Source organism: Mus caroli, unplaced genomic scaffold, assembly GCF_978045245.1.
Source record: "Mus caroli unplaced genomic scaffold, Mus_caroli_1 scaffold_18, whole genome shotgun sequence".
In the NCBI taxonomy this organism is placed as follows: domain Eukaryota; kingdom Metazoa; phylum Chordata; class Mammalia; order Rodentia; family Muridae; genus Mus; species Mus caroli.
In genome coordinates, this window is record NW_028227273.1 from 80,300,814 (window position 1) to 80,358,456 (window position 57,643).

General features: G+C 46.3%; 2 protein-coding genes and 2 pseudogenes across 2 annotated transcripts; all 4 read left to right on the forward strand.

The window, feature by feature from the left end:
* Positions 1-5,358: 5,358 nt before the first annotated feature.
* Positions 5,359-8,346, forward strand: LOC147000523 (sperm motility kinase Y-like). The gene is made up of 3 exons (XM_085833342.1): positions 5,359-5,403; positions 5,894-6,008; positions 6,766-8,346. The coding sequence occupies exons 2-3, from the start codon at positions 5,906-5,908 to the stop codon at positions 8,307-8,309; spliced, it is 1,647 nt and encodes a 548-aa protein (XP_085689468.1). The 5' UTR covers positions 5,359-5,403; positions 5,894-5,905; the 3' UTR covers positions 8,310-8,346.
* Positions 8,347-9,963: 1,617 nt separating this feature from the next.
* LOC147000524 (FERM domain-containing protein 1-like) lies at positions 9,964-16,010 on the forward strand (annotated as a pseudogene).
* Positions 16,011-51,068: 35,058 nt separating this feature from the next.
* Positions 51,069-55,602, forward strand: LOC147000525 (sperm motility kinase Y-like). Its single transcript, XM_085833341.1, has 5 exons — positions 51,069-51,619; positions 52,113-52,227; positions 52,985-54,573; positions 55,281-55,442; positions 55,556-55,602. Exons 2-3 carry the CDS (start codon positions 52,125-52,127, stop codon positions 54,526-54,528), a joined length of 1,647 nt encoding a protein of 548 aa, XP_085689467.1. The 5' UTR covers positions 51,069-51,619; positions 52,113-52,124; the 3' UTR covers positions 54,529-54,573; positions 55,281-55,442; positions 55,556-55,602.
* A 605-nt stretch (positions 55,603-56,207) lies between these two features.
* The window catches only part of LOC147000526 (FERM domain-containing protein 1-like), a 6,093-nt pseudogene continuing 4,657 nt past the window's right edge, over positions 56,208-57,643 (forward strand).

Sequence of the window (57,643 nt, forward strand, 5' to 3'; positions counted from 1 at the left end):
CATTTTCAGGGACTCCATCACAGAGCCAGGCATGATTGACCAATGTGCTCAGAGGCCCTCTCCCTATAAATGATAACTGAGTTTCAGAGGCTTCAATTCCCTCACAATCTATTTTCTTCAACGAAATCTAAAGGAAAGCAAGATTTGCTTCAACCTGACTCCTTCCCACCCAACTCCACCCCAGCTCCAGTCAATGCATGTCAGAGACCAAGAGGGGAACCTCCTCTCTGGGACCTCGTCATGATCCTCTGGGGTTCCTTTACTTTTTTCAAAAAGCTTCTGCAGACAGAAAAGCAGTGGTTAGTGTAAATGGAGGCAGTTTACTTATACCACAGGACAAGGCACATGTTAGGAGGGCATCATGTGAGTGAGCTTGGGTAGCCTGTGTCTCAACACAGGCAGACTGAAAGGAAGGGTGTGTCACCACGAGGGGTGTAGGTGTGAGAAAATTAAGGAGAGAGGTTCTACATTTCCAGACCCCTGGGGAACCATCTTCCTCGCCTGGAGTCTATACTGAGGGTGCAGTAACAGAGCCCTCTGCTCCTGAGATGAGAACAAAAGGTAAAGTCCAGGGCAGATCCCCAAATCTGAGGTGATGGTCCTGTTACCCACACTGATCTTCAGGGCTAGAAAGGGAGCTAATGTAGAGTCAGCTCAATGTGATCCTGATTCCCAGGACTGTGGAGTAAAGAAGGTTTGGATTTCACAGGATTTAATCATTAGATGGAAGGGCACAGAGAGCCACATAAAGGTCTGTGGTAAAGGAACATAGAATGCTAACTGTCAGGTTTACCTACCCTACACGTAATGACCCCTTCTCAAACCCACATTGTCTAGCAGTAGAAATTAGTGGGCATTTTGTCATTCAATCCAGGATGATAACCAATGTCCTTTACATTCTTATAACATATAAAAATTATCCTAATACCACAATTAATAATAGCAAATTATAAATGGCAAATTATTAATAGCTAAAGGATGTCATGGACAATATCAAACCCTACTTTTGGAATTCCAAGCCTGGGCAGAAACATGTGTTTAACAAAAGCAGGTTCATTTTTACATAAGGTGTATGAACGTTCTCCCCTGTCATCTGAGCAGCCCAGGCTGAGGAGAGGCACAGGGCCTAGACCAGGCCTGGATAGTCAGCTTGGGCCATTACAACAAACTGTTGTTGGAATCCATTCACAGCCCTGTGTAGTGGTAAATGGCTCATACTCCAGCAGTCAGATGGGGAAATGAAGCCTGGATTGGCTAGCTCCTGTGGAGTTGGTCATTTTTAGTTTGTGGCTCCATTTTATAAAGTGACCTGACCCAAGAGCCATATGGGATTTCAGCTTGTCCTGAGGTGACATACAGGGCCAGATTCTCCTGTACCTCTGCCTATAAAATGCCCATCAATCAAACTGGACAAAGCATATCATGTTTGTATTTCTCTTTAAAACCCTATTAGTGAACATTGCTGAGTTGATACCATGCTTACAGCCAAAAGCTGTAAACCCAAGTCTGGATAAGACCTTCCCGTCATGAGTGCTTTATCTATGTGTGCACTTCTATGAGCACCTGCGAACATGGGACCAGGTTGCAGCACAGCCTAGGCCTATTCTAAACAGCAGCACGAAGGTAACCACAATAGCAAACATTCAGGAATGTGACACTACACAGAACTGGTCCTCTTCCTCCTGGTTTGCGGATCCTTGTTGAAAGGAGAGCCATCAGTGCTCTGCACACATGCCCACCCTTATCCGGAAGCTCAGTGATTGCCAGTTCATGGATACAGACACATCAGGACAAGTACTTATATGGTTAAGATGTGACACCCAAAAACATGTGGACCAACTATACTGACTGAGAGAAATGGTGGACACAGCTCTGCCCTGAGGCTGACCTAGTGTACTGCTGCTACTGATACTGGTGTGTGTGTGTGCGTGTGTGTGTGTGTTTCATAGAAAATGTGTGTATATGTGTGTATACCAGAGTGTCTGCATGGACATGTGTTTGTGTGTATCTGCATGTGTATGTGTGCATGTCTCTATGTGTCTATATAGACGTGTTTTTATGTGTCTGCATGGATATGTGTGTAAAGATGTCTATGGGTCTGCATGGGTGAATGTGTGTGTTTGTGTGTGTGTATGTGTGTGTGTGTTACTTACATGAACCTGTATGTATGTTGCAGTGGTGTGTGTGTGTATGTGTGTGTGTTACATGGGCCTGTATGTGTGTTGCATGGGCATGTGCGTGTTTGTGGGTGTGTGACTTTAAATAGAAAATAGCGGCCTCTGAGGTAACTGTGGAGATGTGAGACAATCACTCCCAGAAACAGGTTAGAAATCTTCTGCCTGTCTCTCTGTCTTTGGAAATAATGTACTGTCATCCTCCTCTCTGAGGCCATAAAGTCTCAGGACAGAGGGCAGTGCTCTGATCTGGCCATGTTAAGCATCAGTAAGTTCATAAAGAGGGCAGGTTTCTCTTTCCTCTCTAAATCTCTAGTGCTGAACCACATCCACTAGACATGGCTCCAGCTTGGCATGGGGCCCACTGCTCATGGATTCTAGGTCTTTTCTTGCCCCTTAAAGCAATGTAGCAGGAAGAGATTGAGCCAAGGCTACAGCTACCAGGTATAAGTTTAGTATTGACTGTCAAGTGTGTGAGCCAGCTCTCTGTCACTGTGAAAAACACCTGAGAGGATCAACTCCAGGAAGGAGGGGTTCTCTTGTTTTGTGATTTCAGATCCAGGTGAGATAAATACATTTTGTGTGCCTGAGGCAAGGTGGGATTTAAGGTAGTGGAGATTAAGCTGTTCCTGTCATCCTTGTGAAGAGACTGGGTAGGGCCAGGCAAGAGAGAGACTTCAAGGTTAATCTTCTAGCCACACACTTCTTCAACTAGGTCACCCCTCTCAAGAGTCCATTCAAAATTTGAATTCATCAGTAGAACCAGGCACAGTCAACATTGTAAGATTTTGATCTGACATCATCATCTGCAAATTTCACACTCAAGAACTGGACAATCAGGTCATTTTTAGGAAGTTTTTGTTTTTCTGGCTCCCATTTATAGCTATCCTCAGCCTGAGGTGTCCTGTGGGCTACCAGGTAGATATGCCTGGAATAACTGATAAAGTCATCACTCTTATGATCCTGGCTCAGGAAATACCCCCATCCCGAATACAGGCCCAGAGGTGCATTGCTCTAGTGTCCTAGGCGGTTCTTCATCTGTCCATGCCAACAGTCAGCATTACTTGTTGTACTGGCTGATCTTCAAAAACAGGCAACTCCTTCTCCCCAGAGGGCTACAGGCACACCACCTACCTATACCTGCACTTGTGATACACAGCAGACTCCAGTCATTATGAACTGCTGGGTGAGCATGCATGGCATGGGACAGAAATCCTAATGTAGTAAGGCCAAGGACACTCCTACGTCCAGTACCCATTGGCTGACCTCATTGTGATGTCCAGTGGCCACTGGCTAGAGAACGTAATTGTCCATTATAATTGGCTGACTACATCCAGGTTTTCAGAGGCCAGTGGCTGACTGCACCTTGATGTCCAGTGTTTGTTGCTTTCTTCTTTGTAGAAATATCCCTTTGCATTTCTCTCTCATTTTTGTCACATCATCCCTGTAGACAGCCATATCTATGGTGTATTTAGTGTTATCTGTTTTATAAATCCTTCTTGCTCGTCTGATGTGTGTGTGTTTGATTTTTACTTGCCTGGGTATACTTCTACTTGTACAATAAATATTAATGACCCTCCCTTTTGTTTGCTTTGGGATTCTGTTCATGTCTTCACTATTCAAAATCATTAATGTTTTCTAGTATTTCTTGGTTTTACTGCTAAAAGTTAACCTGTTGTCTAGCTGGTCTTAGTGCAAGCAATGACATAAGCTGAGACTGAATTAAATCTGTCACATACTTCCCATATCTTTGGAATTATAAAGAAGAAAGAATAGGAATGATGTTGGATAGGGAAGAGGAGTAAGAAGGAGGAGAAAGAGCTTGTTTGAGAGGACATGACATAGGAGGGGAAGATGCCTGTTTGCTACTGTAGTGTATTTTTCCATAGTTACGAAACAAAGCAAGCATGCTACCCTGCTGAGGACACCCAGCAGGACCATCCATGTCCTGAGACTGCATTTGTCCAGGAGTCCTCTGTGGGAAGATGCTGAGGAACTGTCAGCATATGTGTAGGTGTGGAGTGCCCCCTGCTGGATACATGGATAGAAGGGCAGCAGAATAATTGCATCCATTTCTGTGCCAGCATATTTACTGAGAGGAACTGTCACCACTTTGGGCCATTTACTTGTGCTGCGGGATCACACAGTGACATTGGGCATCATTAAGATATAAGATAGTGTCTTCTGCCAATGACTAAAAGTTCTCCTGTGAACAGCAGCTCCTGTTCCTCTGCAGGGTCCAGAACTTTCCTCTGCTTCCTTCTAGTATTTTGTGAGTTTATTTAAAAGTTGACCTGATCCATCCCCACAGCCTGCCTAGTCCTTCTGAGCACACCCAGTTGCCTCGAATGTCCTGTTGTCTACCTAGACCTCCATTTCATGGACACTTCTCTGCCCACCTTCATCACACCTGGAGCATCAGCTTGAGGTCATTCAGTCAGAATACAAAGAGAAGTTGACACACAGAATCAACTTATAAGGGCTTTATAGAAGGAGGCACAGCAAAAATTCTAACCAGATACCTAGAGACCTTGCTTTCAAAAAGCCTAATGTCACACTCCATAGCCCAGCTAAGCCAGAGCCTTGCAGTCCTTCCAACCATGTCATAAAGGGTCCTATTATGACCTTGTGAGGAGAGATTGTGAGGCTCTCCAGGCAACAGATGTTAAGGTGTGGCCAGGCCTGAATTTCTTAGAGTGCATTGAGAGGAGGTGTGGAGTGGTGCCCTCTGCGACTTTATTGTATCTAGTGAGCTGTATGTGGTTGTATTGGTTTGTAAGTGTGCTGTGTAGATGTGTATGTATGAGTGTGTATAGGAGTGTGGTTGTTTACAGATTTGCTTGTGTGTGAGTGTGTCAGTGTATGTAGGAGTGTGTGAGTTTCCTGTTTTGTTTGTGTGTGTGTTCCTTTTCCTGTGTGTATGTGTAGTGTGTGCTTACATGTTTGCTTGTGTGGAAGTATGTGTGTACCTGTTCCTTTGTGATTGTGTGTAGTTCAATTCTGGTTTTGTATAAGAGTTTGTATGTGTGTGTTCCTGTGTGTGTGTGTGTGAGTGTATAAGATCACTATTGTGTATTTGTGTGTGTGCTTTTGTGTTTGTGTGCTGTTGCATACGTGAGTGTGTTTGGGCTCCTGTGCCCATCACCCTTTCCCTCTTGCATCTGTGTTACCTGCACCTTGGTGCAAGAGAGTGTAGAGGCCAGTAACCAGCCAGGCTGCAGTATTTAAGGTAGGCCATCAACCCTATTTTCAAGACAGGCTCACTCACTGGCCTGAAGCTGGCCAAGTCTCTGGCCTGGCTGACCAGTGGCTCCCAGAGATTTGATATGCCAACCCCATAATCTCAGATTAAGTGCCTAAGTGGATGGCTGGCTGTTTATTTATATATTGGTTGATTTTGGTATGAGTTCAAGAGATAGCATTGGGCCCTATATTTTCAAGGCCACTGACTGTTTGCTTCCTTAGTGTTGGTGTTTTGATTTTTATTTATTTGGATGGGTGCTTTTGTTTTATTGTGGTCGGTTTTATTTTCTCCCATGGTATTTTATTGTGTTGATTATTTACTTTTGCAATTTAGGCTGCTCTAGAATATCTCCATTCTCAATGTATTTTGGTTTCCTATTTTTACATTGTTCCTGTTTCTCGAAGTATTCACTACATGTTATCATTGGGTTACAATTTATACATATTTGCCCTTTGTGATATTTTTTTTCCATCAGTCAGTAATTGAGATGCCTGCGAAGGAGCCCACAGGGACCTCGAGGTTCAGCGGGAGGACATCTAGTGGTTCCCGGAGCAGCTGCAGCATCCAGGACACATGGAACAACAGTGGAGGTGAGCTATAGGACCAGGTAGCAAAGAGCCTGACCTGGCCAATGCTAATCTGAATTCCTGGATGCAGGCTGGAATGGTCTCAGGGCTACACTGAAAGCCACTCAAGTGTCATTAACACTGTGTGGCCTCATTCTCAGAGTCTTGATCAGGTAAAAAGCAGCTGTGGCCTTGGCCACTCAAGTTGAGTCTATGGCATTTTGGAATTGGTTTTAGGATGAATAGTCACTGATATTTCACTTTCTTATTATTTATGGTTGTTTAATTTTAACTTTCAATATTTTGGTCTTGGGAAGTATGGTTTTGTTGTGGACAACGAGGTCCTGAAATGAAATGGAATTTTCTCTGAAGTGCTGGGGGATATATGCCTGTTTTGTCTTATACTAATTCTTTCTCCTTTCATTTATTTCATATGATTTTTTTCAGTCAACGTCCACTCATAATATTGATCAGCTGTAGCCCTCCCAGTCCCACTGTCTTATGATTATAGTTTCATCATCTGTATTTAGGATGTGTGTGCTCTTGGCTTTCTAGTTTGGGGTTGGTTTTTTGGTTGGGTTTTACATAAGATTTTTTTTTGACTTTACCTTTTCCCCCATATCTTTTTCATAATTTTTATTCTAGGTCTCTAACTTTTACTTACCTTTATTTCAAGCACCCTTTCTTTGTTTATTTTAGGTAGCACTTGTCGTAATTTTAGTTTCTATTTTCCTACATGTTTTTCATTATTTTGATTTTATTCTTTTTATGTTATTTTTAGGTACCACTGGTAGTGATACAATGCCTGCATATATTGAAGAGGAGTTACCACCGCCCAGTCCTCAGCCAAGTAACCCTGATGCGGGAAACTTGTACTCCCAATATGAAGTTGTAAGAACTATCGGGCATGGGACTCAAGCCAAAGTCCTCCTGGCCCAGCACAGGCTCACAGGCACTCCCGTGGCTGTCAAAGTTCTTGTAAAGAACAACGCCTGGTTTCAGCCAGCCATGACGGAGACCAATATAATGAAAAAGATCAAACACCCCAATATTGTCTCACTTCTCCAAGTGATTGAGACCAAAACAAGAGAATACCTCATCATGGAACTGGTTGAAGGCCAAGAACTTTATGAATACATCAAAAATTCTGGCCACATAGGGGAGGAGGAAGCCCGACAAATATTTTTACAAATACTGTCAGCAGTGAGCTACTGCCACAGACATGGCATAGTGCATAGGGACCTAAAGCCTGATAATATCATGATAGACAAGAAGGGGAAAATCAAAATAATCGACTTTGGGCTTAGTACCCAAGTCAAACCCGGAGAGTTGTTGGATGAGCCCTGTGGTGCTTATGCTTATGGTGCCCCTGAGTTATTCCTCTGGGAAAGATATGATGGCACAAAAAGTGACCTATGGGCGTTAGGAGTGATATTGTATTACATGGTTGTTGGAAAGGTCCCATTCGACTCGGTCACCGTACCTGAGCTGCAAGATCAGATACTGGCAGGTGTATACCCTGCCCCCTGTGGGGTGTCCAATGAGCTGGAGGACCTGTTGAGCCTCTTAATGACAGTAAACCCCAAATATAGGCCGACAGTCACGGACGTGATGAAGCATCCATGGTTCAAAGGCCACTGGAAAGGGTTCAAAAATATTCATGAGGAACCTGTCCCTGTCAGACCAGATCCTGACATTGTAGATGCGATGCAGCATATTGGGTTCCGAGCAAAAGATATTAGAGAATCACTCACTAAAGAAAAATTTAATGAAATGTCAGCTGTATATTATTTATTGGAAGGGCAGGCTGTCCAGAGGGAAGTCCGCTCAACCCAGGCTCCAACAGTGAGTCAAGTTAAGACCCCATTCCCTTCCATTGATGCTGGTACTGCTTTGTGTTTGAAAATTAAGAAGAGTGGAAGCGCTCCCATCCTTGGCAGATCGGTCTGGCCATCCTCCATTGGTCAAGTGCCAGCCTATGACCAGAAGGTTAGGCAAAGAGCAGGCAGAAGATCCACTGGGCATGGTCTCTTCCGGACAAACCAGATCACACCCACACAGGACCAACACCACATCCGTGCCATGAGTGTCTCCTGCATGCTTTCAACAAGCAGCATAAGTGAACAGAGCATCAGTGAGAAGAGAGAAGAGAATCTCCCCCACAGTGCGTTAGCAGAGGATAAGCCCATCCCCAGCAGGGGCTGGCGCAGAGGCATCATGAGATGGACAAGGAGGTTGGGGAATGCCATGAGGAGGCTGTGTTGCTGCATTCCATCAACAAGAAAACCTCGACTGGGGCAGAACAGAGTCTCTCCCCAGAAATGAGGCCCAGGGAGAAATTCCAGAGACACGGCAGCAAGCAGGGCCCAGGTACCTTGGTGCTTTGTCCTTCCCAATTTGCTGTGTGTTGGTCCCTCCTCTGTCTCCAGTTTCCATTTTCCACACCCAATTCTTACCTTCTTACCTTCTCTAAGTACTTTACAATTCTTCCTCAACCCCAAGCCTTCTCCCTCTTCTGAATTTCTCCTCTTCCCAGCAGGGACGCAATATGAATGATTTCTACCCCTTTCAACACAGTTGTCTTGCTGACCCCATCTCTTCCCCTGGACTCCATGTTCCCTAAGGAAAATAGCTCCCACAGGGTGAGGATTAGAGGGCTATTGGTTCATGGACTCTCTCAGGTGATACTGGCCCTAGCAATTTGTCAATCAATCACAAAAGCTGAAGAATAGATTCTTACATTTTTAAAATAACATCACACCCAGTAAGCTTCAGAACTAATAACAAGCAATGTCATTGAATAAGTATCAACAGCATAGTTTGCTGGTTATTGACGATGGTCAGACTCCTGCATGCATGCATAGGTTTGTGCATACTGATTGTTCGTTTGTTTCTATGACCTAGTGGTGTATATATTTTTATAGGAAACACTTCTAAGTGATTTCTCCTTGTGGATTGTGAAGTAGAAAAAAAAAGACATTTAATACTAAGGCTAGTCAAAGTCCCACACGGTATTCTTAGAATTCTACCTCATTATTTCTTTTGTCTAGAATAAATTATTTTGTCTCTTTCACAGTGTCATCTGGGAACTTATTCACATCCTGAGTATAAACAGGTAGCTATTTGAAACACATGGCCCTGGAAAAGACACAAGTGTAGAAGCAGCAGCAGCAGCAGCAGCAGTAAACCCCCTGGCTTCCCTGTCTATGTAAGTATTCCCGACAGACTATTTCTGGAAACAGATATCACTCTGAGAACCAATTATGAAAATGATTTCAATGAATATTAGCATTCATAGGAGACATATCAATATTCCTGTAGGGTCCATTCCTGGGAGACTGAACTAGATGACAGAAGCAAGAGCATGGTATGTTCTTAATGAGGAACACCTTCCTCAAAGCTGATGATGTAGAAGGTCTGAAGGAGTGTTTTTTTGGGGAGTCAGGGTCTCATCCCCTTCTGTCAGGGCACACAGTGCTCCTGGCCTTGCATCCTGCCTGATCATGGTGGTGTTGCTTGCTTTCATTCCAGCAGTCTTCACACACCCAGCACTGTGACCCTGACCTTTGTTCCCAGCTCAGCCACTGAGTTCCTGGTCTTTCCCAGCCACTGTCTGGATAGGGACAGCAGAGACAGTGCAGCTACAGATGTGAGCTCCTCCCCTGCCCCATAACCAGAGAGGACATCAGGGAATTAATATAGTGGCACCAGTGGGACCAGAGACAGAATAACTCAAGTCCAAGGGTGCTCACCAACCCCAACCCCAACACTGCAAAGGCTGTCAGTGACCTGTAAGAGCTATGGCCAGAGTAGGCCATGCCTTTGTGTCCTGCATAAACCCACATATCTTGACAGCTCAGTGTACCTTGGCCTGCTCAGGTGCAGAGTGGTATCCACCCAGCCTCTGTAAAGACTCAAAAACCCAGGTACCTTAGGCTTTCTGTGCCTCTGTTTCCTCACCTGTACCCAGAAAACGGAGATGGTGAGCGTTAGCTAGTTCTTGCTGAAGCCTAGCTTGACTGCCATGCAGAGCAAAAGATCCTGGGGTCTGTGAGCCCTGCCTATGTTCTCAACAAGTGGCCTACAAGCCACACTTCTTAGATGTGTGCCTTAGGCCTCACACATCTGCCTTGCAGAGCTATCTCCAGTGCCAGGCTGGAGGCCCGACAGCTTTTCCCAAAGCTTCTCTCAACCCACACTCACACAGTCTCTCACTGGCAAGTTTTTCCAAGAACAGTAGCTGTGGGGTTGAAATGAGCTCAACAGACCTCTAAAGAGAGCTGCTTCTATGGTCCTTGTGGACACCTGGGTGACATGAGAGGGGAGCAGAACCACAGATTTATAAGCATCACATCCTCACCTTTGGGTGTGAGGCTAAGGCAGATAAAGTCTGGACATAGTCTGTAGCTAGCTTGTTTGTTCTGACCTCAGGTAGTGAGAAAGGGCAGGGTGGGGTCTGAGCTAGCTGGTGACCCTGTCCTCAGATTATCAACAAGAGAGGAGTTGACTACATTCTAAGGCACATGGCTGCCATGCACCATGAACATGGTGGACTCCATGCACCAGGGTCTGACTCCCAAGGAGGCAATACTATGCTTCACCAGGGATGCTTGTCTACTTGAGGACGTTCCTGTCCACTTCTTCAGGCTGTACAAGGTCAACCCTGAGGTGTTGGAAATGGGAGGAACACAGGAAAAGGGTGGTTCTATTCCCCAGGCCTGACAAAGTGACTCAGACTCCAGGCAAGGGTAGGTAGGACTGTCCCTCGTGCCTGGTTTGCATGTGGTGAGTTGGTGGCTGTCCTGGAGGTGGCATGCTGCATTTGTCTGGTGTCAATTCTGTTAAAACTTTGCTCAGTCTTTGCTGTAACTGGTTTGGTCTAACATTGATTGGACTGGTATGCCTGTCCTCTCTGGATGTCTCCCATTCAATGCCTGAGCACTGCATGGCCTGTGTTCCCAGGTGACAGCCTCCCACAGAGCACAGTAAGTGTGGAACTTGGGTCTACGAGGTTCACAGAACTCAAATATCTAGAGAAGCCTACCACATACACATGTGCCCTTGGCATATGTAGGGAAACAAGAGAGGCTTAGACAGAGCTCTGGGTTTATGGAGACTCTAGCCTGTTAGATGGACCTCCTTCCATTGGCCTCCGGGTCAAAGCCTAAGCCTCTGACTTGTGTTCTTTAAGGAAAAGAAGGAGGATCACCCTACTCTTCTCCTGGGACTCACTCAGAATGGAGTAACCATCTATCAAGTGAGGACTCCTCTTTCTTTCCTATCTCCTGCTGCCACAGATCCCACCCCATGCTCTGGTTCCCACAATTCACCTGACTTCTGTCTTTTAGGAGTTAGACAACACTCCATAGCTGCTCTGTGACTTCCCCTGGTCACTTATTTCAAAGGTGACATTTCTGGTGGGCGTCTGAAGGGGAAGGCATCTATAAACTCAGGAGTCCAAAGAATCCTGGACCCAACCACCTCATCCTAACCAATGCCATCCAGAGCTCCCTGAGGCTTCTCCACACCCTCAGGCATCTCTCAGTCTCCACATCCAGGTCTGGTATTGAACTCTCTGAGCAAGGTACAGCTCTGACTGCTAACAATTCCCCACTCACCAACAAAAGGACAAACCATGGTACCTTAAAGATACAACTGTTAGCCTCTGTCCCCCTTCCACTTTCCCTAAGACATGACAGTGAGGATTGCTGCACAGCAGAATGGCTCCAGACACTGATTATGGTTCACTACAAACCCTGCATGCCAGACTGTTGTACAGCCATGAGCAGGGGGGTCCTAAAGAGAAGGTCTTGCCCCAGGTTTCTTCTGCATTCTTAATGCTGCAGACGGATGGTACTCACAGTGACCTGAGACCTGTTTGCACAGGGTCACCAGTTCTCAACCCTGGAAATATGGGACCAGGGCCAAGTAGGGGCTTATGATTGACATTCATGTATTTCTCTCCTGCTTCTGGCACAGTTTTCTGGACTGTAAAATCACATTGTGCTTCCTGTCTGTCCAGGGGAAGAAGCTGGAAATCCAGCTAGAAGGGCTGTTGGCAACACAGAAGCTGCTGTTCTACACAGGCCATACCTGGCACTCCCGTTTCCTGCTGCAACTGCCCTGCTTCGCCCTACCCATTGGCTTCACCTCAGCTTGGAGCCAGTGCTGCAGTGGCTACAAAAGCTGGAGGAGGCAGAAAGTGTGCATTAGATCCACTTGGGACTGCACACCCAGCTGATGGCTGCACACACCCACTCTAGGGTCTGAGGAAATAGCATATCATCTCCTGGAGACCACTCAAGGAGTTGTCTGACTGTGTTGAAAGGGGAATCTGTTGAAAATCATCATTGCTGATGGTCATCAGTCCTATTCCTCCTTTTATGGGTTAGTATGAAATGTGGCAGTGATCTTTCCTTCACTCCAAGATGCCTATGATTCCTCAGTGTAATTTTCCTTACATCCTTAGCCTTGCAAAGAGCCAGAGATGTAGCCTGGAAGTGGGAGAGCCTTGGTGTTGCCTAAAGACCCACTGTTCTCTCCACTTTTCTCTTCTCTCCTCTTTTCTTTTCTCTTCTCTTCTCTTCTCTTCTCTTCTCTTCTCTTCTCTTCTCTTCTCTTCTCTTCTCTTCTTTCTTTCTTTTTTTTTGTGGGGGGGAGTAGGGGGCTTTAAGACAGGGTTTCTCTGTTTAGCCCTGGCTGTTCAGGAACTCACTTTGTAGACCAGGCTGGCCTCAAACTCAGAAATCTGTGTTCCTCTGCCTCCTGAGTCCTGGGTTACAGGTGTGTGCCACCATGCCCGGCTTCCCTCCACTTTTCAAAGTCTCCACTGAGAGAGGACTTGACTTGCTGCACACTGAAGCCACAGTGCATTGGCAGAAGTGTATGCCTCTGTGCATGTATGTGTGTACATGCATATGTGTGTGTGTGTGTGTGTGCATATGTGGGTGTGGGCACATGTGTGCATGCCTGTGGCTATGCATGCATGTGTGTGCATGTGTCTTTGTGCACATAGTACTTGTATGTGTGTGTGCACTACCAGTGTGCTTTGTGTGTTCATGAATGTGTTTGTGTGTGTGTGTGTGTGTGTGTGAGAAAGACAGAGAGACAGACAGATGACCAGAGAGGGAAAGAGAGGGAGAGAGAAAGGGGGTACCCTCAGAAGAAACTGATAGGCTCTGCTTTTTACCTGCTCCTACCTGCATGGCAGACCACCAGGGCTGCTGAGGATGGCTCTGTAGCTAACAGAAAAAGGGTCACAGCCAGAAGAGCCATAACAAGGGGATGCTAGGAGCCTGCTGGGGAGTAAGTGTATTCATGGTTGCCTAGCTGTCATGGGAATGCAGAGCTCATTCTCCAAGGATGCAGCTTTGCTCTATGCACCTAGGCTCCAATGTATCTCAAGGGTGGCAGGACACTGATCACCACTGGCTCCCGGAACGCAGGGGTACTTCATGTTCCTCCAACACTAGCTCTTGTGCTGCTTTTCACACAGAGAAGAAGAGGTATCAGGAATCCTATACAGTGACCTGCTGGAGCTAAACCTGGACCTGGAAGCAAGCAGCAGGAACTCCTTGGGTGATGAGGATAATAAGAACAGCACACAGCATCTCCTCCACTGCCTCTCATTCTGCTCCAAAAGCTATGGCAGCTCCCACACAGCAGGCATCAAGCCTAACTCCCAGCAGGGATAATGTGAGAAGTCTGTGATTGAACCCACAGGGACCTCAAGGTTCTGTGGGAGGACATCTAGTGGTTCCTGGAGCAGCTGCACCAGCCAGGACACATGGAACTACAGTGGAGGTGAGCTATAGGACTAGGTAGCAAATAGCCTGACCTGGCCAGTGCTAATCTGAATCCCTAGGCTCAGGCTGGAATGACCACTCAGGGCTACACTGAAGGCCACTCAGGGGCACGCAGTGTGTCACTAACACTGTGGGTGGCCTCCTAATCAGTCTTGTCCAGACAAAATCAGCTGGCCTTGGCCACTGAAGTTGAATCCAGACTCTGTGGGTGACAGTATAGTATATCTGCCAGAGTATGAAATCACATGAGTGTGGCCACTGGGTGCTCCCTGGACTCACTATAGATGGGCACAGAGAAGGCACCATTTCTGTGTCTGCAGGGGTAGGGAGAGCTCAGCTTTCAAGAGCAGGCAAACTCTGCCTCTCCTAACCTTGTCTCTGGGGAGGAAATGGCCTCACTAGGGAGATAGGCTCATCTGGGACCCTGCACACTGGTGTATGTCACAGACAGCTCATGTCTTTCTGGCTGACAATTCAGACCCCCAGCTGTCCTCATCTCAGACAGTTCTATGAGGAGGGGTATTTGTTTCTAATTCAGAGTTATGGCAGGAGAGGGCCCAGGACAGGATGTGCCCACAGCAGTGTGTATGGGCAGTGATGCTGTCTTGGCCCTGCTTACTTGTTTCCACTTCATCCTCTATATTCTCCTCCCTTTTTTAGCAGCCACCCAGAGACTTTCGCAGAATTGTGGTTCATGCTAATCAGAATGACGGGACAGAGGTTACATCCCATGTAAGGATTCCATTCAGTCCTTTTGGCTCCCACCCTGCTCACTTAAGATTTCCAAATTGGGTCCTCAGCGTCCTGGAGAATCCTTTACAGGCAGTCCTGCAGGGACAGCCAGGTTCTTGGGAACACTGGGTTTAGCAGTACTTCTCTGCTTCAGGTTCAGAGCCTTAGTGAGTGGACTTGTTGAGTGGCTCACCAGGTGCATAGCAGTGTTGCACCCTCCAGTGGTGGACATGCAAATCGGCAGGATATTATTTCCACCTTTCTTTTACCTCTTATTATAAAGGGCTGCTACCAGACCCCTCAGAACCTATGAAACTTGAGTTCCCACCATCATAGGGTACCAAAGAAACTACACTAGAGGCCCTGTGAAACCCAGGTAGAGTACAATGTGGGTGACTCTACTACCTGTAGTACGTGTAGGGTCTTCAGAGGAGAACCTAAAGCCTGTAATGGCTAAGTCTGTCATGGCCGAAAAGCATAAGTTTGCCCATCAATGTGGAACAACTGTCATCTGATGGAACCCAGACAGTCAGTGGAGAAGTTTAAGTGAAAGGTGGCCCTCCTTAAATTCTCAGATGCTTCCATGGTAGTGTATGGTGATCACATCCAGAGCCATTTCAGAAAGATATAAGTGCAAATAGATGACATTGGGGAGAGAATTCTTAATTCTTTGGGTCTAGTGGGGACCCAAAGATGTCATATACCAAGGCATGAAGGCTGCATAGAACATCTAGGATGTTTCAGAGGTACTCAAGAGCCCTTGGACCAACCTGGAAAAAACCCTAAAATATCAGGGATTATCAGAAATTCTAAGGTAGGGTGGGATATGGAGCTGATGAATGCTGGGATAGTTGAAGGAAACAGCACGAGGTAAACTTGAGGGAAGTGTGTTGTGAGACCTAAAACAGGGCAAACTAACAGGATGGACTATCAGGCCCAGGATAGATAGCCTATGCAAGAATTAGAAATGTCTGGGTAGAGCTGGCTTCTGTGGCTGTAGGAACACTGAAAGCACATATGCAGGAGGACTACCAGCACACTCTTATATCTCTCTGCAGGTTGGGGAGGCAGAGGACAACCACATCGGTGACCAGTATGTCTGCCTAGTCATCCAGACAGCTCATGACTAGCTCACACAGCGACACCTGAGGCTGCACACTGGTGGAGCTGCTGGTTTTCAAGAAGTTAACTCCTCTCGATGGAATGAAGTTCCTAGCTTCCTTTCCCTGTACTGGCCAAGTGAAGACCCACCCCTGCAGGTCATTGTGGTGTAGAGAAGATCTGTACAGCTGTCCTCTCTGTGTCAGCCAGCCTTGAAGGTGGCTTGCTAGCATTCTAGCACCACCAGCCTTTGTCCATGTCTGGGCAAGGCAGTTCTTGGCCCTCAACCCATCTTCCCACCATATCATTCTGTTATGTCTGCCCACTGGTAGGAGATGAGGAACCAGCTCTGACACTAGTCTGGGCATGGGGAAGGTCCAATTCTTCCTTTCCGGGCTCCCAGCTCCTGGGGTTTTAAGGAGCAAAAGAGAATCAAGAGTCAATGTTAGTCCTGAAGTCACTTGGACTCCTGTCTTATTTTCTAGAGAATGTGTCATGGTGGTTCTTGGGCATTAGAGGGAGCCCTATGACTGCAAAGCCATCCTAGGCTCCACAGATCCAGAGCAGGCTACTGCAGGATCTCCAAATCACAAGTCTCTAGTTCGTCTTCCCATGTCTAGCTTATAAGTACTGTAAACAACACAGAGGTCTCCCTAGCAGCATGGCTCAGTTCCATAGGAGATACTGCCACTGGCTATGCAAACAAGACCACATTGGATGTAATGGGAAAGAACACTTAGCCCACTCCTCAGGCTGTAGAGGCTGCCTCCACCTGGCAGGACAGTGTTGCTGGTGCAGAGGATAGGGCTGTTTGGGGTCTCCTCTCCTCACCATAGTCAAGAAGGTCCAGGAGTCATTAAGCAGGTACAGATCATGAGCTCTGGGAAGGTATAGGATCGGTTATCTTTCCATGGAGCCCTCAGAATTCCTTACTGCCTAAGATACAAGAAGTACTTGATGTCAGTTTACTTGGACAAGAGGAGGCTTGTATGCCACTGCTTGTCACAGTTTCTTGGTAGTTGTGACAAACTTGCACCCATTGGTAGGATGGCCACATCTGGACACCCTTTAACATTTGTCAGAGTGGAGCTCAAGACTGGCTGGCTGTGTGTGGAAGCACATCTCGGCCTTCTGTGTTATACTCAACTCAGTCAGAACTGGTGAATTTGGGATAGTCAGTCAGGATTTCAGCTAGTGCAAGGAAACACACGGGGGCGCTGGTTGAGTTGAGGGTTCTGTTCCCTGGACAGTGTGATACAGAACAGACTGGGAACTGTAGGAAGGGAAAGGCACCATACCCCTCATGCCTGGCTCCACCTGTAATCCCAAAAGATCAGTGTTCCTCATTGGTACAACATGATGTGAACCTGACCTGACTGAGAGGCATAATATATTCCATTAGAAAACCTTTGAAAAAAAAAAACCCTGGTGTTAAGTATGGTCTGTACCAATTGTGGTGGCCCTGCATGTGTCAGCACTGGAGTCAGGATATGTCCTACCCACACAGGAAAACATGCAGTTGCATATACAGACACCATGTACACACACACACACACAATCACACACACACACACATACACACCACAATCGTACACAAATGTAGACATACACTGATTAGTATGTTGGAAGGTTACCATGTGTCCAGCATGCCTACCCTTACCACATATGTTCCTGAAGAGTGTGAGCCAGGGCTAGTCCCTCCCTTCACTGGGACCCCTATCCCACAATCTCAGGTAAGGTCACTCTGCTCCTCCTTATCCTTGTCTGACTTCAAGCATGTCACCTGGCCCTGGGTTTCACAGGTGATCCCAAGGAATAAAGTCATCCATGTCCCCAGTTTTCCATGGCTGCACATAGTGCTGACACCCAGCAGGTGTCAAGTGTGGACAGGTGTTTGGCAAGAATCTAGGTCCTTGGCTTTGTCAGTGTCTTCACCACCACAGAGCTCCTGTGGGACCAAAGTACTCCAGACAGAGCTGGGTAAGTGCTGTGCAGCATAGCTAAGTATGCCTGTGAGGAACAGATAGGCCCAAGAAGCCATTGTACATTCTTCTCTTGGCCTGGATATGCCTTTCTGCCCTTCCCACCAGAGCATGGCTGGCTGTTACAGCTGCTCTTCATTTTCTTTGGGAATAGAGCAGTAAGAACCCAGCTGGTGCCTCTGGTCTTCAGGGAGCAGGCAGTGGTCTTGTGCTCAGTTGTCCCCCACTAGATCCAGGAATTGCCTAGAATTGTGGTTTTCAATACTTTCCAGAGCAGCAGATTGCGAGCTCAGCTCAAGTTTAGTGTGTGTGCATCAGCTAAGGCTGCATGGAGGTCAGGACCTGTGTCCTGTGTCTTCACAGACAAGAAGGAACCAAGACCATTGGCTGACCCTGAGAAGTCATGTGGGTCCTCCAAAAATTCCTATTTCTGTCCTTCCTCTGGGCCTGTGGAGAGGCATGGGAACTATGCCAAGTTTCTCTGGCCGTGAGACTTTGGAGAGCTGCAGACTGTGGTCATGATCCTTAGGGAATGGAGAGGAATATTAGAGATCAGGCTCCCCTCAAGCCTCTTCTCAAGAGGGTGCAATGGGGGCACGGTGTGGGCATAAGATGGGCACAGGCAGAATCCCAGAGTCTCCTTACTATATTTGTCGATGAGACAGGTGAGAGAAAGCCACCACTCACAGTCTCTCTGTTCCCTGAACAGAGGCTTGAACTCTGTTAATAGGTCTCTCATACAGACTGGCCTGCTGGTCCTATGATAGAATCAGGCTGAAGATACAGTTAGGTGTCCAGCAAAGAGACACCCCCTGGGAGCACAATTGTCCAGCTACAGCCATGGAGTATTTCTGCAGAATTCACAGGGACTGGAGCCCCAAAGCCTACTGTTAGGTCCTGGTACCCACTGGGTAAGGGGGATGTGGAACTCTGGATGGGGTATGCAGGCAATGGTGGCTGTTTTTGTGACATGGTCATCGGAGAAGAGTGACTACAGAGAAGCGATGACTCCCCCGCTCCCATTAGTCAGTGGAAGCCAGAACACTGCTCCACTTTACACTTCTGATGGGAGTTCCTTTGCCTTATGAATGTCTCTGACCTGAGGTTTCATAGAGCTGTCCACACCAAAGCCATGAGGCTGGGAACAGTCAGGACAACAGAGCACCACTGGAGATGAAGCTTTGGGGTTCCAATAGTACATTGTCATGGTTGTACTTTTGAAAACATGCTGACTAAGACTTTTGCCAGGTGTCGTTAAGATCTTCGCTTTCACTTTATAGCATCACATGTCTGGAGATCAGTGGCTCTATGGGACCGCCACAGATAGGATCCATCCCTGGACCTGGGATGGAGATGTCTTTAGCTCAGGGATATGAGAGATGGTCATCAGCTGGATGTGTTCTGGCTCACTGAGGGCAGCAAGCTTGCTGGAACTTGGCACCTTGGCTCAGTCCACTCTGGAATGGATAGACGAGTGTAGACCTCAAGTCATGATGGCAATGTGTCAACTGCCCCTAAGCCAGAACATATGGTATTGGGGCCATATAGGGTCAGGACACAAAAGTACCAGCCTCCAAATCAACAAGATTTAGGGAAAAGGAAACTTTAAAACTTTCTAGAAAGAAACTATATTGGCCACACCAGGAGGAAACTAGGGTCAAAAGGCAGCACAGAAATGAGCAATAAATTAAGCCATTGATTATGAGCTGCTGACCATCATAAGGGTGCTGTCAGGCTTGGCAAGTAGCTCAGTGACACTACTTGCTCAGCACAGGTATGGTCCAGCATTTGATCGCCAGAAACATGAAACAGAAGACATGGTCACTCTGAGTCTGGTTCCTATTTACCCACATTTTAGAGGCTGGGGCTTGGTGGTGTTTAATCTTGCCTTCATTTATCTTCTGAAAGATAGCATTTGTCCTATTAATTCTTTCTTGCAAAAAGAGCACTACCCTGGGACCATCTATGAAGGGTTCAGGGCTCAAAATCAGGTTGAAGATGAGCACTAATCTTGGAGCCTCAAGTGCTATGTGGAGAAGCTGACTTTCAGGGACATGTGACCAAGTCCCCTGAATCATTTGTCTGCACAAAGCCCCAACCAGCATATAGAAAAAGATTAGAGCTACCAGGTACAAGGCTGTGGGCTATTGGCTCTTCTTTGATCCTCACCTGCTCACCCTCCATGTAGCTCTCTGCAACATTCTTGGCCTTGGCTCCAAGTCTCTGTCCTGACCTACTCTTGTGTCTATACCTATGGAACCCTAGGTATAGTGTCCTGTGTAGCTGGGTTTAGTTGCATCCCATTGGTCCCTTTCTGGAGTCAGCAGCAGACACTCAGGGTAGGGTTGGCCAATGGTTCAGGCCTCTAAGCGGTACCCAGAAGTCAAGGTTTCAGAGTACTGAAGGCCTGCTAAACAGACTTTGTTCAAATGTAATTCCCTGAGGCAGGGACCTTTGTCCTTTAGGCATCTGGGCTTCAAGTCCCAGCCTGTGGGCAGGGTGGGGGGCTGTGAACAGGGCCTAAGGCAGTAACCGTAAGGTAGGAGAAGGAAGACACCCCTTTTGTAGCATGTGAATGTCAGTGGGCAGGCGGCCAACTGCTCACCAGCTAAACCTCTACATCTTTTCCAAGAGGATCAAGCCTAGGGGCCACTGAAGGCAACATGACTCCTCTGATACAGCTGTGTCTTGGGAAAGGCCATGGAGAGTCGTGGGAAGGGGCTGGGAGGGCAGGAGAGGTGTGCAAATTTAAGGCCACTCAGCTTGGGATTGGAAGTTTAGGGCCTAGGGCATGCTGGTCATCCTAGTCAGGGAGGTGTGGACAGTTCCAGAGTGGCATACCTACAATCCACCTCTCCTCTCAGTGATATTTGTCTATTAAGCACCTATCCTGTGGGTGTGAGGGCTGTGGTGTGAGGGCTGTGTCTGAGTGTTGTGGGTGTGAGGAATGTGTGTGTGGGTGTGGTAGGTGTGGTGGGTATGAGTGCTGTGTGTGAGTGTTGTGGGTGTGATGGCACACTGATGCAGAAGACCTCAGTGAGAGAGCACAAAGTGTCTAACATTTCTATATTTTTTATCTGTTCATTGACTATTGAAACTATAATGTTTTGATGTGTGAGGTTGGATCAGATCCACTTATTGATCAGCCTATTAGCTGTGTAAGAACAATAATGTAGAAACTACAGAACCAATGGGGCTGTCATCTGTTATCTGTCTATGATCCAGCTGCTTATTATCACTTACCGACTGACTTATTGGTTGTTTATCTCTCCATATCTACCATCTGCTATTTTGACTCTGGCTCCTGCAGACATCAGGAAGGAGTAGATATCCCATGTCACACACCTCCCTTCATCCACACACAGGACACAGACTTGCATTAATTCCTAGAACACATACCTCCTCTCTCTGGAACAGGTTAGGGTGCCAGAAGCATTTTCCAGAGATTCAAACCAAATGTTCCCCAAAGCCAGCAGCTGGGACTCCTCTCAGAAAACTTCGCCTCTCAATTTCCCAAACTGTCTCCTTTTCTCAATACCTCAATTCCTTTTCCTGTGACCTAACTCTGAAGTTTAGGAAAGACACAGCAATGAAAGCAAGGAGCAGGCTGGCCGTGCTCTAGCCAGAAGGCATTGTAAAGTGCCATTACCCACCACATCCATGCATGAAGACTCATTGATAGGCTTGCTATTTAGGGGTTAGGCCCTGTCTGATTTAGAGCCCATTGGGGCCGGTTGCTAGCTATCTAAGCTTCTGCCACCTAGCCAAGGATCATCCTCCAGTCACAGGAACATGCACCACTCTGTTCGCAGATCACCACTTGAATGCTGCTTGCTTTCCTGGTGATGTGGAGGAACACAGCTGTGCCACACATTGGGAGCAGAGCTGGGAGACACAGTCATAATCTAGCGTGCTTTGTTGCTCTGGGCACTCTGCCTATGCTCTGGACATAAGGCACAATGGCAGAGACCCAAGCTCTACCTTTCCTGCCCTGTGTTCAGTGTCTGATGAAGGAAGGCTAAATTAACACATGAATCTTTTCACAGATCCAATACCTGGGGGCTTCATCTTGACCATGGTCAGGGCCCATCAGGAAAAGAGACAATTAAGGAGCAGGGAGCCACCCTGTCAATAGCCTTATCTTCCTGTTACCCCTTCTCCTGCATCCCACTGATGTGTCTTTAAGCCAGTACCACTGGTCAGACACAGGGGTCAGCATCTGGTGATGTCCACCTGTATCTTGGTTCCATCCATGAGGGTACTTGGGGTCCTAAGCTGAATCCCTGGTCCTGATCCTTTACTAGCTCCTAATGTCCCTGCCAGGGAAGGTATTCACGATCATGTGGGAGACTTCCTGAAAGTTCTGGTTGTCCTACCATCTCTCATTCAGGTCGTCCCACTCCAGATTCCCCTTTTGTCTCAGGCTCAATGCTGTTGGTTTGCATCTCTTTGAAATCATCCTGAGTGATAGGATACAGGGAAATTCAAACCCTCAGCTAATGATAGGCAGCCAGGTCACTGCTTTCTCCACAGGTCTGGAGGATGTGTATCCGGGGTTCTGTGTCAGCTTGGTAAAGCTAAGGTACAACCCAGACCACCTGAGAACCAGAATTGGAGTTATGATGCCAAAACTGTTTCCTGTCATTGTGGTCTCTTCAGCTATACAGAATACCCACTGCAGGTAGATCTACTGGACCTCTTCCAGGCCTGTCACAATGAAGCTGGCCTTAATGGCCCTGGCATCCATGTTGGAAATGCACACAGGCTGGACTCTGAGACAGGTGAAATAGATTGCCCTCTTTATTGTCTAGGCTCACTTAGCTGTAATAGCTACTCATAGTTCTACAGAGAGGAGTCTCGGGGCTGGCCACCATTTCTCTGGGATATGAGGCTTCTTGTCACTTATGCCCAGCTTGGAACACCTGCTTCCTAAAGAGGATTAGTACTATAAACACATCTTTTGTCCTGTGGGCCTGGCACCATCTGACTCTTGCAAGCCACTCATGACCTGTGTTAACCCTATGGCCTCCATCCCTACACAGTTGGAAGAATGGGAATGGAGCCTTAACCTGACTGGGACATAGAGCTGGGAACAGACAGGGCTTATGTATGGCTCTGCAATATATGTGTAGATCCTGGACCTCATTATGTCTCCTGAGGTGACAAGTTCAACCTTGTCCTCCCTGTCCTCTGACCAACAATTCAGCTACTCTTTCAGGAGTGGGCCCAGGCAAGCTCCTGATCCAGGAGGAGTATCCCCACCAGACAACTGCCTCCCCTATCAGCTTAGATTCACGGGATGTGGGGAAAAGCTGTGATAAGGCCCCATCCAGGCCCACCACCAACCTCGGAGAGCAAACAGCCTACTCAGGTAGAAAAGTAACCTGGTTATGTCTGAAGTGTTGCTGAGCACACACACACACACACACACACACACACACACACACACACACACACACGTGCGCGTACGCGTGCACATGCAGAGGCACACACATTAAAGCAATGACAATAAGCATATTTCACTGAAGATCCAATTCCCATGCAAGGCCCATGCCTGGCTTCCCCATCTGAGAGCTGAGGACTCTTTTTAGATGGTCTTCTCTCAAGTTGTCGAGCTCTAGCTCAAATTTTAGGCCTCATAGAGTCTCAGCCATGTGTGAGCCCAGGGGATGCATACAGAGTAATTAGCAAATTTGTATCACTGCCTTTTAAAAGAAAAATTAAAACTGCCAGGTGTAAAGCATGAAAATGACATTTGTGAGTGCCAGACAGCTCTTGGCATGGAGAGAGTCTGCCCACACTCCAGGATGGGACTACAGGGATGGAGAGTGCCTGCTTACACTTTGAGCAGGTACTACATGCTACCAAACAAGTGGCATAGGCAGTGGGTCTTCAAATGACTCAAAGTCACTAATTCCTCAGTGGGGTCCCCTCTACAATAGCTTAGAGACTCATCCACAGACTGTGTCTGCCAGAATGTAGACAGCCATGACAGTCTCCCCAAAAGAACTTCATAGTCTGGCTGGAAAGGCTAAAGGAAAGCCTACCATATGCACCAACCTGCAGCACAGTTAATACATAGTGTAAGCTGCACTGACTCACACTGACCCTGTGGACAGAACATGACAGGGGCCTGGCATAGCTCTAGCTTTGCCAAATTTGTATGGTCTGGGCAAGAGGACAAACATGGTTGTGATAGCACCCTAAAGTCCGGTTCTCTGTCCCCTCTGTTTGGGGTCTCCTAGAGAGACAAACTGATGCAATCCTGGGCCAGGTGAGTAAGCTTGCTGTTCCTATGTGGGATGTGGTCCCAGTGCTCTAACAATGTCCTGAGGACTTCTGCTAGTGCAGCCACAGTCACTTCATAAGTATACACAGCATTCATAAATATAGAAGTGTCCACTTGGCACTAATATTTTGAGTTTTCTTATCAAAAAATATCAAAAATACCAAAGTTTTCCATAGTGTTTATTTGGAGACTAAGATATTGAGCTCAATATGTAACTCTTAAAATTCAATAAAATATTTAGGCCTCTTGTTTATATTTCTTCATAACAAATCTTCCATTATCAAGGAAAAATCCAGACCCAATGTGTGAGCCAACATGAGTTTGCTTTCTGAACAGCATTTCCTGTCACATTATCTGCTTCATCAAAAGCACTTCCTGTGTATTAATGACATTCTGGGCCATCAGATAGATAGATACTCCCTTGGCCTGTTTGTCCCTCAAAAGCATGTCTGAGCTGTGTCCTCTCACCACATATGAATGGGCCACAGTGTTCCCTGGGAAACATATATTTTCACAGGAATGAGCTTCTCCATGGGGTGTTACACATGGAAAGATGTTTCCAAAGACTCCAGGGGCTTTTGTACATTGTCAGAACACTGTTAGGCCTCCCTCACAGCTACACTTCTGTCTTGTACTTAGAACACTGTTAAGCCTCCCTCAAGGCTACATGCTGTCTTGACTTTTATACAGGAAGTGCCTGCTCAGGCATAACACTTTGGTTCTCCAAGGTGAGGAAGGGTTGAATCAAGAGCTGTCTTAAGTACCTCCAGCCTAATTAGAGTATTAGTCCTCAGAGAAAGCATTCAGATGTGTGTTGGACCTCTTAGTCTTTCTGCCCATGTTGGGGCCCCTGTTTTAGGAATCGAGCTTAGAATTCAAATTTTTAAAAAAACTGTTAAGAGGAATTACTGTGTGCTGTTGTTCCTTTATTTAACATGTCCTTTGGCACTGTTAGAGGGATCATTGTTTTCTAATGAGCTCTGATGCTACACATAGAGCTTTTTCCTTAGACAGGAATAGCTGGTCCTTTGCAAATCTGGGCTCTAAACCCAGGTCTTAGAGTACTAGAAGACTGACTATAAACAGTTCAAAACATCTTTCTTAATAATCTAATACTTTCAAGGCTTTATAACTATGTCTTAAAATTGGAATTTAATTGTAGAAAGAAATACCTATATTGGAAAACTATCTGGAAAAATCCTATAGTCTCTAGCAGAGTCAGATGTCAAAAAGTAAAGGCTGTCGTGATTTTGTTTTGCATGGCTGACAATTTACTAACAATAGCATCCTTTGTATGCTTTTGTGAAGCTACATACACACAAATCTCAACCTGCAGTACTTGTTTGACCTGAAAGCACCTTTGAGAAATACAGACTAGTACAGAGTCTGCCAGGCTTTTCTGCTGGCCTTGATTAGATGACAGCTGTCAGATACCCAGTTTCACTGCATTAGGCAGCTTGTCACTGCACTACAGGACAGTGAGACTGATGTCAAGGTTGACAACTACTTCACCAGCTAGGAGAATGTAGAACCATGTGTTTTAGAGAATGTGTCTCTTGCCATATTTGTGAGCCTGCACTTAGAATTTGAGCTCTGTGACTGAACTTGTTAGCTAAACCATTGTGCAGTGCTTCTCCAGCTGGGTAACAGGAGGAGCTCAGTTGTGGAGAAGGGCAAATGTAGATTTGGATTTGCTCCTAAATTGCTGCCTTGGTCAGTGTTTCTCTTCCTGCACAAACATCATGACCAAGAAGCAAGTTTGCAAGAAAAGGGTTTATTCGGCTTACACTTCCATGTTGCTGTTCATCACCAAAGGAAGTCAGGACTGGAACTCAAGCAAGTCAGGAAGCAGGAGCTGATGCAGAGTCCATGGAAGGGTGTTCCTTACTGGCTTGCTTTCCCTGCCTCGCTTAGCTTGCTCTCTTATAGAATCCAAGACTACCAGCCCAGGGATGGCACCACCCACAATGGGCCCTCCCTGCTTGATCACCAATTGAGAAAATGCCTTACAGCTGGATCTCATGGAGGCATTTTCTCACATGAAGCTCCTTTCTCTGTCATAACTCCAGCCTGTGTCATGTTGACAAAAGCAGCCAGTACAGTTGCCTTCTCTGAGCATTTGATGGTTTCTGGGCTGTTGGATTTTGTTGCTCTTGTGTGGTTCTGTTTCCCCCAGTTTTTCCTAACCACCAAATTCTTATGTTTTGACATTGGCTCCTCTGGGGTGTGCAAAGTTTGCTGTAGCCCCCTCATTGAAGTTCTCAGTGAAGACCTTGGTTTTCCTGTCTCTTTGAACCTTGGTTTTTTCATAACCAGTGTCTATGCCTGCTATAATATCCACTCAAAATCCCAACTTCTCTTTACACTTGCACCTACTTTGTTAAAAAAAAAAGTTAACTTCATTTGTCTTTTTGAGACCATTTTTTCCTGGGATGTTTTATTATTTGTGACACCAATAACCCAAACATAACAGGCTAATTTATTCTTTCCTACTGGATATAGTAGAGTTTCTCATGTTTTATTTGATGTGTTTGAACATATTGCCAACATATATGACTGTTCCTGGTGCCCTCTGCATCTGGAAGAGGGCATCAGATCCCCTTAGACTGGAGTTATAGATGATCTCGATTTCTGTGAGAATCAACCCTGGACCCTTTAGAAGAGCAGCCAGGGCTCTTAACTGCTGAGCTAGTGTTTTATTTCATTGAAAATAAGGAATAAAATTTTAGATTTAGTGTGTGTGATTTTTTTAAAAGCATACACGTACAATCTAAGTTCAGAATTTTAAATAGTTTTTCTATAAACACTGTGTAGGCAAACTGGTGATTTTATGGTACTTGAACTGCATCTCACAAGAATCTCTTTATTATAAAGAGATTCTACAGTAGCTAGACATTAGCAGTATAATTTTAGGATTCAAATTATGGAGAGTTTGAGTCAGTCCTCACGGTGATATATCACAGTGCTGGTGTTTTTCTGCTCAGAGCAGCTCTTGTGCAGCATTTCAGAGTCACAACAGTCTGTGACAAAACAAAAGACATAGCTGCAGGCCAGCATGGATAAAGGGGAGTCTTTATCCTACCTTAGAACTCATGATGCTGAGGAATATGGTCAGAAGGTTCAAGGAGTCACAACAAACAAGGAGAAGCACTTCACTGTCAGTTGAAGGTGGCTGGTAGTGTTGGTCATTGGAAAGGGAAGGTGTTGCATCTTTTGTTGTTTCAGAAAGGTAGAACTTAATGATCAGAAATAGACAAGCATCAACTGATGGATTTGGGACCTCATATAAACTTTTAAACCAGCTGTCACATACAGCAGTGTGTCCTGTGTAGGGGAGTTAGCAGTGGTCCCCATGTGTGATATTCAGAAATGAGCCATAATGAGTCCCAACTCTAAACTGTAAGTCTTAGGTCATGTCCAGTTAGAAAGAGACTCCCTGAGTCCATTGACATATGGAGGAAACAAAATTGCTGAAAGAGGAGGAGCCTCAGTCTTTTAAACCACTCCCAAGTAAAAGTAGGCTGTTTATAACAGCTCCCAACGGAGAATGGACTCAGGATAGGCAGATGTGCAAGTCCAACCCACATCCGGGGAGAAAGTGGAATTTCTTAACATTTTGGGTGGTTATCATATTACATAATTGTTAAAGTGGAACCTATTGGTGATTTGTAGGAAGTGGCTAACAAAATTATTTTAGCAAAAGAATCTTTCTCTATTAATGCATGAATGTATGAAATAACTTGTTTCTTTGAGTCATGATTAATGGAAGAATAACATTGGGACTGTGTAGACAAAGCTTTTAGGTGACTGACATGGAAATGGTAAGAGCTAATTAATACATGAACTTTACCACCCTACAACAGGGATTTAGCCTGATGTTTTCTACTGGACTATCTGTGTCTGTGTGTCTGTGTCTGCTTGTCTCAGGATGTTTTTTGTGTCTGTGTTGGTGGGGTTAACTGGGTGAAAAATAAATTCCTTTTATTGCTAGTTGCAGGATGAGGAGCACTGGTGCCCACAATAGTTGGACAAGATTCACAACCAAAAGCAGAGGATGGAGAAAGATAAGAGAAAACTGGATGCCATCAGCAAGAAGAGCTAGTAGAGAGAGGTGCTGAAGAAAAGGTTATGGTTCTCTAAAGGCAGCTAGTTTTTACCAAGTTAGCCTGAACACAAATGATTGGCTAGGGTAAAGGGGGGCTAGAAGTTATGTGTATCTAGGATGCAAAAGACAGAAGGGGGCTACATCTTCCAAATTATTATTGGACTAAAAACATTATCCCCATCTGGCCTGCTACCTCTCTTCCGGTCTATCTTCAGACTCCCTTGCCTTCAGATTTGCTCTCCCTCAAATTCTTGAGCAACATGTCCCTGACGAAGGAGTATGGGGTAGGATAGTGGTCTGGTTTTCCAAGGTTCAGGTCATTTTTACGAAGTTGTTACAATTATGGTGACAATTGCGTATGAGTTCCGTGGGAGGCAACAGTAACATGGAAGGCAATCAGTTCCCATTAGCCATTTCAATTAGCTTATCCACTAAAATCACTAAATTCTGACTGATGGTAAAGAGTGTAGATGGCTTGAAAAAAACACAAAAAATTAATAATATAACACAACACACATTCTAGTTATTTCTACATGTGGATTTTAACTGAGATACTTTCCATTGTTGAATTTTAAAATGATAGCTGATTTTGACATTCTACAAAAGAACAACTTAAGGTGTAATTCTAGGATCTCTATGCATCTTTTGTCTGAGTCTGAGGACCTGCTGGGTGAGGAGGCTGCTACCCTGAGTCCTGGTCTGGGATCTTCCCTACCTTAGGGACTGTATGTTGCTTTGTGTTTTGAGAGAAGTTATTTTTCTCGGTTACTTCTGTCCCATGGAGGTAAAAGCTCTGAGTGTCACTACTGATGGGGAAACATTTAGTTTGTATTGTCATTTCCTTGATAGCCTCTGTGAACTGTGTAAATAGGACCCCCAACCCCAAAAAAGTTAAAAATATTTTAAGAAAGTTCTTTTAATGAAAACAATGGATTAGTCACAAGACAATCTGAGCCAGTCCAGGAACACAGAGCCCATACTGTCCTCTCTCTAGGTTTTGCAGGGCCATGGGTTTAGTCTCTCTGGTGCTCTATGGTGGTGGGAACTCAAGTTTCTTAGGTCTCCAGGGCATCTGGTAGCAGCTCATTAGAACAAGGTAGAGGTAAAGAAAGGTGGAAATAATATCCTGCAGTTCTGCATTTCCAACACCGGAGGGCTCCACACTGTTCTCAGCCTTGTGAACCACACTCAGCAAGCCCTCTCACTAAAGCTCTGAGCCTGAAGCAGAGAACCACTGTTAAACCCAGTGTTCCCAAACCTGGCTGTACCTCCAGGGCTGCTTGTACAGAATTCTCCAGGACCCTGAGGATCCAATTTGGAAATCTTAGGTGGGCAGGGTGAAAGTCTGGAGTGGGAGCTGGGAGACATAGGGGAGGGAAGAAGAAAGGCAAGTGTTGCTAGCTACTTTTGCCATGTTAGGTTTTGTTGTTTTCTCTCTAAGGCATGAAGTTACTGTCTGTGAGCCTGAGGTGTTCTTAGGCAGACTTTGTGAGGCACAGGCTAGTAGCCCAAGTGGATGGAATGGGTGTAAGAAAGGAGCTCTGGCCCCAGTCTTCTCCTCACCAAATTGACTTTCAAATGAAAGAGCCTGGGTTGGGAGAACTGCTAAGAAGCCGACTTGCCTGCTGGCTACAAAGAGCAGCTGTAGGCTTCTGGGTTTATGCTATATTCTTTATAACCTCATATACTGAGTGCAGAATACCAATGGCACCTGTTAATATGGTAGCAGATGACACACAGCTCCTATGAAGTAGCCTTATACTCAAGACAGCTTTCATCCACAGGGTACCAGATTTCTTTCTGCAGTGGCCCTGCTGCCAATGGGGCCACCCTATTTCTTAGTTCATGGACCTTGTGTTTCCCAGTACTGCAACCATCTGCCCTTGAATGCTATTCTTTTTAAATTTTTTTATTAGATATTATCTTCATTTACATTTTAATTGCTATCCTCTTTCCTAGTTTCCTCTCTGAAAGTCCCTTATACCCTGCACCCCCCCCCCCCCCGCCTGGCTTCCCAACCCACCCACTCCCACTTCCTGGCCCAGTTATTTGCCTGTACTGGGTCATATAATCTTCGCAAGACTAGGGCCTCTTCTCCCATTGATGGCCGACTAGGTTATCCTCTTCCACATATGCAGCTAGAGACAGGAGCTCTGGGGGTACTGATTAGTTCATATTGTTGTTGCTCCCATAGGGTTACAGACACCTTCAGCTCCTTGGGTATTTTCTCTAGCTCCTTCATTAGGGGCCCTGAGTTCCATCCAATAGATGACTGTGAGCATCCATTTCTGTATTTGCCAGGCACTGGCATAGCCTCATTGGAGACAGCTATATCAGGGTCCTGTCTCAGCAATATCTTGTTGGCATATACAATAGTGTCTGTGTTTGGTGGTTGTTTATGGAATGGATCTCCAGGTAGGGCACTCTCTGGCAGGTCCTTCCTTCTGTTCAGGTCCAAACTTTGTCTCTGTAACTCCTTCCATGGGTATTTTGTCCCCCATTCTAAGAAGGAGAGAAGTATTCACCTGTTGGTCTTCCCTCTTCTTGATTTTCTGGTGTTTTGCAAATTGTATCTTGGGTAATATAAGTTTCTGGGCTAATATTCACTTATCAGTGAATATATAACATGCCTGTTCTATTGTGATTGGGTTACCTTACTCAGGATGATCTCCTCCAGATCCATCCATTGGCCTAAGAATTTCATAAATTCATTGTTTTTAATAGCTGAGTAGTACTCCATTGTGTAAACCTACCACAATTTCTGTATCCATTCCTCTATTGAGGGACATCTGGGTTCTTTCCAACTTCTGGCTATTATAAATAAGGCTGCAGTGAGCATAGTGGAACATGTGTCCTTATTATAATTTGGAACATATTCTGTATATATGGCCAGGAGAGGTATTGCTGGATCTTCTGGAAGTACTATGTCCAATTTTCTATTTAACCACCAGACTGATTTTCAGAGTGGAGTACCAGCTTGTAATCCCACCAGCAATGGAGGAGTGTTCCTCTTTCCCCACATCCTTGGCAGCATCTGCTGTCGCCTGAATTTTTGATCTTAGCCTTTCTGACTGGTGTAATGTGGAATTTCAAGGTTGTTTTGATTTGCATTTCCCTGATGCTTAAGGAAGTTGGACATTTTTTCAAGGGGCTTCTCAGCCCTTTGGAATTCCTCAGTAGAGAATTCATTGTTTAGCTCTGTATCCCATTTTTAAATTGGGTTATTTGGTTTTTCTGGAGTCCAGCTTCTTGAGTTGAATACTATTCTTATAGTGTTTTCTGTGAAGAGCTCTGGATTTCCTTCATGCCTTATGTCTTGTGTTTCTCCAAGACTCATTTCAGAAAACACTTGAGGAAGCCCAAAGGTTGTTTCCATAGTAGAAATCTATAACAACAAAAACTTTGACCTTTTGGCCAAATACAATTCTACAGTGATCTCTTGGTTTAAGTGCCAGAAGGTGACAACCCAGGAGGGACATTCAGAGGTACTCATGCTGTCCTTGAGGTGAAGTGCTCCTGGGGACCTGTGTCCTGCAGGCTGGTACTCAACCTTACAGCAGCCCACTCCAACTGTGCCTGGGATGGAGTCAATGCTATCAACCTATCTATGAAGCAGTTTATGAAGTTTGCTTAATGTATGGCCCATAGGTGCAGTGTATATCAAGGCCAATATGCAGAAGCAACAGGGAACTTAGCCAGCTGGAATGCTGTATCTCACAATGTACATGTCTATCAGAACATCAAGATGCTCACTCCCAACATGTATAGGGTTTACATATCAAAGATATCTTAATCAAGCTGTTTAAAAAATGAAGAAAAATGAGGTTGGGTGAGCTCTATGGTTGCAGGTACTAACCCTGAGATTTATATGTAATTACACACACACACACACACACACACACACACACACACACCCTGGGAAGTGTGGGAAAAAATTTTAAAACCTTTAAAAAATGTAAATAACTGTATAAGTTTTAAAAGTCTACATGAAAGCCAATGGGTATCATCCAGGTTTGAGGAAGGGTCTTAGAGACACCCATCCCCAACACTCAAACACATATACACACTCAGTCAAGAACAAGTTTTTTATTTTATAGGAAGCCATAATGGATCATTAGGGAAAATGAGAACCAACTTATTCGTTAAATGTCAGTATGGTCATTCTTCAAGATGAGTGCAGCTGTGCCAGTGTTATTCACCATGGGATACAAGAGGCACCAGACCTGCCAGACTAGACCTGACTTGCTCAATTCTGAGAATACAGGCCGGCTGCCCACTCAAGGGTCCATATAGGGAAGGTTTCCAGGCTATGTACAGAGCTGGAAAAGCCTACAGGAAGGCATACCTTTAACTGTAATGCAGGAAGTACTAGGAATCAGCTTTTTGCTGATGGGCCCTGGTTAACATGTAGCTCTGCTAAGGCAAGCATTCATCATCCACCTGACACTCTGACAGCAATGAGAGTGTAGCTTAAGTTTTGTTTCATAGATTTGATCTGCTGCCCAACATATCTTAAAAACTGAATCCTTAAGGATATAGCAAATAGAGTAGTGGATTCTAACACCATTGTGCATTTCAGAGTGAGCAAGTCACCAATGGCCAGCTGACTGATTCCTATATGAGTGCTCTATATTGAGCTACGAGCCTAGATCCTCCTCAACTTTAGATAGTGGGTATCACTCAGTTGTCTAAGCTGGCCTTGAACTCATTCTGTAGACCGGACTAGCCTTGAACTGCACCCCATGTGCTTCTTGAGTATCTACTTTTACAGGCCTATTTCTCTAGGCCTAGCAAGCTTCCCTCCTCCCTTCCTTATTTCCTCCCTCCCTCTCTCCTCTGTTTCTTTGTTTCTTTCTTTCTCTCTTGGTTTTCTTTTCTTTTCATTTCTTTTCTTTCTTTCCTCCCTTTCTTTCTTCCTTCCTTCATTCCCTGTCAGTCTTCCTTCCTTCCATCATTTATCCTTCCTTTATTTTTAGATTTATTTATTTTTATATGCTTTATTTATTTATTCATTCATTTATTTAATGTATATGGGTGCTCTACATGCATGTATACCTGTGTCCCAGAAGAGGCCATCAGATCAGATTATAGATTGTTTGCCATGATGTGGTGGTTGGAATTGAACTCAGGACCTCTGGACGAGCAGCCAGGCTCTTAACCACTTAACTTTCTGACCATCCCCAGCCTACTTTCTTGAGCATCCTTGGATAATATGAGAGCAGTCTGTCAGCTGAGTACATTTAGGTTCCCTTGAGCACAGAGCAGTTGCCTTTTGCCAGATCAACCTGGGATTCTTCTGACTGGTGCTGTCCTTTGCCAGGCCTGTCACCTGTGACATGGAGTTTGTGGGGCTCAACATAGAGGCATGCAGCTCAGAGTACAACACCCCACCCTGGTGCCCAAGAACTCTGCAGGTCTCACTTGAATATCAATGCTACTGTGATCCCAGCTTTCTCTGCCAGCAGTAAGGAAGGTAAGCTCACACCTGTGCCAGGACAGTTCCCTGTATAGTAGACCATTCCTGGAGGACCAAAGTGAGCAATGCAGTGAGCATTGATGATCTAGAGCCCACATCAAGGAGGCCCTTGTGATACCAGGCTTTGGAGGGGAGAGGGAGGGAAGGAAGTCAGAAAAGATGGTGGACTTTCTGACTTTGATAGGACACAGATAGGACACAGATGCATCCTAAATGAAACACAAGCTCTAGTTGCCAGTTGTCCAGTATATAACACATCCATGAAGCCAATCCCCAAATTGGAAATGCCAGTGACATACAGGGAAGGAGGTTCGATGTTAGCCACCTAAGTCATACAGTACTCGACCATATGAGAGTCACTCCCGGACTTAAACACAGGCAGTTCATGGCCTCACATGCTATGCTGGACAGCTGCTACCCTGGGACTCCATATCCTTCTGCAGAAGTGCAGAACCCTGGACAGAGCAGGTCCCAATGCAGGCTAGTTCTCACGCTCATGAAAAGGCAGTATAGAGAGTTATAATCTGTCTTGCCATGGTGACACTTCTGCAAGGGAAGAAACTGGTAAAGGCACCATAGTTTATTAACTAGCAACAGCCTGTTCCAAGACGTGCTCACTGTAGTCAGGGCTTGGGGAATGACTGCTTCATGGTGCATAGAGAGTCCCAGTTGTATACTAAGGGATTCCCAGACTATGTGCAGAAGCCTGCTCTTTTTTTAGTGAAACTACCTGTTTATTGTGGTTTGTTCTTTCTTTCTTCCTTCCTTTCTTCCTTCCTTTCTTCCTTCCTTTCTTCCTTCCTTTCTTTCTTTCTTTCTTTCTTTCTTTCTTTCTTTCTTTCTTTCTTTCTTTCTTTCTTTCTTTGACATGGGAGTTTTGCTTTGTTTGCACAATGAGGGTACATTGGTTAAGTTTTGAAAAGTGTTTCTAAGAGGTTCACTTGGGGAAAGCACATAGCAAGGTGGACAAATTGCTACCTTGAGCAGAAGAGCCCAAACAGAGTTTCTGAGAACTTATTAAACAAGAATATCATGTGTGCTTGAAATAGGGCAGACAACTGTTGTGTGAGCTTTTAGTTTACACCAGCACAAGTACTATTCAACAGCATCATTTTGCTTGGCGGGAACTGATCAGACACTGCCTCAACCCTCTTCCATGTAACATATTTTGTTTTCCCCCAAAGGGGCAAGGACTGTTACCCTAATCTCTCTGTATTTTTGAGTAAAATGAGAAGTGGTGTCCCAAGAGTATATAGATTTTCAGCTACGTGTGAGGCTTGGGAGACCTTTGTGACCCTCTGTTTTCTACTCTCCTGACCCCAGGCCTAAAGTGCAGCCGAGCTTCCCTACATGAGAAAGCAGGTTCTGGTAATTAGTGGATCATGCCACCCTGTGCTTCATGTCTGCAAAACATTCTAGTGGAATCTGCAGTCCATGCTGGACAGCTCTGGCCTTGGACTCATAGATTGGCCAGCAGCGAGTGGGCAGCTGAGTTTGGACTAGATCTGCTCTTCCATGAATGCCAGCATCAGCAAAGGCCAACACAGTGGAGGCAGATTGTAAACTGGCATGGAAGGCCATGTTAGATTTTTCTTACCCTCTGATGGGCCTTCATGCTTGTGGTCTGTGTCTAGCAGAGTGTCTACCCACAGTTAAAAGAAATTTATTAACCAACCAGGGGACTCAATAACTATCAGGCATGGTGCCTTTCCAGAAACTGTGCAGAGTCACAGGGTCCCTTCTAAGAGGCATCTCTGCCTGCCTGGTTCCTGTCCCAATGGCATGCTCACCTTTGGCTGGTTTCCATACTTTCCAGCTCTGTCTAGGGTCACTGGATTGGCAGTGAAGGAGACCTCTATCATCAACAGGAGTCTGGCTGTCCTACCAGATGTCCTTGGGGCCTTGTCTGAGCACTGTGACCACATCCCTTATAGGAACACCTAGCTCACTCACCTGCTCCAGGATTCCATCAATTTGATTTCCTAAGAAACTCCAAAATAGCAGTGACAGAGAGCCAGGCTTTCAGGAACTACTACAGCCATGCTTGTTCTTTTGCCTAAGCCATACCACCTCTGGCAAAGTTACAGCTTTGTCAGGCCCCTGCTGTGTTCTGTCCTCAGTGTCTTTGTAGGTCACTAGAGCTTACACCATGTATTACCTGTGCTGTAGACTGGTACACATGGTGGACTTTGCTCTTGTCTTTCCAGACAGATTGTAAAGTTTTTTGTGGGGAGTCTATCATGGCTATCAAGGCCTATATGAGGAGAATGTGCCCAACCCAGCCAGGCAATCTTCTGCTCCACTCCCACAAATGTGAGAAGGATGTCAAGATGTGGCCCACACACCAATGGGTCCGTGGTTTGATCACAATTACTGTGATCAGTAGTGACATTCAAGCCTCCTCTTGTCCAAGTAAAGTGACATCAAGAAGTACTTCTTTGGACCTTGGGCAGTAAAGGAATCCTGAGGGCTCCATGGGTAGGTAACCTACCCTATTCCTTCCCTGAGTCCATGAACTGCACCTGCTTAATGGTCCCTGGACCTCCTTGACTAAGACAAGGAGAGGAGACCCCAAGCAGGCCTATACCACTGCACCAGCAACACTGCCCTTCCAGGTAGAGGCAGCCTCCACAGACTGAGGAGAAGGCTAAGTGTTCTCTCCCATTGCATCCAATGGGGTCTTGTTTGCATAGCAAGTGGCAGCATCTCCTGTGGAACTGAGCCATGCTGCTTGGGAGATCTTTGTGTTGTTTACAGTAATTCTAAGCTAGACATGGGAAGAGGAACTAGAGACTTGTGATTTAGAGATCTTGCAGTAGCCTGCTTTGGGTCTGTAGAGCCTAGGCTGGCTTTGCAGTCATAGAGCTACCTCTAATGCCCAAGTCCCACAATGACACATTCTGTAGGAGGTCAGACAGAAGTCAAAGTGGATTCAGGGCTTACAGTGACACTTGTTTCTCTCAGATACTTTTGCTCCTGAGAATCCTAGGAGCTTAGAGCCAGAGACAAAAAGAATAGGACCTGACCCATGCCCCAGGCTAATCTCAGAGATTGTTCCCATCTCCTACCAGTGGGCAGGCCAAGGAGACTGATATGGTGGTCAGAAGGATTGAGGGTCAAGAACTACCTTCTCCAGACATGGCTAAAGGCTGGTGGTGCTTGAATGCTAGTAAGCCACCTTCAACGCTGGGTGGCATAGACGGGAAAGCGGTACAGCTCTTGCCTACACCACAATGTCTTTCAGGGGTGGGTCTTCACCTGGCCAGTACAGAGAGAGGAAGCCTAGGAACTTCATTCCATGGAGAGGAGTTACTCTCTGGAGGAACCAGCAGCTCTACCAGTGTCTATCCTCAGTTGTCGCTGTGTGAGCTAGTCATGGGCTGTCTGGATGAGTGGGCAGACACATATTGTCCATCCAGGCTGAGGGCATACTGATCACCCATGTGGTCATTCTCTGCCACCCCATTCTGCAGAGAGATACAACAGTGTGGTTTTAGTTTTCATCCTGAACTTTTGTTGTTTCTACAATCCCAGGACTTCCAGCTCTACTCAGACCTTTCTAAGTCTGACATAGGAGACCTGTCGTGTACCTGATAGGCCTTCCTGTTGGTATGCCCTGTTCTAGTTCTCAGAACACACTTCCCTCTGTGTTACCTCATGCTGTTTCCTCCAACCACCCCAGCATGCATCATCTCCATATCCCACCCTCCCTAGGATCCCTGATAATCCCTGATACAATTGTGTTCTCCCAGGCTGGGCTGTGGGCTCTTGTGTGACTCAGAAAGATACTAGGTGATCTAGGCATCCTCCATGCCTTGGTGTATATGACCTTTTTGGGTCCACACTGGCCTAAGGATTCCAGTCAGACCAGGATTCTCTCCCCATTATTGTCTTTTTGTACTTCCCTCTTTGAGGAATGGCCCTGGATGTGATCAACACACATAACCGTGGAAGCATGTGAGAATTTAAGGAGGGCCAATTTGAACTTAAGCAAACCTCTCCACTGACTGCCTGGGTTCCATCATCTGACATTTGCTCCACGTTGCTGGGCAAATTTATGCTTTTCAGCCATGACAGACTAAGTTCTGGTCTCAGGACTCTACACATACCATAGGTGGAGAGTCACACACAAGACTTGTTATTTGGTCAGTTCTTCAGAGTACTGCCTTGAGCTGAGAGCCCTTTTGGAGGGCATATGCAGCTTTATTAAATGGGCTGGCATCACTCTGGGCCTGGACTCTGCTGTGACTGACTCTCATGCTCTCTCCTCCTAGTCTCTATCTGTTCCTAACTCTCTGTGAATCCAGCACCATGCACACTTCCTGGTCAGTCAACCTTCATGCCAGTCTAGAGCCAGTCCAGTAACACAGAGCCCATACTGTCCTCTCTCTCGGTTTTGCAGGGCCATGGGTTCAGTCTCTCTGGGCCTCTATGGTGGTGGGCACTCAAGTTTCTTAGGTCTCCAGGGCATCTGGTAGCAGTCCATTAGAACAAGGTAGAAGAAGTAAAGAGAGGTGGAAATAATGTCCTGCAGTTCTGCATTTCCAACACAGGGGGGCTCCACACTGTTCTCAACCTTGTGAACCACACTCAGCAAGCCCTCTCACTAAAGTTCTGAGCCTGAAGCAGAGAACCACTGTTAAACCCAGTGTTCCCAAACCTGGCTGTACCTCCAGGGCTGCTTGTACAGGATTCTCCAGGACCCTGAGGATCCAATTTGGAAATCTTAGGTGGGCAGGGTGCAAGTAGACACAAGGGCTCTATGGAGTCCTTACCTGGGATGTGACCTCTGTCTGGCCCTTCATCTGGATTAGCATGACCCACAGAACTGGTCCTATGGCTCACCTCCACTGTAGTGCTTTATCCATGTGTGCACTTCTATGAGCACCTGCGAACATGGGACCAGGTTTCAGCACAGCCTAGGCCTATTCTAAACAGCAGCACGAAGGTAACCACAATAGCAAACATTCAGGAATGTGACACTACACAGAACTGGTCCTCTTCCTCCTGGGTTGCGGATCCTTGTTGAAAGGAGACCCATCAGTGCTCTGCACACATGCCCACCCTTATCCGGAAGCTCAGTGATTGCCAGTTCATGGTTACGGACACATCATGACAAGTACTTATATGGTTACGATGTGACACCCATAAACATGTGGACCAACTATACTGACTCAGAGAAATTGTGGACACAGCTCTGCCCTGAATCTGCCCTATTGTACTACTGCTACTGATACTGTGTGTGTGTGTGTGTGTATCTGTGTGTGTGTCTGTGTGTGTGTGTTTCATGGTTGTATGTGTGTATATGTTTGTATAGCAGAGTGTCTGCATGGACATTTGTTTGTGCATGTATCTATGTGTCTGTATAGACATGTTTATATGTGTCTGCATAGATATATGTGCACAGATGTCTATGGGTCTGTATGGGTAAGTGTGTGTGTGTGTGTGTGTGTGTGTGTATGTGTGTTTCATGGTCGAATGTGTGCATATGTGTGTATAGCAGAGTGTCTGCATGAATATGTGTTTGTGTGTATCTGCATGTTTGTGTGTGCATGTATCTATGGGTCTGTATAGACATGTTTTTATGTGTCTTCATGGATATGTGTGTACAGATGTCTATGGGTCTGCAGGAGTGAGTGTGTGTGTGCGTTTGTGTGTGTGTTTGTGTGTGTGTGTGAAAGACAGACAGATGGACAGAGGGACACAGAGGAAAAGAGAGGGAGAGCGAAAGGAGGGGGAGTGAGCCATGACCAAGAAGAGCTCTCTGCCTATGTTACATGCAGGCCCTTAAGGATGCCAGGTGCATATTCCAGGACCATACAACCTCAGAAGCAACAGATCGGCTCTGTTTTTACCTGCGCCTATCCTGCATGACAGACCACCAGGGCTGCTGAGGATGGCTCTGTAGCTAAGCGAGTCACAGCCAGAAGAGATATCACAAGGAGATGCTAGGAGCCTGCAGGGGAGTAAGTCTATTCATGGTTGCCTAGCTGTCATGGGAATGCAGAGCTCATTCTCCAAGGATGCAGCTTTCCTCTACGCGCCTAGGCCCTGATGAATCTCAAGAGTGGCAGGACACTGATCACCGGTGGCTCCCGGTACGCAGGGGTACTTCATGTTCCTCCAACACTAGCTCTTGTGCTGCTTTTCACGCAGAGAAGAAGAGCTATCAGGTCTCCTATACCTTGACCTGCTGGAGCTAAACCTGGACCTGGAAGCAAGCAGCAGGAAGGAACTCTCTGGGTAATGAGGATAATAAGAGCAGCACACAACATCTCCTCCACTGCCTCTCATTATTCTCCAAAAGCCATGGCAGCTCCCACACAGCAGGCATCAAGCCTAACTCCCAGCAGGGATAATGTGAGATGTCTGTGATTGAGCCCACAGGGACCTCAAGGTTCTATGGGAGGACATCTAGTGGTTCCTGGAGCAGCTGCAGCATTCAGGACACATTGAACTACAGTGGAGGTGAGCTATAAAACTAGGTAGCAAATAGCCTGACCTGGCCAGTGCTAATCTGAATCCCTAGGCTCAGGCTGGAACGACCACTCAGGGCTACACTGAAGGCCACTCAGGGGCACGCAGTGTGTCACTAACACTGTGGGTGGCCTCCTTCTCAGAGTCTTGTCCAGACAAAATCAGCTGGCCTTGGCCACTGAAGTTGAATCCATTCTCTGTGGGGGACAGTATAGTATATCTGCCAGAGTATGAAAACACATGAGTGTGGCCACTGGGTGCTCCCTGGACTCACTACAGATGGGCACAGAGAAGGCACCATTTCTGTGTCTGCAGGGGTAGGGAGAGCTCAGCTTTCAAGAGCAGGCAAACTCTGCCTCTCCTAACCTTGTCTCTGGGGAGGAAATGGCGTCACTAGTGAGATAGGCTCATCTGGGATCCTGCACACTGGTGTATGTCACAGACAGCTCATGTCTTTCTGGCTGACAGTTCAGATCCCCAGCTTGCCTCATCTCAGACAGTCCTATGAGGAGGGGTATTTGTTTCTTACTTCAGAGTTATGGCAGGAGAGGGCCCAGGACAGGATTGGCCCACTGCAGTGTGTATGGGCAGTGATGCTGTCTTGGCCCTGCTTACTTGTCTCCTCTTCATCCTCTATATTCTCCTCTCCTTTTTTTAGCAGCCACCCAGAGACCTTTGCAGAATTGTGGTTCATGCTAATCTCAATGAGGGGCCAGAGGTCACATCCCAGCTAAGGATTCCATTCAGTCCTTTTGGCTCCCACCCTGCCCACCTAAGATTTCCAAATTGGGTCCTCAGGGTCCTGGAGAATCCTTTACAGGCAGTCCTGGAGGGACAGCCAGGTTCTTGGGAACACTGGGTTTAGCAGTGCTTCTCTGCTTCAGGCTCAGAGCCTTAGTGAGTGGACTTGTTGAGTGGCTCACCAGGTGCATAGCAGCATTGCCCCCTCCAGTGGTGGACCTGCAAAACGGCAGGATATTATTTCCACCTTTCTTTACCTCTTATTATAAAGGGCTGCTACCAGACACCTCAGGACCTATGAAACTTGAGTTCCCACCACTATAGCACACCAGAGAGACTACACTAGAGGCCCTGTGAAACCTAGGTAGAGTACATTGTGCGTGACTCTACTACCTGTGGTAAGTGTAGGGCCTTCAGAGCAGAGCCTAAAGCCTGTCATGCTAAAAAGCATAAGTTTGCCCATCAATGTGGAACAACTGTCAGCTGATGGAACCCAGACAGTCAGTGGAGAAGTTTAAGTGAAAGGTGGCCCTCCTTAAATTCTCAGATGCTTCCAGGGTAGTGTATGGTGACCATATCTAGAGCCATTTCAGAAAGATATAAGTGCAAAAAGATGACAATGGGGAGAGAATTCATATCTAGCCAGCATTCCTTGGTTCCAGTGGGGACCCAAAGAGGTCATAAACCAAGGCATGGAGGCTGCCTAGAACATCCAGACCTAGAGAAGGATGTACTGTGGCGTGTTGGGCCTATCTGTTCTTCACAGTCATACTTAACTATACTACCCAGCACTTACCCAGTTCTGTTTGGAGTGCTTTGGTCCCACAGGAGCTCTGTGGTGGTGAAGACACTGACAAAGCCAAGGACCTAGACCCTTGCCAAGCACCTGTCCACACTTGACTCCTGCTGGGTGTCAGCACTATGTGCAGCCATGGAAAACTGGGGACATGGATGACTTTATTCCTTCGGATCACTTGTGAACCCCAGGGCCAGGTGACATGCTTGTGGCCAGGCAAGGATACGAAGGAGCAGAGTGAACTTACATGAGCTTGTGCGATAGGGGCTCCAGCGATGGGAGGGACTAACTAGCCCTGGCTCACACTCTTCAGGAACATATGAGGTTGAGGGTAGGCATGCTGGATATCCATACCCATGGTAGCCTTCCAAAATACTAATCAGTGTCTATATAGGTGTATTCAACACTGTTAATGTGGTGTGTGTGTTTGTGTGTGCATGCTCACATGCATGTATGTGTGTGTGCCTGTATATGCACCTGCATGTGTGCTTGTGTGTGTGTCGGGGGGCATGTCCTGACAGCCATCCCACCCTATGTTGGGCACCCACAGTTGACACAGACCCCACTTAATAGCATTTTTGTTTTCAAAGGTTTTCTAATGGAAGATAGTATGCCTCTCAGTCAGGGCTAGTTACCCTCATTTTGTTCCAATGGGGAACAGTGATCTTTTGGGATTGAAGCCTGAGCCAGCCTGTGGACTCTTCTTCTCCTACAGTTCCCAGGCTATTCTATATGACACTGTCCAGGGAGCAGAACCCTCAGCTCTGCCAGCACCCCTGGGTGTGTCATTGCACTAGTTGATATCCTGGCTGTCTGTCCCAACTCCACCTGTTCTAGCTGAGCTCAGGATACACAGAAGGCCTATATGAGGAGATGCTGCCCCACCCAGCCAGGCGAACTTGAGCTCCACTCTGACAAATGTGAGAAGGGTGTCCAGATGTGGCCCTTACACCAATGGGTCCGAGGTTTGATCACAATTACTGTGATCAGTAGTGACATACAAGCCTCCTCCTCATGTCCAAGTAAAGTGACATCAAGAAGTACTTGTTGGACCTTGGGCAGTAAAGGAATCCTGAGGGCTCCATGGGTAGGTAACCAACCCTATTCCTTCCCTGAGTCCAAGAACTGCACCTGCTTAATGGTCCCTGGACCTCATTGACTAAGGCGAGGAGAGGAGACCCCAAACAGCGCTCTACCACTGCACCAGCAACAGTGTCCTGCCAGGTGGAGGCAGCCTCCACAGCCAGAGGAGCGGTCTAAGCATTCTTTCCCATTACATCCAATGGGGTCTTGTTTGCATAGCAAGTGGCAGTATCTCCTGTGGAACTGAGCCGTACTGCTAGGGAGACCTTTGTGTTGTTAACAGTACTATAAGGTAGACATGGGAAGAGGAACTAGAGACTTGTGATTTGGAGATCCTGCTGTAGCCTGCTCTGGGTCTGTGGAGCCTAGGCCGGCTTTGCAGTCATAGGGCTCCCTCTAATGTCCAAGTCCCACCATGAAACATTCTCTAGAAGGTCAGACAGCAGTCCAAGTGGATTTCATTGACACTTGTTTCTCTCAGATACTTTTGCTCCTGAGAATCCCAGAAACTTAGAGCCAGAGACAGGAAGAATAGGAGCTGTCCCATGCCCCAAGCTAGTCTCAACGATTGTTCCCCATCTCCTACCAGTGGGCAGGCCAAGGAGACTGATATGGTGGGCAGAAGGGTTGAGGGTCAAGAACTGCCTTGCCCAGACATGGCTAAAGGCTGGTGGTGCTTCAATGCTAGTATGCCACCTTCAAGGCTGTTTTGCACAGATGAGAAAGCTGTACAGCTCTTGCCTACACCACAATGTCTTGCAGGGGTTGGTCTTCACCTGGCCAGTACAGAGAGAGGAAGCTTAGGAACTTCATTCCATGGAGAGGAGTTACTCTCTAGAAGAACCAGCAGCTCCACCAGTGTCCAGCCTCAGGTGTCGCTGTGTGAGCTAGTCATGAGCTGACAGGGCAGACACACATTGTCTGTCCAGGCTGAGGACATACTGATCACCCCTGTGGTCATTCTCTGCCTCCCCATCCTGCAGAGAGATACAACAGTGTGGTGCTAGTTCTCATCCTGAACTTTTGTTGTTTCTACAATCCCAGGACTTCCAGCTCTACTCAGACCTTTCTAAGTCTGACATAGGTGACCTGTCGTGTGCCTGATAGGCCTTCGTGTTGGTATGCCCAATCTTAGCTCTCAGAACACACTTCCCTCTAGGTTACCTCATGCTGTTTCTTCCAACCCTCCCAGCATGCATCATCTCCTTATCCCACCCTCCCTAGGATCCCTGATGATCCCTGATACAATTGTGTTCTCCCAGGCTGGACTGTGGGCTCTTGTGTGACTCAGAAAGATACTAAATAATCTAGGCATCCTCCATGCCTTGGTATATATGACCTTTTTGGGTCCACACTGGCCTAAGGATTCCAGTCAGACCAGGATTCTCTCCCCATTATTGTCTTTTTGTACTTCCCTCTTTGAGGAATGGCCCTGGATGTGGTCAATACACATAACCGTGGAAGCATGTGAGAATTTAAGGAGGGCCACTTCGAACTTAAGCAAACCTCTCCACTGACTGCCTGGGTTCCATCATCTGACATTTGCTCCACGTTGCTGGGCAAATTTATGCTTTTCAGCCATGACAGACTAAGTTCTGGTCTCAGGACTCTACACATACCATAGGTGGAGAGTCACACACAAGACTTGTTATTTGGTCAGTTCTTCAGAGTACTGCCTTGAGCTGAGAGCCCTTTTGGAGGGCATATGCAGCTTTATTAAATGGGCTGGCATCACTCTGGGCCTGGACTCTGCTGTGACTGACTCTCATGCTCTCTCCTCCTAGTCTCTATCTGTTCCTAACTCTCTGTGAATCCAGCACCATGCACACTTCCTGGTCAGTCAACCTTCATGCCAGTCTAGAGCCAGTCCAGTAACACAGAGCCCATACTGTCCTCTCTCTCGGTTTTGCAGGGCCATGGGTTCAGTCTCTCTGGGCTTCTATGGTGGTGGGCACTCAAGTTTCTTAGGTCTCCAGGGCATCTGGTAGCAGTCCATTAGAACAAGGTAGAAGAAGTAAAGAAAGGTGGAAATAATGTCCTGCAGTTCTGCATTTCCAACACCGGAGGGCTCCACACTGTTCTCAACCTTGTGAACCACACTCAGCAAGCCCTCTCACTAAAGTTCTGAGCCTGAAGCAGAGAACCACTGTTAAATACAGTGTTCCCAAACCTGACTGTACCTCCAGGGCTGCTTGTACAGGATTCTCCAGGACCCTGAGGACCCAGTTTGGAAATCTTAGGTGGGCAGGTTGCAAGGAGACACAAGGGCTCTATGGCGTCCTTATCTGGGATGTGACTTCTGTCTGGCCCTTCATCTGGATTAGCATGACCCACAGAACTGGTCCTATGGCTCACCTCCATTGTCGTGCTTTATCCATGTGTGCACTTCTATGAGCACCTGTGATCATGGGACCAGATTTCAGCACAGCCTAGGCCTTTTCTAAACAGCAGCACAAAGATAACCACAGTGGTGAAGATTCAAGAATGTGACACTACACAGATCTGGTCCTCTCCCTCCTCGTTTGGGGAGCCTTGTTGAAAGGAGACCCATCAGTGCTCTGCACACATGCCCACCCTTATCCGGAAGCCAGTTCATGGTTACAGACACATCAGGACAAATACTTAAATGGTTAAGATGTGACACACATAAACATGTGGACCAACTATACTGACTGAGAGAAATAGTGGACACAGCTCTGCCCTGAGGCTGTCATAGTGTACTGCTGCTACTGCTACTGGTGTGTGTGTTTCATGGTTGTATGTGTGTATATGTGTGTATAGCAGAGTGTCTACATTGACATTTGTTTGTGCATGTATCTATGTGCTGTATAGTCATGTTTTTATGTGTCTGCACGGATATGTGTGCACAGATGTCTATGGGTCTGCATGAGTGAGTGAGTGAGTGTGTTTGTGTGTGTGTGTGTATGTTTGTGTGTGTTAGTTACATAGACCTGCATGTGGGTTGCTGTCGTATGTTTGTATGTATGTGTGTGTTACATGGGCCTGTGCGTGCTTGTAGATGTGTGACTTTAAAAAGAAAATAGCAGCCTCTGAGTTAACTGTGGAGATGTGAGACCCTCACTCCCAAAAACAGGTTAGAAATCTTCTGTCTGTCTCTCTGTCTTTGGAAATAATGTGCTGTCATCCTTCTCTCTGAGTCCATAAAGTCTCAGGAAGAGGTCAGTGCTCTGATCTGGCCATGTTAAGCATCAGTAAGTTCATAAAGAGGGCAGGTTTCTCGTTCCTCTCTAAATCTCTAGTGCTGCACCACATCCACTAGACATGGCCCCAGCTTGGCATGGGGCCCACTGCTCATGGATTCTAGGTCTTTTCTTGCTCCTTAAAGCAATGTAGCAGGAAGAGATTGAGCCAAGGCTACAGCTACCAGGTATTAGTTAGTATTGACTGTCAAGTGTGTGAGCCAGCTCTCTGTCACTGTGAAAGACACCTGAGAAGATCAACTCCAGGAAGGAGGGGTTCTCTTGTTTTGTGATTTCAGATCCATGTGAGATAAATACATTTCTGTGTGCCTGAGGCAAGGTGGGATTTAAGGTAGTGGAGATTAAGCTGTTCTTGTCATCCTTGTGAAGAGACTGGGTAGGGCCAGGCAAGAGAGAGACTTCAAGGTTAATCCTCTAGATACACACTTCTTCCAACAGGACACCCCTCTCAAGAGCCCTTCAAGTTTTGAATTCATCAGTGGATCCAGGCACAGTCAACATTTTAAGATTATGACATGACATCATCATCTCTAAATTTCACACTCAAGAACTGAATAATCAGGTATTTTTGGGAAGTTTTTGTTTTTCTGGCTCCCATTTATAGCTATCCACAACCGGAGGTATCCTGTGGGCTACCAGATAGATATGCCTGGAATAACTGATTAAATCATCACTCTTAGGATCTAGGCTCAGGAAATACCCCCATCCCCAATACAGGCCCAGAGGTGCATTGCTCTAGTGTCCTAGGCTGTTCTTCATCTGTCCATGCCAATAGTCAGCATTACTTGTTGTACTGGCTGATCTTCAAAAACAGGCAACTCCTTCTCCCCAGAGGGCTACAGGTACACCACCTACCTTTACCTGCACTTGTGATACACAGCAGACTCCAGTCATTATGAACTGCTGGGTGAGCATGCATAGCATGGGACAGAAATCCTAATGTAGTAAGGCCAAGGACACTCCCACGTCCCGTACCCATTGGCTGACCTCATTGTTATGTCCAGTGGCCACTGACTAGAGAATGTCATTGTCCAGTATAACTGGCTGACCACATCCAGGTGTTCAGAGGCCAGTGGCTGACTGCACCTTGATGTCCAGTGTTTGTTGCTTTCTTCTTTGTAGAAATATCCCTTTGCATTTCTCTCTCATTTTTGTCACATCATCCCTGTAGACAGCCATATCAAGGGTGTATTTAGTGTTATCTGTTTTATAAACTTTTCTTGCTCGTTTGATGTATGTGTGTGTGTTTGATTTTTACTTTCCTGGGTAAACTTCTAATTGTACAATAAATATTAATGACTCTCCCTTTTGTTTGCTTTGGGATTCTGTTCATGTCTTCACTCTTCAAAATCATTAATGTTTTCTAGTATTTCTTGGTTTTACTGCTAAAAGTTAACCTGTTGTCTAGCTGGTCTTAGTGCAAGCAATGACATAAGCTGAGACTGAATTAAATCTGTCACATACTTCCCATATCTTTGGAATTATAAAGAAGAAAGAATAGGAATGATGTTGGATAGGGAAGAGGAGTAAGAAGGAGGAGAAAGAGCTTGTTTGAGAGGACATGACATAGGAAGGGAAGATGCCTTTTTGCTACTGTAGTGTATTTTTCCATAGTTTAGAAACAAAGCAAGCATGCTACCCTGCTGAGGACACCCAGCAGGACCATCCATGTCCTGAGACTGCATTTGTCCAGGAGTCCTCTGTGGGAAGATGCTGAGGAACTGTCAGCATAAGTGTAGGTGTGGATTGCCCCCTGCTGGATACATGGACAGAAGGGCAGCAGAATAATTGCATCTATTTCTGTGCCAGCATATTTACTGAGAAGAACTGTCACCACTTTGGGCCATTTACTTGTGCTGCGGGATCACACAGTGACATTGGGCATCATGTAAGATATAAGATAGTGTCTTCTGCCAATGACTAAAAGTTGTCCTGTGAACAGCAGCTCCTGTTCCACTGCAGGGTCCAGAACTGCTTCTGCTTCCTTCTAGTATTTTGTGAGTTTATTTAAAAGTTAACCTGGTCCATCCCAGCAGCCTGCCTAGTCCTTCTGGACACACCCAGTTGCCTGGAATGTCCTGTTGTCTACTCAGACCTCCATTTCATGGACACTTCTCTGCCCACCTTCATCACACCTGTTGATCTGGAAATAAACAGGTTCGATTTCCTCCCTACACCCATTCCCCTGAGCAGGCCCCCAAGTCTTCTGAGACTAGGGGCATGTACAGTCCTGACGCAGCTCCACTGTCCTCCCACCTCTCCATCTGCTTTTCCCTCCCTTTAAATTCCCTACTAGCCATGTCCCTGAGGCACACCCAACTTTTGGGAGACCTGCACTTCTCCATAAGTTCCATTGTCCTGCTAAAGGCTTCCCATGAGAGGATTACTATACCAGGAAAAACATTTTATCAATAAAGATAGAGTTTACCTCAGAATAAAAGACTGGCACCAAAGTTTCTTGGGCAAACAAACCTAAGCAGCCAGCTGGAGTAGCCATTCTAATATCTCATAAAACTTTCAACAAAATTTAATGAAAAGTCATGGGGAAGTATTCTTAATATTCACTAAAGGAAACATCTACCAAGTTGATGTCTCAATTCAGAACAATCTGGAATCTACTCACTCAGGGAATTATGCCCTGGACTGACAGCTGCAGCCAAGACTTCTGTACACAGGTACCCAGCCAAGAGACAGATAGGAAAGGATTAAATGCTGAGAAGCAGACTGGAATGCAGGGGAGGTTAACCCACCAACAACCCCAAACCCCTAGCAGGATGAGAATTGCGAATGGAGAGCCGGTTCTCAGCCAGCCTCACTACCCATAGATAGACTTCTTCCAGGCCTTCCTTTTATGTCAAGGGGCATCATCCTTAGTGAGGTAACTCAATCACAAAGGAACTCACACAATATGTACTCACTGATAAGTGGATTTTAGCCCAGAAACTTAGGATACCCAAGATATAAGATACAATTTGCTAAATGCAAACTCAAGAAAGAACAAAGACCAAAGTGTGGACACTGTGCCCCTTCTTAGAATTGGGAACAAAACACCCATGGAAGGAGTTACAGAGAAAAAGTTTGGAGCTGTGGCAAAAGGATGGACCATCTAGAGACTGCCATGTCAAGTGTTCCATCCCATAATCATTTTCCAAACGCTGACACCATTGCATACACTAGCAAGATTTTGCTGAAAGGACCCAGATATAGCTGTCTCTTGTGAGACTATGCCGGGGCCTAGCAAACACAGAAGTGGATGCTCACAGTCAGCTATTGGATGTATCACAGGGCCCCCAATGGAGGAGCTAGAGAAAGTACCCAAGGAGCTAAAGGGATCTGCAACCCGATAGGTGGAACAATATTATGAACTAACCAGTACCTCGGAGCTCTTGATTCTAGCTGCATATGTATCAAAAGATGGCCTAGTAGGCCATCACTGGACAGAGAGGCCAATTGGACTTGCAAACTTTATATGCCCCAGTACAGGGGAAAGCCAGGGCCAAAAAGTGGGAGTGGGTGGGTAGGGGAGTGGGGGGGAGGGTAAGGGGGACTTTTGGGATAGCATTGGAAATGTAAATGAGGAAAATACCTAATAAAATATTTAACAAATAAAGAAGGAGCGGGGAAGGAAACACTGCTCTGTCCCCGTGAGCCAAAAACAAGCCCCCTTCCACCCTCCCATCTCAGCCCATAAGCAGCCACACACCAGGCCTGTGTTTATCTCTAGAGGCCCATGAATCCAGGCAGATGAGCCCCCCCCCCCCTTTTTTGCCATACTCAATCATCTCAGCCACCCTCTGCAATGGCAAACAGCTCCTGTATGCCCTTGTATGTATGCCAGTCCTGAGACCCTGAGCCGTAGGTGCTCTGCCTATGTAAGATCAGAGAGCCTGCAGTTAGCTAAATATCAGTGTCCCTTGGCCACAAGGGAGAAGGGAGTTTGGATTCCAGCCCTAGCCTAGTCCTGTAATAAACAGTCCTCCTCAAATGCAGACAGCAATGTCTAGATGATGTTCACAGCTCCCCTGGCCTAAAACTGTCCTGTGATTGATACTATAAGCCAGGAAGCAGGGACTTGAACTTGACTGACTCAGGCTAGGGAGGGCTCCAGGGCACTTGATCTGCAATGTCAGAAGCTGAGCCACAATAACCAGTGGTGGCAGGTTTTCTTTTCTGCTCTCAGGCCTGGCAATAACGTCCACATATGAGGATCTTTCCTCCCAGTCGTACTGTCTGCAGATATGAATTTCCTCAACAGAGGCCTCAAAATTCCAGAACAGAGTCTTCAAAAGGAAAGAGCTGCACAGTGCACTGCCTACAGCACTCTGAAAATCAGAGGCCCTTTTAGAATTTTAGCCAATCAGTGCTCAGTTCTGAGGAGTAACACAGCAGCCTAGGTCCTGTGACCTGACTGTCACAATCTGTGGCTCAGAGCCTATTTCTTTTGTGTCAGCACAGGCACTCTGTTCTTTCTGGACCCAGGGAGCACAGAGCTTCTGATCCTCACACATGCCTGCTCCACCTATGGACCTTAATGTCTAAAGTGAGTCCTACACTCAGTATGGACTTGGTTTTCTATACACCATGTCAACCTCTGTGTCGGAGAGTGTGTTTGCATGTGTATGCTTACCCCCTTGTGTGCCTAGGCGTACATACATACCCCTATGCTTATGTACTGTCAGAGGCCATCTTCCCGATAGGTCTTCACACTTGCACATCCCTGTCTCCCATTCCCACCCCCACCCCAGGGATGCTGAGCTTATGGACTTTACTGTTGTACCCCACTTTGATATGGTTTCTGGGGATTCAAATTCAAGTCCTCACCTAGGGAGGGAAGTGCTCTGCCTAAAAAGTGCAGCCCTGTCTCAGGAGAACCTAGAGCCTTTCTGAGGAATTATGAGGACAGTATCTTCCCTGATTGCTTGCTTTAGAAAGACAGCTTAGTCTTGAAAGTTAAACTGGAGCACCAGCTTGAGGTCATTCAGTCAGAATACAAAGAGAAGTTGACACACAGAATCAACTTATAAGGGCTTTATAGAAGGAGGCACAGCAAACATTCTAACCAGATACCAAGGACAGCAAAACACCCTAGAGACCTTGCTTTCAAAAAGCCTAATGTCACACTCCATAGCCCAGCTAAGCCAGAGCCTTGCAGTCCTTCCAACCATGTCATAAAGGGTCCTATTATGACCTTGTGAGGAGAGATTGTGAGGCTCTCCAGGCAACAGATGTTAAGCTGTGGCCAGGCCTGAATTTCTTTGAGTGCATTGAGAGGAGGTGTGGAGTGGTGCCCTCTGCGACTTTATTGTATCTAGTGAGCTGTGTGTGGTTTTATTGGTTTGTAAGTGTGCTGTGTAGATGTGTGTGTATAAGTGTGTATAGGAGTGTGGCTGTTTACAGATTTGCTTGTGTGTGAGGCTGTGCATACTAGTTCCTGTGAGTGTGTCAGTGTATGTAGGATTGTGTGAGTTTCCCGTTTTGTTTGTGTGTGTACCTTTTCCTGTATGTATGTGTAGTGTGTGCTTACATGTTTGCTTGTGTGTAAGTATGTGTGTACCTGTTCCTTTGTGATTGTGTGTAGTGCAATTTTGGTTTTGTGTAATAAGAGTTTGTATGCCTGTGTTCCTGTGTGTGTGTGTGTGTGTGTGTGTATAAGATCACTATTGTGAATTTGTGTGTGTGCTTTTGTGTGTGTGTTTGTGTGCTGTCACACACGTGAGTGTGTTTGGGTTCCCGTGCCCATCACCCTTTCCCTCTTGCATCTGTGTTACCTGCACCTTGGTGCAAGAGAGTGTAGAGGCCAGTAGCCAGCCCGGCTGCTGTTCTTAAGGTAGGCCATCAACCTTATTTTCAAGACAGGCTCACTCACTGGCCTGAAGCTGGCCAAGTCTCTGGCCTGGCTGACCAGTGGCTCCCAGAGATTTGATATGCCAACCCCATAATCTCAGATTAAGTGCCTATGTGGATGGCTGGCTGTTTATTTATTGATTGGTTGATTTTGGTAGCAGTTCAAGAGATAGCATTGGGCCCTATATTTTCAAGGCCACTGACTGTTTGCTTCCTTAGTGTTGGTGTTTTGATTTTTATTTATTTGGATGGGTGCTTTTGTTTTATTGTGGTCGGTTTTATTTTCTCCCATGGTATTTTATTGTGTTGATTATTTACTTTTGCATTTTAGGCTGCTCTAGTGTATCTCCATTTTCAATGCATTTTGGTTTCCAATTTTTACATCGTCCCTGTTTCTCAAAGTATTCACTACATGTTATCATTGGGTTATAATTTATACATATTTGCCCTTTGTGATATTTTGTTTTTTCCATCAGTCAGTATTTGACATGCCTGCGAATGAGCCCACAGGGACCTCGAGGTTCAGCGGGAGGACATCTAGTGGTTCCTGGAGCATCTGCAGCATCCAGGACACATGGAACTACAGTGGAGGTGAGCTATAGGACCAGGTAGGAAAGAGCCTGACCTGGCCAGTGCTAATCTGAATTCCTGGATGCAGGCTGGAATGGTCTCAGGACTACACTGAAAGCCACTCAAGTATCATTAACACTGTGTGGCCTCATTCTCAGAGTCTTGATCAGGTAAAAAGCAGCTGTGGCCTTGGCCACTCAGGTTGAGTCTATGGCATTTTGGAATTGGTTTTAGGTTGAATAGTCACTGATATTTCACTTTCTTATTGTTTATGGTTATTGAATTTTAATTTTCAATATTTTGCTCTTGGGAAGTATGGTTTTGTTGTGGATGACGAGGTCCTGAAATGAAATGGAATTTTCTCTGAAGTGCTGGGGGATATATATGTCTATTTTGTCTTATACTAATTCTTTCTCCTCTCATTTATTTCATATGATTTTTTTTCAATCAACGTCCACTCATAATGTTGATCAGCTGTAGCCCTCCCAGTCCCACTGTCTTATGATTATAGTTTCATCATCTGTATTTAGGATGTGTGTGCTCTTGGCTTTCTAGTTTGGGCTTGGTTTTTTGGTTGGGTTTTACTTAAGATTTTTTGACTTTAGCTTTTCCCCCATATCTTTTTCATAATTTTTATTCTAGGTCTCTAACTTTTACTTACCTTTATTTCAAGCACCCTTTCTTTGTTTATTTTAGGTAGCACTTGTAGTAATTTTAGTTTCTATTTTCCTACATGTTTTTCATTATTTTGATTTTATTCTTTTTATGTTATTTTTAGGTACCACTGGTAGTGATACAATGCCTGCATATATTGAAGAGGAGTTACCACCGCCCAGTCCTCAGCCAAGTAACCCTGATGCGGGAAACTTGTACTCCCAATATGAAGTTGTAAGAACTATCGGGCATGGGACTCAAGCCAAAGTCCTCCTGGCCCAGCACCGGCTCACAGGCACTCCCGTGGCTGTCAAAGTTCTTGTAAAGAACAACGCCTGGTTTCAGCCAGCCATGACGGAGACCAATATAATGAAAAAGATCAAACACCCCAATATTGTCTCACTTCTCCAAGTGATTGAGACCAAAACAAGAGAATACCTCATCATGGAACTGGTTGAAGGCCAAGAACTTTATGAATACATCAAAAATTCTGGCCACATAGGGGAGGAGGAAGCCCGACAAATATTTTTACAAATACTGTCAGCAGTGAGCTACTGCCACAGACATGGCATAGTGCATAGGGACCTAAAGCCTGATAATATCATGATAGACAAGAAGGGGAAAATCAAAATAATCGACTTTGGGCTTAGTACCCAAGTCAAACCCGGAGAGTTGTTGGATGAGCCCTGTGGTGCTTATGCTTATGGTGCCCCTGAGTTATTCCTCTGGGAAAGATATGATGGCACAAAAAGTGACCTATGGGCGTTAGGAGTGATATTGTATTACATGGTTGTTGGAAAGGTCCCATTCGACTCGGTCACCGTACCTGAGCTGCAAGATCAGATACTGGCAGGTGTATACCCTGCCCCCTGTGGGGTGTCCAATGAGCTGGAGGACCTGTTGAGCCTCTTAATGACAGTAAACCCCAAATATAGGCCGACAGTCATGGACGTGATGAAGCATCCATGGTTCAAAGGCCACTGGAAAGGGTTCAAAAATATTCATGAGGAACCTGTCCCTGTCAGACCAGATCCTGACATTGTAGATGCGATGCAGCATATTGGGTTCCGAGCAAAAGATATTAGAGAATCACTCACTAAAGAAAAATTTAATGAAATGTCAGCTGTATATTATTTATTGGAAGGGCAGGCTGTCCAGAGTGAAGGCCGCTCAACCCAGGCTCCAACAGTGAGTCAAGTTAAGGCCCCATTCCCTTCCATTGATGCTGGTACTGCTTTGTGTTTGAAAATTAAGAAGAGTGGAAGCACTCCCATCCTTGGCAGATCGGTCTGGCCATCCTCCATTGGTCAAGTGCCAGCCTATGACCAGAAGGTTAGGCAAAGAGCAGGCAGAAGATCCACTGGGTATGGTCTCTTCCGGACAAACCAGATCACACCCACACAGGACCAACACCACATCCGTGCCATGAGTGTCTCCTGCATGCTTTCAACAAGCAGCATAAGTGAACAGAGCATCAGTGAGAAGAGAGAAGAGAATCTCCCCCACAGTGCGTTAGCAGAGGATAAGCCCATCCCCAGCAGGGGCTGGCGCAGAGGCATCATGAGATGGACAAGGAGGTTGGGGAATGCCATGAGGAGGCTGTGTTGCTGCATTCCATCAACAAGAAAACCTCGGCTGGGGCAGAGCAGAGTCTCTCCCCAGAAATGAGGCCCAGGGAGAAATTCCAGAGACACAGCAGCAGGCAGGGCCCAGGTACCTTGGTGCTTTGTCCTTCCCAGTTTGCTGTGTGTTGGTCCCTCCTCTGTCTCCAGTTTCCATTTTCCACACCCAATTCTTACCTTCTTACCTTCTCTAAGTACTTTACAATTCGTCCTCAACCCCAAGCCTTCTCCCTCTTCTGAATTACTCCTCTTCCCAGCAGGGACGCAATATGAATGATTTCTACCCGTTTCAACACAGTTGTCTTGCTGACCCCATCTCTTCCCCTGGACTCCATGTTCCCTAAGGAAAATAGCTCCCACAGGGTGAGGACTAGAGGGCTATTGGTTCATGAACTCTCTCAGGTGATACTGGCCCTAGCAATTTGTCAATCAATCACAAAAGCTGAAGAATAGATTCTTACATTTTTAAAATAACATCACACCCAGTAAGCTTCAGAACTAATAACAAGCAATGTCATTGAATAAGTATCAACAGCATAGTTTGCTGGTTATTGACGATGGTCAGACTCCTGCATGCATGCATAGGTTTGTGCATACTGATTGTTCGTTTGTTCCTAAGACCTAGTGGTGTATACATTTTTATAGGAAACACTTCTAAGTGATTTCTCCTTGTGGATTGTGAAGTAGAAAAAAAAAAGACATTTAATACTAAGGCTAGTCAAAGCCCCACACGGTATTCTTAGAATTCTACCTCAGTATTTCTTTTGTCTAGAATAAATTATTTTGTCTCTTTCACAGTGTCATCTGGGAACTTTTTCACATCCTGAGTATAAACAGGTAGCTATTTGAAACACATGGCCCTGAAAAAGACACAAGTGTAGAAGCAGCAGCAGCAGCAGCAGCAGCAGCAGCAGCAGCAGCAGCAGCAGCAGCAGTAAACCCCCTGGCTTCCCTGTCTATGTAAGTATTCCCGACAGACTATTTCTGGAACCAGATATCACTCTGAGAACCAATTATTAAAATGATTTCAATGAATATTAGCATTCATAGAAGACATATCAATATTCCTGCAGGGTCCATTCCTGGGAGACTGAAGTAGATGACAGAAGCAAGAGCATGGTATGTTCTTAATGAGGAACACCTTCTTCAAAGCTGATGATGTAGAAGGTCTGAACAAGCGTTTTTTTTGGGGAGTCAGGGTCTCATCCCCTTCTGTCAGGGCACACAGTGCTCCTTGCCTATCATTCTGCCTGATCATGGTGGTATTGCTTGCTTTCATTCCAGCAGTCTTCACACACCCAGCACTGTGACCCTGACCTTTGTTCCCAGCTCAGCCACTGAGTTCCTGGTCTTTCCCAGCCACTGTCTGGATAGGGACAGCAGAGACAGTGCAGCTACAGATGTGAGCTCCTCCCCTGCCCCATAACCAGAGAGGACATCAGGGAATTAATGTAGTGGCACCAGTGGGACCAGAGACAGAAGAACTCAAGTCCAAGGGTGCTCACCAACCCCAACCCCAACACTGCAAAGGCTGGCAGTGACCTGTAAGAGCTATGGCCAGAGTAGGCCATGCCTTTGTGTCCTGCATAAACCCACATAGCTTGACAGCTCAGTGTACCTTGGCCTGCTCAGGTGCAGAGTGGTATCCACCCAGCCTCTGTAAAGACTCAAAAACCCAGGTACCTTAGGCTTTCCTGCCTCTGTTTCCTTGCCTGTACCCTGAAAATGGAGATGGTGAGCGTTAGCTAGTTCTTGCTGAAGCCTAGCTTGACTGCCATGCAGAGCAAAAGATCCTGGGGTCTGTGAGCCCTACCTATGTTCTCAACTAGTGGCCTACAAGCCACACTTCTTAGATGTGTGACTTAGGCCTCACACATCTTCCTTGCAGAGCTATCTCCAGTGCCAGGCTGGAGGCCTGACAGCTTTTCCCAAAGCTTCTCTCAACCCACACTCACACAGTCCCTCACTGGCAAGTTTTTCCAAGAACAGTAGCTGTCAGTTTGAAATGAGCTCAACAGACCTCTAAAGAGAGCTGCTTCTATGGTCCTTGTGGACACCTGGGTGACATGAGAGGGGAGCAGAACCACAGATTTATAAGCATCACATCCTCACCTTTGGGTGTGAGGCTAAGGCAAATAAAGTCTGGACATAGTCTGTAGCTAGCTTGTTTGTTCTGACCTCAGGTAGTGAGAAAGGGCAGGGTGCGGTCTGAGCTAGCTGGTGACCCTGTCCTCAGATTATCAACAAGAGAGGAGTTGACTACATTCTAAGGCACATGGCTGCCATGCACCATGAACATGGTGGACTACATGTACCAGGGTCTGACTCCCAAGGAGGCAATACTATGCTTCACCAGGGATGCTTGCCTACTTGAGGACGTTCCTGTCCACTTCTTCAGGCTGTACAAGGTCGACCCTGAGGTGTTGGAAATGGGAGGAACACAGGAAAAGGGTGATTCTATTCCCCAGGCCTGACAAAGTGACTCAGACTCCAGGCAAGGGTAGGTAGGACAGTCCCTCGGGCCTGTTTGCATGTGGTGAGTTGGTGGCTGTCCTGGAGGTGGCATGCTTCATTTGTCTGGTGTTAATTCTGTTAAAACTTTGCTCAGTCTTTGCTGTAACTGGTTTGGTCTAACATTGATTGGACTGGTATGCATGTCCTCTCTGGGTGTAACCCATTCAATGCCTGAGCACTGCATGGCCTGTGTTCCCAGGTGACAGCCTCCCACAGAGCACAGTAAGTGTGGAACTTGGGTCTACGAGGTTCACAGAACTCAAATATCTAGAGAAGCCTACCACATACACATGTGCCCTCGGCATATGTAGGGAAACAAGAGAGGCTTAGACAGAGCTCTGGGTTTGTGGAGACTCTAGCCTGTTAGATGGACCTCCTTCCATTGGCCTCCGGGTCAAAGCCTAAGCCTCTGACTTGTGTTCTTTAAGGAAAAGAAGGAGGATCACCCTACTCTTCTCCTGGGACTCACTCAGAATGGAGTAACCATCTATCAAGTGAGGACTCCTCTTTCTTTCCCATCTCCTGCTGCCACAGATCCCACCCCATGCTCTGGTTCCCACAATTCACCTGACTTCTGTCTTTTAGGAGTTAGACAACACTCCATAGCTGCTCTGTGACTTCCCCTGGTCACTTATTTCAAAGGTGAC

Coding starts and splice junctions, on each gene's coding strand:
- LOC147000523 (XM_085833342.1), top strand. CDS start 5,906: ATGCCTGCGAAGGAGCCCACAGGGACCTCGAGGTTCAGCGGGAGGACA. Junction 6,009..6,765: donor CACATGGAACAACAGTGGAG/GTGAGCTATAGG, acceptor TGTTATTTTTAG/GTACCACTGGTAGTGATACA.
- LOC147000525 (XM_085833341.1), top strand. CDS start 52,125: ATGCCTGCGAATGAGCCCACAGGGACCTCGAGGTTCAGCGGGAGGACA. Junction 52,228..52,984: donor CACATGGAACTACAGTGGAG/GTGAGCTATAGG, acceptor TGTTATTTTTAG/GTACCACTGGTAGTGATACA.